Raw genomic sequence first — 60,948 nt, 5'->3', positions numbered from 1 at the left:
GGTATCCCTGCTTCACATCACTGGAAAAACTTTGGTTCATGCAATAATTTATTGGTTTCACACACTTGTGCTTTTTCTGAATGAAAAAAACATCTTGCAATATACAGTTACCAATACAGCAGGGATGGGAATAGTTTAGTATGTACCATTACTGTTCCAATTTGTATCTGATCACTGACTTGAAAATGGTGTATGGCCTATGGCCAGAGACCAGTGCAGCAATCATTATAGAATATGTGAACATGATCCAAAATCTAAGTCCAGTAGGCCAAACCTTTGAGTTGATAGGCCCATCTGAAATTTCAAAAACTAAAGAACAAACATTCAAAACACAACAAAACACTTCAAAAAAATAGTAATTCCTCAGAATCTGAAATTAGAAATCAAATCTGAGGTTGAGAATAAAAACCTATTCCTTTAACCCATTTTCTGATTTAACAGAAGCACATTTCAGAGAAAGATGCATAGGTGTATCCCAACAAACCCATTTGTTAAACCATAAGCCTTTTACCCTCTTAAACATTGATGCGCTCAACTTTTTTAACAAAAGGAACAAATGCTTATTCTATACCAGGGCTGTCAAACTTGCAACGTCACGTGTCACAACTTATTATGACTTTTTTGCCATTGCCAGCAACGGGATGGGCGCGGTTTCACTATGATGCATCTGGCCTGCGGGCTGGCAGTTTAACACCCCTGTTGTATACTAATAATAGTATACTAATATGTTGTTACATTCATGGAAATAGAACATCAGTAATTATTGTAGGCTATAACCCGATATGAAGTATAACATAATGAAAATACTAAGTATTAATTGAACAATTGAACAAGAATCCGATATCCCCATCTCAAAATTCTGTTCATTCTGATAGTCCATGAAGTTTGTAATTTATCTAATGACAGCTTCAGCACAAGCCTTCCCTTCTTTGTGCAAAGGGAGACTGATGATGCCAGATTTAGAAAACTAACAAAAATGCATTTTAATTGTCTTTAAGTATTGATTTTTATCAGTCCAGGGTACTTATGAATTTGAATTGTGGAAGAAAAATATAGATCTCAGACATCTGAAACAATTTATATTGCTTAAAATACACCCTAATTATATTTCAGCTTCATTGCCTCTTGGAGTATTTTCTTGAGAAAATCATAAAGTAGCAAAATGGTTTAATGGAAGAAAGAACCAACCAGTCCATAATTCAGAAATACTTTTACAATTCTTATTTGTATTTGTCTCATGCAACTGAGAGGAATATATGTGAATGTGTAATGTGAAAGTTACAGAAAGAAATTCATGTTTTGTCTGCTAGGACAAAATATCTATTTCCAGTTTAAAGGCTTTAAAAATCTGCTTAAAGCCCATCTTCAATTATTACATTAAAAAAACTAAAATGTAATTGAATCTCGCAGTCTGACCTAAATGAGTTTTTCTTTCAAAATCCTCTTTATCTGAAATGTTTTAGAAATACATCATTGCTTAATGGAACCACTTCCTCACCTCACCTAATTATTTTATTGTCTGTGGACAAGTGTCAGCAAGGCAATCTTTTCTTTTTTCTTTTTAAACTCAGCTGTTAGAGCACGGAGAAAATAAACCTGACTCACTCCCACTGTAGTTTAAGTAGGATAATATAGTGTTTCTTGCATTTGCCAAGAGTCTGTTCCTTTTTATCCAGTGTTTGTAACAGGTCAAAAAATAGTAAAATCCATTCCAAGAATAGAAGCGATAGATCCATTATATACTATTTTTGTCATGGTCTTGGCTTTGTTAAAGCATTTTAGTAGTTTTTATTAGCAACAATTTGGTTTCTCTCATGCATAGCAAGCCTAGTACTGTAGACAGATCATCAGCTGCTTGCATAGTACAGTACCAACTTGGATTATTTACAAACTAAACTTCAATATCACAATAAAACAAACTATATTAACAAGGCTGCAAGGAAATTCTACACCTTAGTGAGAAAAAAACCTTTACTGTAAAGCAGGGGTGTCAAACTGCCGGCCCATGGGCCGGATGCATCATACCAAAGCTGTGCCCACCTCATTGCTGGCGACTCGTCACCGTGACATGGCGAGTTTGACACCCATGCCATACAGGTAGTCCTCAACTGACAATCACAATTGAGTCCAAAATTTATGTTGCTCAGTGAGAAAAGTATTGAGTTTTGCCCCATTTTATGACTTTTCTTGCCACATTTCTTAAGTGAATCACTGCAGTTGTTAAATTAGTAACAAGGTTGTTAGGTGAATCTGGTTTCCCCATTGGTTTTGCTTGCTAGGTCACAAAAGGAGATCACATGGCTTTGGGACACTGCAGCCATTATGTCAGTTGTCAAGCATCCAAATGTAAATCACATGACCATGAGGATGCTACAACAGTCATACGTGTGAAAAATGGTCATAAATCACTTTTTTCAGTGCTGTTGTAACTAAGTGAACTGTTGTAAGTTGAGGACCACCTGTATTGTCTGAGTAAAAGTTCAATAATTTCCATTCTAAATGAAAACATACTTCCATAAATGTAATTTAGCTTTCATATACGGCAATTTTTGAACTATTCTGAGTGCCTCATTTAACAAAAAAAAATCACAACTATTGAAGTTTAAAATTAAAAGCATGTTTTACTACAGTATGTAAATATGCCAGGCATCATCCTTAAAGGCTACCTCCACAGTATTTTCAATAAATGGAAAAAAGCACTGTCAAAAGACATTTTCAACATTTTTTCCAATTTTCCTAGTGATAATCCAAATCTCTGCACCAATTTCTATAGAGATTTAAACTTTTCTAGAAAAGTTCCATAAAATGCAGCAGATTGCTAAATATATACTGAAATACCTTATTCTAGGAATGACCAACAGTAAGCAAATAGGGTACTTCCAATGCCTTATCAAAGTTTCTCTTTAATGCAAAGGTATTTTCAACACCTGTAACACTATGGCTGCTAAAGCATCATTTCCAATATAATTCTGTATTTTTGAAATGGGATAGGAAGAAGGGGAGAAAAAAGGGGAAAACAATGTTTGCTTGTAACAAAGGCAGAATGCAACTGACAGAGATGAAGCAGAATATAAACTTTAAACAAACAATACTTAATGTTTTAAGTAGCTTCCAAACATTGATTATGGTATAAGTAACATGTATTGTCATTTCTCACTTTTGAGACACCGCATTAAGCAGTTAGATCTGTTACATTTGGAATTTGTACCATACAAATCCAGTGATTAGAAACAATACACACATATAATAGAAAATTCAGAAATTTACATTTCAAATATATATGTGTACTATATATATTATACATACACAGAGCATATTAGATGTGGTGTACAATACTAAAATGCCATATCCAATGAAAACGTCACAAGACAATGTGGCTAGTAGGGCTCAGAAACTTAGCCTAAGCAGCTGGAAAAATCCATATACAGTTGCTTAAAATGTCTGATGAAAAGAACAGGATTTAAAAGGTACAAATTCTCTATTTCAAATTATTCATCTTCAGAACCGCTCAATTTTTGCAAGGGAACACTGTACCTTAAGAGAGGGAAGAAAAACATCAGTTACAGAAAAGTATTTCAGTATGGAACAGCTGATTCATCACATATAGATAAAAAAACTCAATTTTCATGGCCAACAAACTCAGATCTTTTAAAGTATGAGTTTGTTATCACATTTATAGAAAATGTACATTGAATAGTACAATTGAGATCATAACAGAAGACAGCATCAGAGAAAAAACATCACTTACAAGTATTCTTATCATGAACAGTAGCCTGAAATCATGCATGCATATTCAACCTATAAAATCCTTGTATTCTGCATGCTTTTAGGTCTTGGGTCAATTCCACTTATACCGGTGAATTCCCCCTATTGTCCCTAACCCAGCATGGCAGATGAAGGGGATTTGCAGTTGAAGTAAATGTGTATATGTCACATATTTCTATCATTGCCATACCCAGCCCTTTATAGACCAATGTTAAGCAAAATGAAGCATTTCCTAATGAATAAAAGTAGGTAATCATATCTCCAAGAAATCGGTTTCATGATTGTCATGAAGCTAAAAGGCTTCTCTGGGCACCTTAGAACAGGTGGGCATCCTGTGGACAGCACAAAGCCAATTCAATATTTTTATTGCAGCTTCTAAAATCCCTCAGATCCTATCACTGAAATTTGGTGGCAAGGTGCTGCACTTTCCATTACTGGTTAAAAGAAATATCAAAATCCAAGAAAAAGAGGTAAATTAAGGCTTGTGTAGAAAAGCTTTTTTAGAAAAACTCACCGAATTAGCATGCACGCACATACACATACACTCACCTTCACAAAGCCTGGACTCTGGCCCATCCAGTAGCACTGTTATTGTCCTAACTCCCACACTTGTGACTATCAAAAATGTGCAACCTTTGGACACAAATACTATTTGCTATATCTTTGTCTTAGAAGTGATATGATAAAAATGTAATAATTACATATACTGTTCAGTTACTGAATGTCTATCAAGAAGCTGTAACATTAAATTAGGTTAAAATTAAGAAATTAAATCATTTCCACTTCCTTTTGAATATATCCATATTTTCTCTCTGGGTTCTAAATTGGAATTGTTAGTTGGGTGATTTTTAAAAAAGCAATTAGCAATACTGTTGGTTCAAGAATTTTCACTTACAGTCCTATCCATCTTCCCTTGTTTAATATATGATTACCAAGAACTTATTGTGCACAGGGGAAAATAAATGAAAACTATGGAGAAAATGAAAATAAAATCACCATGGGGAGTGCAGCACTAAAGCATTTTCAATTTTGTCTTCAATCAAGTATTTGCAATCTGGCAATTTTATTGTCACATCTCCTTCACAATAGACAAGATGTTTACCATATTAAGATTACACATTGCCACCAAAAAATAAAAATCCCAAACCAAAAGAAAACCAATTTTACAGTTACTGTACATCTAGGCTGAAAAACTGTCCTTTATGAAAAACATTTACCTATAAATGAAGATGGAAATAAATTTACGATCAAACTCTTCATAATGTACCACTTGGAGTTTCAATGTTTTCTGTTTTCATTCATAATATGTTTAACCTACACAATTAAGGCAAACAGCTAATCCATTTCTGAAGAGGTGCTATGGAAGTTGTGAGCAAATAGCAAACATTTGGCATTAAAATAGGTAACATATATGTAGCTTCTAATAATATACATAAAGCATTTTTGGGGAGTCAGGATTCTAGAATGACAAGACAACAAACATGCTAACATATCAATAAAGTTTAAAATTCAATATCTAAGCAATTTCTAATAATGCTTTGCACTTCCAAGCTCTAAATGTATTGAATTTATGCAAATGCATTAAAGAATTATAGCTTGGCAAATACATCCAAGCAGGTTGTTAAACTATATATACAGAAAGTAGATGATAAATATAGGATTAAGAATCTTTTTTTCAGGGCTGGAAATGGACAAAATTGAGGACAGTTCTACAATAGTAAACATTAGGTAACCACAGTAGCTGGGCCACCTAACTACACAAACCGAATAAAGTACTCAGATGACTTTGTAGTGTTTTAATACAGTTCGTAGTCAAGGGCACAAGACAAAAATTTGACAAAAATAATCACAACAATGGACTTCAAAATGAAATGGAAATATAGATATGAATACAATCTCCAAAATCTGTATTTTAAGTGAACATTAACCATTTATTCAAAGTTGTACAAGATTTGAAGAATAAAGTCTTCCGCAACATGATGCCATCTTACAATAATTTCATGTCATAGTTGAAACTGAGTGGAGAGAGGGAAGGATGAAAGTTAGTAGGTCTCATCAGGCAGCTAGGAAGTAAAAATAGGTTCAACAGCAGCCTCCACCAGCTTGTTGTCCTCCTTGATTGCCTGCAAGCGTTGCATTAGTAGCAGCATGCTGAGGGCCGATTTTAATGCCATTTGCCTGAAATAAAAGTGGAATGCACATTACTGATTTGAAACATTGACATGGAGTTAGAAAACATTCTATTCGTGATTTATGAACAAGTAAATTATTTTCATGTTAAATAAGTTGTAATTATCATGATAATTATGATCTGCCTGTGAAACTCTGGACCGCCCCTGACCTTCGTTCGTTTTGCCGGGACCTGAAAACCTGGTTCTTTGATCTATCTGGCCTGGACTGAGGGGTTTTAAGTTTTTAAACTTTGTTTTAATTTGTTGGGCTATTAATTAATTTAATTCATTTTAATTCTATTTTTATTTCAACTTTTATATTGTCTTTTAAATTTTGCCCTGTAAACCGCCCTGAGTCCTTCGGGAATAGGGCGGTATATAAAACTAACTAAATAAATAAATAAATTGTAACAAAAGAAATGATAGATTTACTTACATTTCAATACCAAAACTCAACAGTTTTCTACTGCTATTATAAATTCGTACAATATATACAAGCATTTACACATGAAACAGTTTCAAAGTGTTTCATACCTAGAATTCCTCAACGTTTCTAATAAATTCTTATTCACATCAAAAGAAAGTTCCTAGTTCCATTGCTCTCACACAAATACTTTCTTCTTCTGAATGCATTTCTTTCTGTGTTGAGTCAGCTGTACAGGCTAAGGGCATACAAGTGTTCTGTGTCATCAATAATTTCTATGATCCCCAAAGACGTGGCAACTTGCCAAGAACCACACAGAGAGTAGTTCTTTCATTCATCAAACTCACACTTATATCTTAACCCTCACTCCCTCAAGTGGATTGTACCTAAAATACAGCACTTTAAGAAAAGTAATACAGTAGCTTCAGAAATTAAGCTCTTAAGGAAACTTTGCGTCACAGTAAATCTCAGATTTATAGTGCTTGGCAGTTGTTCTGCAACAGTAGTAGCCTTGGGGTTTCTGGCACTAGCTTAGTATTGACAGCAGCTGATGTGGTTTCTTTTTGCTCTTTGACTCCTCTTTAATAAAAAGCATGCCCTATGCCTCATTGGTTTTGCCCCCTTTGGGTGGTAGCAACTTTTTGAGGAATCAAGTAGTCAGAGCTGGCACTGAGCCAAGTAAATAGCACGCACTGTTGGCTCCTGACAGCATATTGTAATCAAATCTTCATATGGCATTGTAAAGCAGTCAGATGCTGTATGAAACTTGACAGATACAACAAGCATACTTTTTCAAGAGTCATAATTGCTGCCCAATATATATACTATCAACTATAAGCCAAAGAACATCTGGTATAAAGTTATTAAGAGAAATCTGGGGAATGAATGAATGAATAAACAAATAAATACAGTCATGGCCGAAATTGTTGGCACCCCAGAAATTTTTCCAGAAAATCAAGTATTTCTCACAGAAAAGTATTGCAGGAACACATGTTTTGCTATACGCAGGTTTATTCCCTTTGTGTGTATTGGAACACAACAAAAAAGGGAGGAAAAAAAGCAAATTGGACAATAATGTCAAACAAAACTCCAAAAATGGGCCAGACAAAATTATTGGCACCCTTTCAAAATTGTGGATAAATAAGATTGTTTCAAGCATGTGATGCTCTTTTAAACTCACCTGGGGCAAGTAACAGGTGTGGACAATATAAAAATCACACCTGAAAGCAAATAAAAAGGAGAGAAGTTCACTTAGTCTTTGCATTGTGTGTCTGTGTGTGACACCCTAAGCGTGGACAACAGAAAGAGAAGAGAACTATCTGAGGACTTGAGAACCAAAATTGTGGACAAATACCAACAATCTCAAGGTTACAAGTCCATCTCCAGAGATCTAGATTTGCCTATGTCCACAGTGCGCAACATTATCAAGAAGTTTGCAACCCATGGCACTGTAGCTAATCTCCCTGGTCGTGGACGGAAGAGAAAAACTGATGAAAGGTTGCAACGCAGGATAGTCCGGATGGTGGATAAGCAGCCCCAAACAAGTTCCAAAGGAAGGCAAGCTGTCCTGCAGGCTCAGGGAGCATCAGTGTCAGCGCGAACTATCTGTCGACATTTAAATGAAATGAAACGCTATGGCAGAAGACCCAGGAGGACCCCACTGCTGACACAGAGACATAAAAAAGCAAGATTACAGTTTGCCAAAATGTACTTGAGTAAGCCAAAATCCTTCTGGGAAAACGTCTTGTGGACAGATGAGACCAAGATAGAGCTTTTTGATAAAGCACATCATTCTACTGTTTACCGAAAATGAAATGAGGCCTACAAAGAAAAGAACACAGTACCTACAGTGAAATGTGGTGGAGGTTCAATGATGTTTTGGGGTTGTTTTGCTGCCTCTGGCACTGGGTGCCTTGAATGTGTGCAAGGCATCATGAAATCTGAGGATTACCAAAGGACTTTGGGTCGCACTGTAGAGCCCAGTGTCAGAAAGCTGGGTTTGCGCCGGAGATCTTGGGTCTTCCAGCAGGACAATGACCCCAAACATACGTCAAAAAGCACCCAGAAATGGATGGCAAGAAAGCGCTGGAGAGTTCTGAAGTGGCCAGCAATGAGTACAGATCTGAATCCCATTGAACACCTGTGGAGAGATCTTAAAATTGCTGTTGGGAAAAGGCGCCCTTCCAATAAGAGAGACCTGGAGCAGTTTGCAAAGGAAGAGTGGTCCAAAATTCTGGGTGAGAGGTGTAAGAAGCTTTTTGATGGTTATAGGAAGCGACTGATTTCAGTTATTTTTTCCAAAGGGTGTGCAACCAAATATTAAGTTAAAGGTGCCAATAATTTTGTCCAGCCCATTTTTGGAGTTTTGTTTGACATTATGTCCAATTTGCTTTTTTTCCTCCCTTTTTTTGTTGTGTTCCAATACACACAAAGGGAATAAACCTGTGCATAGCAAAACATGTGTTCCTGCAATACTTTTCTGTGAGAAATACTTGATTTTCTGGAAAAATTTCTGGGGTGCCAACAATTTCGGCCATGACTGTAAATGGAAAGAGATTCTATATTGTAAATTTCCCTTCCCATTTTAATTGTTCATTCAAGCTATACTCACCATTCTAGTGAGTACTCACGGAAGCCTTAATTTTACTGGGCACACTGGCCTACCTGATACTATGTTTGGGCCTTGAATTAACATACGTTCAAGCCTTCATACACAGGTACAGCTCTTTTATTTTATTCATTCATTCAAATGTGTTATATAATAGTCAAACTTATGAGGTTGTCTGCCAAATGGTTTGTACGCCATTTGCCACAAAACATTGTATCTTAATAGACTAAATATGCTATGAGCTTCAAATATTTATAAATTATGAAATAAGTATTGATATATTGCTTGTTTTAATATTTTCACGGGTATTTATTACTTTTATTATGAACTTCATATTTTGTGACATTTCATTATTTATTTGCATTTTGACATATGAATATATTAAAAAACTATCACCATGGAAAGCTAAGCTATCTTGCAAAACACAAAACTTTAAAAAAAAAGATGTACGACAGATGACAGACTAATACAAGGGAGATTTTTTTAAAAATTCCATTTATATCCCGCCCTTCTCCGAAGACTATGGGCGGCTTACAAGCTTAGCAGTAGCAGATCCAGATTCTTGTCAAATATCTACCCAAATTTGATAAATTTGGGCCAATCTCTCTCTCACACCCATCTGCATCACAGAAGTGATGTGAAGAAAAATAGAAGGACCACATGTATGCCATATTAAATTCCTGAACCAAAAATAGAATAACAACAAATAACGAAAATAATAAAAGAACTATAGACTAGGTGAAGATCATATCTTATCAAGGTTTTTGCCTTAACAATTAACCCTCATATTCTATCTCACAATATTTATCCAATAAAAGGGAAAACAGGGAAATATACCTTCTTACTTATTATTTCATTTAATGAACAGAATAGGACATACATATCATACATAAAATCCCTAGTACTTCTGGGTATACAAAAAGGATTTTAAAAACTATACTTTTTAAAGCCCTTAAAACTGCTAAAGAAATACATTAGGCAGATTCAGGTTCTTTTTCTTTTTTTCTTTCTTTCTCCTTCCTTCCTTCCTGCTTTAAGTTGCAACTTTCCATGCTATACCAAAAAGTTACAGTTTGTGACAAGATGTGATGTTCTCAAAATATATTCAAAACCTTAGATATATGAGACAAATTGTGTGGTTCATCTAATTCTAGCAATGAATTGTCTATGGCAATCTGTCATTTTCAATTATAGAAATAGATTATGAGATATTATGGTAAGTTTTTTTAGAGAACACATTCATTAAAATATCTACTCAAGGCTAGTGTATATATATACTTATTATCTTATATAGATATTAAGAATGCATTCCTAATGATATTTATTTGGAAATAAATTCCATCACCATGTCTTCTAATACTGGTACTAGAAAGATTTCAATTTAAAATCTTACTTCAATAGTGTTAAATAAATCTCAACTAGGCTGCCCAATACAGATAAGTAAAAGGGATTTTGAAAGATATCTTTGCCTTAAAAAAAGTTACTGCAACTTAAGTTTTTCTTTGGATGAATTAATGTTGATTCATGGATAGGGAGAGTCACTTTTTAATCCATTTCAATTACAATACAATGCTATTGTTTTATCACCAAAGGCTGTCAAGATGCTGTTCAGGAGCTGTGTAGTTAAACAAAATTAATTCTTAGAAGGGAGCAATTTTCAGAGCCAGATGTTGAAAAACAGGAAAACAAAACAAATCTGACCAGCAAGCCAAAGAGATTGAACAGGCAGATATCCAGAGTAGTCTGACACTGAAGTGGGAAATTTCTGAAAGTCCAAGAATCTAAGTTTATACCAAGACTAAGCTAGGGCTAGGTATTAGGACCAAGATATTAACTTTTTAGTTCTCATGAATTAGAAAACAAAATTTATATTCCTTGAGTATTGGCTACTTCTATGGTCTCACAACAGTTTATGAATTGGAGTGTCTCTGGTTCTATAAAGCCTCTATAAAGTTCATTCTATTTCACTGTCCTATGTTCTCTGAACCTGCACTCTCAGAAGTATTCTCTCTTTAGGCTGTAAGAGAAACTCAAGAAAAGGAGAAATCTACCAAGAAAGATGTAACAATCCACTCCCCAGGGACCACAGAATCCAATCCAGGTATGCACCAAGTTGGATTCTGTGGGCAACATACAGCTCGTTCTTGACTTATGACAATAGGTACCAGAAAATTCATTAAGTGGTGCAGTCATTAAGTGAAGCATCATGTGACCATACTCAGTTTAATGATCTTTTTGATGCAGTCATTGAGTCATCATGTGATTTTCCCTGCTGGCTTCCCCCTTGACTTTGCTTGTTGGAAGCCAGCTGGGAAGATCACAAATGGTGTTCATGAGACCATGGGATGCTGTGACCATCATAAAAGCATGACAATTGCAGATGACTAGAATGTAGACCATTTAAGTGTTCTAATCGGTCAGGTGTTGATTCCCTCTTCAGAAGATGCAACCATTTAAAAGCTCTTTTGATGGCAAGGAACTTGTTTCACTAAATGATGTAGTTCTACTCAGAGTAATTGAGCTTCTTCAATTTGTAGGCAGTGTAGTATATTTGCCATACACCAAAAAACTGTTGGGATCTCCACCAATAAAGCTTGTTTCAAGTGATAGAAACCTTTTGTAATGACTTCATCCCATTGAGAACCATCTGAGATCAAAGTAAACAAGAGATTGGTACTACCAGTCTAGAGAATTCAAGACTGAAATGGCAATAACAGGTGCAGCCTAACAATCATTGCACACTTCTACTGCACCAAAATCCCAGCCAAATAAAAATAGCTTCTATTTTGATAGAGCTCTACATTTCAGATGACAGTAGGTGTAGTTTATATTTCTCAAGTTTGGCAAACTAGTTTTCTAAAATACTATATAGATGTCTGTGTAAGCTGGTTATAGTCTTGATAACTATAATAACTTAGGATATTTCTCAGAGGTTGATCTTAGTAAAAAGGTTTGATCATTGAACTTTTTAAAAAAATTACAAGAAGAGCAAAAGGTACAATTTTTAAATAATATTTCTATTGAGGGCTCTCCTGTACTATCTGTGGATAAAGCCTTTGTTTAGAATTTTGTTGAGAAAGCATTTTAACATCACCAAATTGGGCTCACACAAGAAATAACTTTCTTCTACTGGAAACATTTCCCAGGAACAAGAAACATGATGCAGTATAAGGACGCTGAATTAGGAATTGGTCAGCTCTTTGGATTCCAAACATGCAGTGGAAAATAATGCATTTTTTGGCACACTAATAATTTTACAACCCTTCATCCTGAGTATTCAACAGTATGCTCCTCATGACTGGAAGTGTTCCTGATAATGGGAGGAATGGAAAACCACCTGACCTGATGATACAAAGCGTGAGTCATGCAGTTTCAACTATGGTCATGGAAAAACTGGCAGCATAGCCAGATATAACTGAATCTTTTCCCTACGGCTCGGAATCAAGGCCTAGTTTCTGAACAGCAGAATCAGAAATTAGTAGACAAACATTTGTACTCTCTTCCTATGACACATTTCCTGTTACACCTGTGGACGGACCTTAGCAAAAGTAGTTTCTATTTTACTAGAAGTCTTTACATCAATAATGGTTTTTGTTGGTAAATGATGGTAAATTGTAGAACAAGACTTTTCCTTACGGTCTATGCTGTTCTCTTTCAATTCTTTTATGGTGCCACTTTTATGGTGCCACTCAAGAACAACTTAAAAGGGCTTGACAAATAAGGAGATCTTCCATAAAGTCAATTAAGTATCATCGATCTATATATTTTAAGGGGCATTTAAAGTGGCAGTTAAGCCAAAAAACATTCATTTTCCTGTTTGGAAACTTCCATGGTTGGTGGAATTTTTTAACAAACAGAATCCATGGCCTTAAAACCATAGGAAGAGGGACATTTTCAGATCCAGTGATCAAGATTAAGAAAGCAAAAAATGAACTCACAAGGATTACGCAAGCAGATATTTGGATGAATCTAAAATCATAAGAGGATCCAGAGCACTGCAAGAAAGGAAGGCTGAAGAAAAGGTTCAAAATAGTGTTTGTCTAAAGTGTAGGTAAGCTAGAAATGCAATCTTTCTGTATGGTGAGACTTGGAAATTCCCATGTTGTTATAGGCCTGTGTTTATTAATCCAAGAAATGCATGATTATTTTTTCTCTTGCACATCTATTTTTCTTAAATGTATTTTATACTCACAGACTAAATGCTAATATTTGGAAAACCTACCTCATTATTAATGTCAAAAACTCCTTCCTGTATTTTTTCATAGATTTCCTTTGCTGTGTTAATAAATGCCTGAAAGAAAATGGAGATGTTTGAAATAAATACAAAATATATTTCATTTACTTCTTCAATAGATTATTATTTGTTTGTCAATCTTAGAAACCTTTCTGATTAACAACCAAGTTGCCAGTAAACAAGGATTATCTGTTCTGTTAGTCAGCAATAACCTTTCATCTGTTCAGTCTTCTAGTTTTTTTGATGAAAGTGGAATTCTTGATTTGGAGGTTCTCTGAATCCTGAGAAATTTCAACACTGCTAATTCCAATGGACTAGTTTGATAGTAATTCCCAAGTTATTAATAAAATCTAGTGATAGCCTTAAGATCTTTTCAAATGTTTAACTGATTAATGTACAGATAATACAGCATCAACAGACAAAGCAAATTAATCTGTCCAACCAGCAGAGAATCAAGCACTATTTTCAAACCAAAAATTTCCTATGAACCATGCTACTTATTTACAAACAAAGGAATAGTAAGCTTCTAGAATGCATAATATTGACACCCCAGCTGAGGAGAAAGAGGAAAGATTCTGCAATATAAATATACATATGTGAGGAGGACATGATGGATAGATTATTAGAACAATGTGAGGTAAAAAAAAGCTGCTCTACCTTATTCCAGGTGATATTCTTTGACCATCTAGCCCAAGGGTATCAAACCCAATCGCATTGAGGGCTGTATTGTGACATCTCGGGATTTGTTTTGCTGGGGTGGGTGTGGCCTGCATGGGCCGCATATTTGACATGCCTGATCTAGCCTATTATGATATGACTTTGCAGAAGTTCTACAGGAACTCAAGCAGAGCTCTTTCATGTCACCTATTCTTTTGTAGCACAGTAGGGAACAACAAACTGTGAAAAGGGATGTAGAGGACAATTTTTGCCTTCTTGCCTTAATACATTTCCAAAATATAAATAACAACACAATCTTTGTTGTAGATCCAATGTTTGGATGCTTCATCTGGAAATCCAGTATCAGGCAAACGAATGGATATATTAAAAATAATGTTTGTCTCTGTGTGCATGTATGTGTTCATTTCGTATGTGTGTGTGCATTCTCTCTCTCTCTCTCTCTCTCTCTCTCTCTCTCTGTTTGTAGAAAGAGAAAAAAATTCATATTAAGTTGATCAGGATATTTCACTTACATTTATTTATTTAAAGCACTATATTCACATCACCGTGTACAGTAAGTTATTCTGTATTATCTGTAAGTTATTCTTCCCTCTTTAATAAGATTCAAACATAAAGCAGCCCAGAGTCACCTTGTTGTGGAGATGGTTGGCATATAAATTAAATAATCATCTTTCATATGACAGAATATTGGCCTTATGTTGTATTTATTACATTTATTTATTACATTTATTTGTGCTCATTTCACCACATGGCAATTCTGGGTGGCCATATTATATTACTATATATAATAGTAATATTATAAGTTAAGGTAAAAAGATGTGGAGAGAAGGATCAAAGTGTGCAGGGGATAAGGTGGGATCTGCTATTACTCCATCAACCACTTCCAGCATGGCATTCCCTGATTGGGGGCCCAAGCCAACTGGCAAAGCCAGGTTTTCAGGACCTTATAGAATAGGCATATCAAACTGCCGGCCCATGGGCCAGATGCATCATGCCAAAACTGCGCCCACCCCATTGCCGGCAAAGGGGAAAAAGTTCCAATATGTTGCGTGATGTCAAGTGATGTCGTGAGTTTGACATGCTTGTTATAGAAGGTCAGGAGAGTAGGAACAGATCTCATCCGGAGGGGGGGGAGGGTTAAGATGTTACAAAGGGCAAGAGCCTACATTGTAAAGTGTACAAAAATGTATTTTATACAAAAATATATCAACTTATATCACACACACAACCCAAATATTTGACACATAATTCAGTTCCTCTCACTGTAAGAATTTAACATGATGTACTGTACTGACAGTAACAGAAATAACCAAGAGTAAATCAAACCCTGTCCTACCATCTTTTTATAGTCACTAAATTCTGGCATCATATACTCAGGTTTGCCATACCTGATTGCAAATCTAATTTAAATACTAAAAAATAAACAGGGTTCATGGTGGAGAACAAATCACACCTTTCCTAATTTCTACACTACACAAGTTCAGCATTTGACTGCTGAACTTGCTACCACAGCCTAGTTTCCTAATTAACAGGATTGATATGTTTTCACCTTTAAAGGCATTACAGCTCCCTAATCAATCTACTGCAGCTCAATTACTGCACCAAGTGTATACTGCAGACAGTGAAGGAGACTCAAATAATTGCAGCCATGAGTAGAAAGATATGAATATGCATAAACTGTAAGTGGATGATCGAATCATCACAGAGGGTCATGAAAATGTGCAGTAAAATAATAAGAATTGATCACTACAGCTTCACAGGACATGTAGGAAGCAAGACATTTTCAGACATGCACTAGAACTCAGAAATGAGTTATCTGCCAACTCTGAACTGATCTGTAGTCTTCAGAAATAATAAAAAAGGAGAGTTTTGCAGTAATTAAATTAAATATGAAGGCATAAATATTCAAATAATTTAAAACTACAGTCCAAACTTTAGATTTTCTCACAGCTGCAATCTCTTAAGAGATTTGCTATTTTCTAAAACAGAACAGAACAACTTTATATACAAGCTCACACATGTACACAGCATGTCTGTTGTTTATTAAAAAATACACTGGTGACAAATAATCGGCAGTCCATCTAACATGGTATGTTTGACAGTCTGCTAATATGAGGATTTCCTAAATTTTTCTGTAGCAGAAAAATAATCTGCATACATATTTGGTTAGATTTATATCTATGACCTGGATGATCCTGAGATTCCCCTTTCCATTCTGTTTTGATAACTCCTAGAATATGCAACAGAGGGACGCGGTGGCTCAGTGGGTTAGGACGCTGAGCTTGTCGATCAGACGGTTGGCAGTTTGGCGGGTCGAATCCCGAGTGCCGCGTAATAGAGTGAGCACCTGTTACTCGTCCCAGCTTCTGCCCACCTAGCAGTTCGAAAGCACGTAAAAATGCAAGTAGAAAAATAGGGACCACTATGGTGGGAAGGTAACAGTGTTCCGTGTGCCTTTGGCGTCTAGTCATGCCGGCCACATGACCACGGAGACGTCCTCGGACAAACGCTGGCTCTTCGGCTTTGAAACGGAGATGAGCACCGGCCCCTAGAGTCGGAAACGACTAGCACGCATGTGCGGGGGAACCTTTACCTTTACTTTACTTTTTAGAATATGCAAAATGTACTGTAAATTCCATAGAGAATGATAAATTGGCCTACAGGACAGGGAGGGTGTATTACATACTGATCTTGTTTGTAGAGCAGGGGTCCCCAACCCCTGGTCTGTGGACCAGTACCAGTCTGTGGCATGCCAGCAACCGGTCTGCACAAAGCCCCATCTGCGAGATGCAGGCAGCATACAAAACCACGCACCCTCCAGTCTGCGAAAAACCTCCCTGGTGCCCAAAAGGTTGGGGACCTCTGTTGTAGAGAATCAACTTTGAGACTCCTGAATCAAAACACTGGAATATACTATATGTTTATTTTATTTAAGTAAGTCTAGGATTTGGTCAATGTACTGAGAAATAGTCCTGTCAAAACGTTATGTTCCTTCCAATCTCTTTTTCTTTAAATTGGTTTATCATGCAAGTCATAATTAATGTGCATGGTGAAGATACTGTTAGCTTTCAAGAGTTACCCTAGCAAGAACTGTAGGATACAAATTTATGAAGCAAGCTATAATTGCAAGTGCTCAAACAAGCAAAATAGTTTTTATTTTATTATCCTGCATGAATATGGCTATTGATATTTAACTTTTTAATCTGAAGGATTTATGTGTTTCAGGCTTAACTGGTTAATTGACTGATGGTTAAGGTACAAGGCTAGAAAGTGGGAGATTGCAAGTTCATGTCCTACCATAGTTATGAAAGCCAGTTGGGTGACTTTGGGCCAGTCACTGTCTCTCAGCTCAACCAACTCACAGGATTGTTTTTGAAAGGAAAATAGGAAAAGGAGTGTGTGTTGGGTATGTTTGCTGCCTTGAGTTATATGTAAAAATAATAAAGGCGAGATACAAGTAAACAAACAAATTCCAGTACTATTTGGATCATAAAATATTCTAACAAAAAATGCCAGTATCCTATAAACAACTTCTTCTTCTCCTTCTCCTCCTCCTCTTCTCCTCCTCCATCTTCCATCTTCATCATCGCCATTTTCTATCCACTGCAGAATGGCCTCTTCTGCATGTTTCCAACCAATATAGTACTGAGATTTCTTTAACCAATTGTGCTCACAATAAATTATAGGTTCATAATAACAATAAATTTGCGTGCACGTTTGCATACATTCAGTCTCAGCATCCTCCAGTTGTAAAAATCTTAGTACAGGTAGTCCTCAATTCATAACCACAAAATTTCTATTGATAAACAAAACAGTTGTTATAACCTTTCTTGGCACATTTGTTAAGCGAAATACTGCAGTTGTTAAGTTAGTATCATAGTTGTTAAGTGAATCTGGTTTCCCTATTGACTCTGCTTGTCAGAAGGTCACAAAAAGTGATCACATGATTTTGGGACACTGCAATCATCTTAAATATGAACCAGTTGCCAAGCAAACACATTTTTACCACGTGACTCAATTTTTAATCATGTTGTAACTTCGAACGGTCATTAAACAAATGGTTGTAAATCAAGGGCTTCCTGTACATAGTCTTAGAAAGACATTGATCTCTTGACAGTAGGATTATATACTAATCAATTTGAACTAAAGAACCCTTTTAACAGAAGGCAGAATTGTATACTCAAGATATTATTATTATTATTATTATTATTATTATTAATAATAATAATAATAACGATAACAATAACAATAATATTTATTTTATTAGACTTATATACCGCCCTTCTCCCGTAGGACGATGATGATGATGATGATGATATGATGATGATGATGATGGAAGGGACCTTGAAGGTCATGTACCCCAACCCCCTGAAATGCAGTACTTGAACAATAATTCAAAATATGTGAATTTTACAAATTCTACTGTGAAAATAACATTTGCCTCATGTTTAAAGACAACACCTGCTGCAGTTCATTTATTAATTTAAAACATTTACATAGCTGCCCATTTTAAAAACAACTCTGGGCAACTTACAACCAATAAAACAATAAACTTGCAAACTTGGGAACATAAAGATATAATTTAGGATACTATTAAGTTTTTAAAAATCTATCTGTAGGATACTGAAAAAGTCAAGATTCCTTAAGCTTTTTATGTAACATGCTGCCATCTGGTGGCAATATGTTGTTGATGAGAATTATAGTAGCAAATAAATCATAAAGTAACAAAAAAAAACCTTAACAGTATATTTTTGAAAGAAAAAAGTTTCAGTTTACAAACAGTAAATAGCATCAAAATGCAAAAACTTCACCCAGCATTTTAAATTAAACCTGACAGGTTTTCCTGGATACAAAGCAAAATAGATCAAAATAGCCAGTTTTAATTTTCTAAAACAAACACTTTAGGCATATACAGAATTTTTATATTTAAAAAATCACTACTGCTGGATGCAGGTCTTGAATGAATATTTCAAAATAAATATTTCATATCATCATCTATTTTAAAGAATTTAAAATACATGACAATCAGATTAAAACAATTTTTGAATAACTGAAGTCTCTTTGGAAGAAAAATCAATTTCATAAGGACTGAATGCCTATAATAATGGACAATAAGAGCACTTAAAACCGAGATGATATTACAATAGTGGAAGAGAAAACTTTAGCAAAGGTTTCTGTTGCAACAGGTGACTTATAGGGATATATATCAAACAGAAAAATGTCTCGTTTCAAAAGCAGAACAAGCCATTTTGTTTGGGGTTAACCGTCTGCCAGATTATTTTAAATCAGCCAATACTAAGACGAATCTAATTTTGGAAGTCTTTGGCAACTCCTGGTTCAATGAAATAAAATCCAGATAGGTAGGGCAAGATTAGCATATGTCACTCCTTTCCTTAACATTGTAGTTCTCAGTGTGGCATATTTTGCTAGTCAGTTAATGCATCTTCCTATCACAATTCATTTTTTCCCTCACCATAAAAATATTTGGGCCAAGATTGTTTTAGTATATTTTATGGGAGAAAAATAAGGGATTGCATATGAGAATGCAAAGTGACATCCATATTTCTCCGTTCCTTTGGTACTTAAAATAAGGTTAAATGATATTTACAAATGATTATTTGCTGTTGACCTATACACTGTACAAATCTCAATGTTTGTCTGCTGCCTCTGTTATCCAATTTTGATCAAAGTCTTTTGTAAACAACAGATCAATGGACTCTTAATGCAACTTGTGATTACATTGGAGACTCTATTGAAAATCATTCCCCCCATTCCTTGGTAAAATACAGCTCAGTAAATTTTGATTTAATGTGCCTATTAAGAAAAGAATAGCTTTTTGTAGTTTGATTGCTAGCTTTCCTATTTGTTTGAATATATCTCTTTAAGTCTTGTTTTTAATCACCAGCATTAATTCTACTTCCTCTGAGTAAAAAACTTGAAGAGTTTCTCAAATTGTTCTGAGGAAATCTATGGTTCTGTGAAAACTTGATAGTGTTGCATGACAAACTAAATGTAAGAAAAAGTCACTCTCATATGTCAACTGGAAAATTTTCTAAGGTACAGCAGAAGGAGCACAGCTTTTCAGCTGACATTCAGACCCTCTCCCTACCCTTAGAGCTGGGCTTTTCAACCTTTTCAGAGATTGTAAGGACATGACAATATTTGAGTACTAGTGCTTAGCAAAGTGTCATAAACTTGATGACTAAAAAAAGGGGGGGGGGTTTGGGTTTTACTGATTAGATTCATTTGTTGTTATAGAAATGGCTAGTTTATTATATTATGGAAAAGTAAAAAGTTGAGGTTCAATGTTAATGCTTCCTTCTACTGCAACAGGGGAAGTCTGTTCTTTTTCCCTTCTCTCCCTCACTTTTTCCCCTTTTCCCTCCCCACTGTGTCCTACTATTTGCTTTTGTATTTTAGTCTATAATCTAATAAAATGTTACAAACTGTAGAAAAAAAGGAAAAAAGTACCTGTTTTAATTTCTTTGGTGGCAGTTCCTCTGCTGAATCACTTTCACTTTGCACTGATAAATGTATGATAAATTTATCCATATTTATTAATATGCACCGATACCAGCTGGCTGGTCGGCCTTCTTCATCTCTCTCTCTCCTTCCTCCCTGCCTTCTGAGTTCTCCTTTCACAGTGTACTAAGAATGCACTCCCCCCAGTCCCTTCACTGTACCCCCAAAGACACAGGAATCAAGTGCAAAGCAAGAAAGTCTCACAAAAGCCTCACAGAATGAAGAAACACTAAACTCCAGGTTTTTTCCCCCCTTAAGCTGCCTCAACCGGAGCCTGAAAGGCTCCAGCAATTGCGAAAAGCAATAACCTTAAATTAAGCCTGTTTACCTACAAATAAAACTTGCTAAAAGCCATAGGCAGTCTCATGATAAGGGATAAATCTAATTACATTTGTTTAAAGGGATTAAACCTATGGAAGCCAACACTTTGTGAAACAGACTAAATATTCCAATAACCAAAGCACACAAACTGAGTCTCTGAATTACAAAATGCTGTAAAAATGTATAAAAATCCTTATGATAATCCATTCAAGCTGCCAGCTGATCTGGAACCCACTGGCTTCCGAAATAAACTAACCTCCTTTCTGACATGCTCGTCTCCCAGCTTTTCATTTCATCAGCACTGACTGCATTCTCCTGGCTGGAGAAAACGAACCAGGGGACCTTTTCTTCCAGCAACAGCTTCTTCTTCCCTGTCTCTTTTTCCTCCCTGCTTGCTGAGCTCTCCTTCCACAACTTCTTCTCCATCCCCTTCTTTTCCCGTTGTCTTTTTTTTCCCTTGTCCGCCAAACCACCTCCTTTTATATCCTCTCCTCCCCGCCCCTTTTCCCTTCATTTCACCTCTAGCTATGCCCTGCTTCTGGAAACACCAATCAGCTGGAGCCCTGCGGTGTTCCTGGGGCTTCTGCCAGCCCCAACAGTCCTGCAGCTCCAGCTGCCTCTCCCTCAGGCTTGGGTCACTTCAGCTCATTTCCCTCCCCTGCTACACTTGACTAGGAGAGCTGCATACCACCTGCCAAAGTACCACTGGTGGTACCCATACTACTGGTTGAAAAGCCCTCCCCTTGAGCACTCGATAGCATAAGAGCTGAAGTAGTATGGAAGATACCATTCTGTTAGGAATATATACTTCAGGTCCAAAGTAGGAAAAGTACTTTAAATTTGGCATGATCATGCTCACTACACCAGTCAATGGCTCCTTAAAAAGCCACAGTTTTGTATATTCACAAATTAGCTGTTTGGTCTCAGGAAAATACACATTTGGGGTAAGTAGGCTTTAAAATATCAGTGAAAGGACTGGGACATGTGGCCTACAGCTGCACAACCTTACAATCTGCATAGAACGCTTCATTTCATCCTGTGGCTTTTAATGGGATCCTGGTTTGTTCAGTAGTTCAGGAAAAGTATTTTATTTCAAAGATATTTTTTTCAATATTTTTCTATACTTAGAATTCTCATCTAACATGTAAAAAATACTCCAAATTACCTCTTCTACATTTGAAGCAGTTTTGGCAGATGTCTCCATAAAGATAAGGCCATGCTCTCTTGCAAATGCTTCACCTTCTTCTTTTTTCACTTCTCTTCTAGACTCTAAATCGCTAAGAAAAAAACATATTAATTGAAAAATATCAGGATTGCTTAGTTATATCTGTTTAGAATATTTAGGTAAGATTACAATTATGTCAAACTGTCTTAGGTAGTATTATTTTTCTGAAGTCCACTTATTCAACTGCAAATATATTTGCCACTGTTGATTAAAAACTCAGTTGGAAAGTTTTAAAATTTCTGTCCAGAATTGCCAGCGTTGGTGCTTAACAGAAGACATGCCTCTTCAAATAAATTAATGGTTGTTCATTATCTTAGCTAACTATTTCCAAACAACTGCCTCATATACAGTATGAGATACAAATAGCAATAATAAAACAAATCCTGTCTATAAATGCCTTTAATGTATAATCTAAGTCACATGTGGCCCAAAGGTTTAAGTGAGTCTCCCATATCCTTCAGAGGTGGTTATCAAATTCTAATTTTAATGGGAAATTATTAAATACACACTTAGAATAGCTGTATTTAGCTGAATTAAATCTATGTTAAATTAGATCAAATTTAATCATCTTACTACTTTTCAAAGTTTGGTTAGGTTTATGTTAAATTTACTGTGTAGAATTGTCCACATCAGCAACATTTAAGAAACTGCTTACTTATTTGAAGTAAGATTAAAATCATCCATTATGGAAATCTCTGCTCCCTGTCATTTTGTGCCATTAAGAATATTTATGGATATCCTTGAAACAGTAGGTTTAAATTTTAGGTGTCATGCTTAATAATCTAAAATAGGATCTAAAATAGTTCCTTACTATTGCCCAACCACATATTCTGACTCCTCCTTAAAACAGCAAAAATGGCACAACTTTTATTGTGTCCTAAAATATTTCTAGGATATAGTACAAAGGCAAACCAATGCTTTTTTCATCCTGGCTTATTAACCATAAACTATTATAACTATGGACACACTACAGAGTCTGTGATCTCTCTAACAGCCTACATTTTGAGAGGGTAGTTGGCTATATGGAAGAAATAAAATCAGTACCAGCTCACTGTCAATAGATTTGTTTTCATCAGAAAGAAGTGTTTTATTATTCATTAACTTATTCCCTAAGAACAGTAACATTGCAAATAAAATTTAATAAATTTAAAGCAGGCCAGATTTTAGCAATTGCTAAAGTTATAAAACAATGTTTTAAAACAAAAACAATGAAGAATGATAGTAGAAGCCAGAGAAAGTTATGCAAAGAAGTCCAGCAGCAAAAAAATGTTCCAGATAGCAAAGCAACTGGCATACGAAGAAGATCAGGAATAAGGTGATTTTATTTAGTTGCAGAACTGTTGAGACAAGAAGCTAGCTAACTATACAATAAAGGGCATTTAATATTTTGCATAGAGAAAATGAAAAATATTTTAATTAAACCACTTTTAATAGCCTCAACATGTAGAATTAGGGTTTTTAATTTTATTATTGCATTTGTTCTACACTTTTTGCAACTGAGAACCAGTTTGATCTAGTGGTTAAGGGACCGTTAGAAACCTGGAGCCTGTGAGTTCTAGTTTCACTTTAGACATAAAAGCCAGTTAGGTCACTTTATGCAAGTCACTCTCTCTCACCCAACTCACCTCACAGGATTGTTGTGATGGGGAAAATAGGATGGGAAAGAAGTATTAGGTATGTTCACAGCCTTGAGTTATTTATAAAAATAAGAGTAAAATAATAATAATAAAAAAATCTAAACTCTAAATTATACATCTAACTATAGAATTACAATTATCCTAATGTATGCCATATCAGAAAACAAAGTACCTTTTATTTCCAATTAGCATAATAACCATATTGGAATTAGAATGCTGGCGGGCATCTTCTAACCATGTTGTCAAATGGTTGAAAGTATCCCTCCTAAAAAGAAACTAAAATGTAAATGAGCACCAAAAGACCTAATAAAAGACCTAATAAATATATCTAAAGGTTATGTTTTAACATTTAGAGTTTATATTCCACATGACTGATACCAATTCTAAGCAAATTACAAATCAAAACTAATTAATAACTTGGGAAAAACCAAATATTCTTCACCCTTCTTAAAAAGGCCTTACATTTTGAATTTATACAATATACAACCAAATTACATAACTAGAATCAGCACAAACTATTTAGAAATCATTCTTGCTTTTTAAAATTTTTTTATTTTATTCAAATACAAATAAATACAAACATAACACATATAAATCTAAATAAAAAAACAATATAAAAATACAAATACTACACTGCACCCACACCCCTGGAGACCATTTTTATTACCTATATTTCTTCTCATATAACAACTAACAATATACAATATATTTCAATTGTGCCCTTATCCCCTCCAAAACAGCATATACTCTTGAGCAGGTATGTTCCCTTTGCCTTCCACCAAGACTGTTTTTATAAAATCATCCCATATTTCATTATAATTATTTACTTTAATCATCCCTTCCTTTTTAAAATTTCTGTTGTTAATTTATCATTTATTGCCATGTTCCATATTTCATTATACCACTCATTTCTTTGAATAACCCAATTCTGTCTCCAAATTTTTAACCATCACTAATCTAGCTGCCATTATCAAATTTACAAACAATTCCTTTTTTGCTTCATTTATATCTTGTTTTTCCACCAGTAACAGTAACGCAATCCTCGGTGACATATCTAAATTTACCTTCAAAATTTCTCTAATTTCCCTAAACACCATGTCCCATATCTTTTGTGTGCTATCGCAATCCCACCACATATCTTTATATGTTCCAATTTCTTTCTTGCACCTCCAGCAAATATTTGTATATTTAACATCTATTTGATTTAATTTACGTGGTTAGGTACCACCTCCATATCACTTTATATCCATTTTCCTTAACTGACATATTCTTATATACTCTTCTGTTCCAAATATTTTTCCAATCTTTATCATTTATTTCTCCTAAATTTGTTTCCACATTAATTTTAAACCTTTTGCCTGATCTAGTTCAGTTAATATTCTGTATATTTTCCCATTTCTTCCTTTACCTATATATTCTTCCTTTTCCTCACTTTCTTTTATAATCATTTCAAATTTTGTTAACTGTCTTTCACCTCAAATTTTTCTTCCATTTTTATCCAGTTCTCTAATTGTATTAAATTCAACCAATTTAATTTAGTATCTGATAAAACATTCTTTAATTGTATTATATTCTTTATCTTGTTCTTCCAGTCTTCCCATTTATATAACTTATTTTTTAAAAAATTACTAATCCAATCTTTCAATTCAATGTTAGGGAATTTCTCCATTTCTACCACCGGTGTTAAAGGAGAAATTCCTGGCATTAACCGATATCTCCATTTATTCCATAATTCTATCAAATTTTTTAAAAAGGGATTTTGAATTCTATTAACAATTTTTTAAATATCCTTTTTAAACAATATGTTTCTATAGGATCGCCTATTTCCCTTAATTCCTTCAATTCTATTTCGCTCCATAATAAATCTCTATTTACTGCTATAATATCTGGGACCAGCCTTAATTGATTAGCTACCTAATAGAAATCGTTCTTGCTTTGACCGATGTAAAGGAAGAAGAATCAATATTTAAAATTCTTCTGATTCTGGTGCTCTATAATCAGAACATAAAAACTTTCAACACAATATATTAAAATATAACCTAATCCAGAAAGAAAAGTAATTTACTATGTAATAAGATATATTTATCTATATCTATGTACATATATACATTTATTATTTATTTATTTATTTATTTATTTATTTATTTATTTATTTATTTATTTATTTAAACTTCTATACCGCCCTTCGCCCAAAGGACTCAGGGCGGTGTACAGGGCAATAAAATGCGACATACCAAAGTTAAAAGAGAATTAAAATTAGTTAGCCCTAACAATAAATAATTAAAATAAACATAAACCCTTACTCCAGGCCGGCCTGTTCAAACAACCAAGTCTTCAGGTCACGGCGGAAAGAGCGAAGGTCGGGAGCCATCCGGAGCTCAACAGGCAGTTGGTTCCAAAGGGCTGGCGCGGCCACAGAGAATGCTCTCCCCCTGGGGGCCGCCAGCCGGCAATCCCTGACCGACGGCACCCTGAGGAGGTCCTCTCTGTGGGAGTGCACAGGACGAAGGGAAGTTGACGCCGGCAGCAGGTGCTCCCGTAGGTAGAACCATGCCATTTAGGGCTTTATAGGTCATCACCAGCACCTTGAATCTCACCCAGAGGGCAACTGGAAGCCAATGCAGCTCGCGGAGGAGAGGTGTTACATGGGAGTATCGGGAAACCCCCATCACAACTCGCGCGGCCGCATTCTGCACCAGTTGAAGCCTGCAACGTTTCGACGGAATCCCATCCGTCATCCTCAGGCTGGTGGCTTCAGCTTCCTTCTTCTGGGAGAAGCATTTATATATGTATAAATGCTTAAGAATGTAGCAGCAGAACATTGTGAAATCTGGTCTCAAATTACAAGCTTCATCAGCTGCACAGAAGATTCACTTCAGAATTAAGTATTTGCCTTAGCCACATTAACTATTATCTCTAAAAACTGAGTGTGAATATACACATTCAGTCCTACATACTTGAATGTATTTTCACAATAGATATAATCCATCTTAATAAAGTTTTAAAATAGGTCCAATGATAGCAATAAAATGTAAATAAAGCATGAACTAGTAGGAGACTAACCCAGTATACTTTACAAGAGTACAAGAGTCTAAATCACTAATATGAAAGAATCTCACCTTGTAATGTCATACACTAGTAAAGCACCTGCTGCCCCTCTGTAGTATGACCTTGTGATGGAACGGAAGGACTCTTGCCCAGCCTGTAGTAAAACAAGAGCAACAGTTTCTTATTCCTCATGTGTGAGAAACATCAGATTACTTAGCTATACTATGACATTTATTTTACTGAGATTGGGAACAAAATAAACTGCCACTATTTCTTGAAAATAAGACTTAGAAATTAAAAAAAAAATCTAGAGCACCATTAGGGGAAAAAATCAAGAACAAGACCTCTAAACCATTTTTGGCAATCCCTGACAACCCAATTTACTGAATGGCTTCACAATACACGAATCATTATTAGAGTACAGAATGGACTCCTAGCAACTAAGCTCTGAAGACAATTTTGAAAGGAAGCAAATAGCCCAGTGCTTCACATTTGAATTCAATAACTCCCTCCCCGGGGCAGCTGTTGACACTAGAATAAATAAAGCCCATTGTAAATAAATGATGAATGACATCTTTACGCCCACCATCTGCTGGAGTAAAAGTTGTATGAAGTCCAAGGATGCAGATTTTATCCATTATATCATAAACTGCAGCCAGATTTCAACAATCTTCAGATGGGTTTTTTTCTCCATCATTTTATTATGAAAAGCAAGAGTTTTGAATTTGGTTTTATATATATCTATTATCATTTAAATAACATCCTGTACTTCTGAAACAAAGCTTATCCAAAGAATGAAATACACATGCACACAAACACGTACACACTCACACTCATATATACCCATACATACTGGTAGAAAGGCAAGCACAAATAATGTACAAAACAACTTGTGTGTAACGTGATTTTTCAAATAAATGATCCAGACGTTTAAACTAATTATCAGTACAGTTTGGCATAGCAATACAAAATATGTAATAGATGTTTAATCCATAATGTAACTTATAAACTGTAAATATACAGATGAAAAAATGAACAGAATCCACATCAGTATCAATAGTTTTTAATAAGCAGCTAACAGAAACTGCTTGTTGTCTTTTAGCAATACTAAATCATGTGATGATGTAAGCAACATATCGAAGAAAATATATTTCTAACATCATCCGCAGAAAAGATATGACAGCTTTGCTATCATATCTGGATAAATTGTAATGGAAAAAAAAAACTAAGGACATTTAGCAATCAATATTAAATATGCTAAGTCTACATAACTTGTGAAGTCTCAGGCTAATCAGAGCAGGGCAGTTACTTCATAAGCTCTGTATTATATTAGGCAATTGGAAACTTGTATTAAGTCTGCATACAGCTCTGATAGACGTGACACTAAGGTATTAAAATATGCAATGTCAGAAGCCAATGACCATATATAAATCATATTTCATGATTTATATCCAGACCATCTCTATGTTGCAACTTATGCACTTTTCTGTCTTGCTGTTCTAATCGTACGTTTGATATTGTTAAGATTTCTAGTTGTAAATTATAAGACTTATAGGCTGCAGTCTTGACCACATGACAGCAGTTTTGTACTTGAAACAGTTGCATGGAACTTCATACACAAAATAACTAAAACCAAAATATTATGAATACCCTTATTCCTAAAAATAGTAATCTCTTCATTTGAAAGAGATTTTTTTAGGTAATCAGAGGGACTTGGATACAGGTAATCCTTGACTTATGTAAACAATAGGGATCAAAAAACTTATCATTATGCACGGAGTCATTACGTGAGGCATCATGTGATTTTACTACCTTTTTGCCATGGTTATTTAAACAAATCACCTGCAGTTATTAAATGAGACATCACATGGCCATAACTTGAAACCTCCTGTCAGCTTCCTAACTATGCTTGCTGGAATGGTCACAAAATAGCAATCATATGACTACAGGACACTGTAATTGTCATATGTGCGAGGTCAGTTAGCAAATGCCTGAATTGTGATCACATGATTGCAGAGACCCTGCAAAGGTCACAAGTGGGAGGACATAAGTCAGTTTTTCAGTCACTGTAACTTTGAATAGTCATTAATTAATGGTCGTAAAGTAGGGCTACCTCTATATGAAATAAAATACAATTTTGAAAACGTGAAAGATAAAGGAACCAAAGGAACCAGAAATGAAATCAAATATATGCTCTCTCTGGTTTAGTTGCAGAATTTTTTAATAACTGAATCTGTTAATGTTTATCTTAAGGCAAAATGTTAGTTCTGTCAGTTCTCTTATTGTCATTTTCTCATTTCCCACTGGATTTGTTACATCTATGAATGGAAACTTCAAGTTAAATTTATGTATTACTTGATATTGTGAAATTTTCAGAAACTGAACTATTATTGCAGGACCCAACATGGGGTTAGTCAGCAGGGCCACAGGTTTAATCTTCTGAGCTTTCAGACTCATGCAGGAGCCCATCTACAGGGAACTTCTCTTTACTGCTAAGTTTGTAAGCCGCCCTGAGTCTTCGGAGAAGGGCGGGATATAAATGGAATTAAAATAAAAAAATTAAAAAATACCGGAATGTGTTCTTTGGATTACTCTATGCATCGTATTTATATAATGTTTGGTTAAGTGTGACTTCCTATTGGTTGACTGGTTGATGGCCGGCTATTGGCTGTTGTTTCCTTGTGCTACCAATTCCTTGCTCCTAAGTATCTGATAAGCTGGTGGTAAATCAGGTTATCATCTCTTGACTGACAAGGGACCTGTTTCTCAGGCTTCAATCATTTCCCTGGCTATCTTTTTATCTGCTTGGCCAACAATCTTAATAGCTGAGAAAATGAATGTATATCCTGTTCACTGCAATGTCAGATTACCAACGAGTTTGGGTCTCCTCATCTGACACTCGCCTGTGTTCTTGTAATCTGGTGCTTAGCTTCCTCCCCATCTGTCCTACATAGTCACAGGGGCAATCTGGTAGATTAATTAGAAGTATCTCCAACCTCCAAGAGATATTTGCAAAGCATGATTTGTCCTCATATAATAGCCTCTGGGTGGTGTGTAATGTCCACTTGCAGATCTTGAAGCTGTGTTCTAGTGCTTCTGACCCTTACTGGATCCTGCAACATTATCCTGGGACATGTATATTTGCTTTCATACATGAACTATTACCCTAATATTATAGCAATGGACAATCTGTAAACTTTACCTACTTACTGGATCTTTTTTATGTATCTCTCATATCCATCAAGGTTATATTGCAAAAACTATTTGATTCTGATTAGAGATAGTCTTCAAATAATGTTGGAAATTGTGACCCTTGTTCACTTTTACATCCCTGCCTTGCTAATTCCAAAACTCAATAGCTGAAGGGAACACTAAGGCTTGGTCCTGTTTTCCCTTCCAGCAATTCTAAGCAGTTATTTTATTTATTTATTTATTTATTTATTTATTTATTTATTTATTTATTTATTTATTTATTTATTTATTTATTTATTTATTTGGATTTATATTTTAAGACTTACATGCTCTTCTCAATGTCCTACTATAAACTATCAGTTTCTTGTTATTAGGTGCACAAATACTTTTTTGTTTCTTTTTATGGCTAAGAACCATGAGCTGACCATTATGTATTTATTTTAAAAAAAATAGGAGGGAACAAAAATTCAAAAAGATTTTTAAAGTATTGTTTTAAATGATAGACTTCTTTGCCAATTGCACTTAAGTAAATGATGCAATGCTATTGAATAAACTAATTCCATAATGCTTAAAATCTCTTCATTCCAGTAAACATGTTTTATTTAATACAGTCCATAAAATAAAACATGCTAATTCAGAGCATAACTAAACAAGACAAAAATTGAACAATAATTTCCCTACTCTTTTCAAAGCCTAAAAGTAGCAAGTTAATAATTTCATAAATTATCATCATCATCCCCACCACCACTCCAAGTATAAAATGAAGCCACTATCTATCCTGGTAGAAATTATTAATTCAGCTTAAGCAAGTGAAAAATCAAGGAACAGTTTTGCTGATCTGGAGGATCATAATATTTTTGGTAGCTTCTATTTTTTAAATAATGATATGAATTTGTCTAAAATATTCTTGCAGTAAGAATTTTACTTACTGTATCCCATATCTGAAGTTTTATCTGTTTCCCATCAATGGTTATCATTCGAGCACCAAATTCTACACCTGAGTAATAAACAAAATGAAACCCATCATTTTTAGTTTGGATTAACTATATACAAAAACAGTAAAATACACAAAATTATAAAAGAAGAAAATGAAATAAGGATCTACACCATTCTTTCAAAAACATTGCAATATTGTTCTCCAGTTGCTTCAGTATTCTAGTTCCTTTACACTATTTGCTACAGATTTACTAAGTTTCCATTCATGCCAGACCTTGTATATAATTGTTTCTAGCACATAGATGGCTCATACTCAAACCCACTACTGTAAGCGTGAAGATGCCATACTAATCATTTCTAAAGGACATAGCATTGCCTTTATCTCTGCAGGCTACTGCAGAGGCAACGTATATTCATTTTGGCATTTAGACTGACATGCAAATGAATGGAGATGCCTCACTGATGATGTTAGTGATAACATGGATTGGGATCTGTCTAATTCTAAATTACAGCTTGAAGCTGTAGCATGTATGCCCTCTCCCTCCAGAAAGTGAGGGCTACCTACTGTGTCATTTTGGGATTGGACTACAGGACAGACAGGGTACCTGGCTTCCACAGAAGGATCTCTCTGGATAATGCCTACCTGGCTCATTCTGAAACTCGTCAAATCTTACACATGGCCACAGTTTATTTTTATTTCTCCGTGGGCAGGTGCCACATTCCCTCCCTCTCTGAGAGGCAAAATGCAGCCAGAAGAGTTCATTAATTCTGAGCAATAGCCAGCTTCAACAATGAGACAGTACAGGACTCAGTTATTGTGACAATACAATCAATGTTGGTATATATTTTTGATAATTCAAGAACTAGAGGAAAACATTTAATCACAACCATGAGGAAATGCCAGAAAAAAAAATTAAACTGCTGCATTTGAACTGTGGTAGGGAATAATCCTCCCAAAGTATGATTTTCTCCATCAAAAATGGGCAAACAAAATAGATAAGAGTAATTCATACTTTAAGAAATGTAATACTATATGCCTCTTTTTTCTTTTAAAGTTACTTCCTAGTAACTCATGGCTATTAAGTACACAAGAAAATAAATCTATGTTAATTGAACTATAACTACACATCAAGAGAGACATAATTCATACAATTTTAAATTGATGTTTTATTTTTGGAAACATTTTAGAAACTGAATGCATTCTGCATGATTTAAACTGGCATTATTACTGTGTAATAAACAACAGGGCTATAAAAGTTTTACCAAAAAATAAGCAGCATGCTAGCGTTGTGTGTTCCTTTCCATTAACATGACTGCATAAAACTCAAAACCACATTCATAAAAGCTTGTTTATCACAAGAACAAAGAATTTATGCTTTTGGAAAGGTCTCCAAAAAGAGGTTTACATCTTGTAAACCCCTTTTCCTAAAACCAGAGGTGGGAAACCTGATGGCCAAAGCCAAAAATAATTTTTGAAGGGTTCTGTATTGCATCGTATGACTGTATGACAGGAAGGTAGGATTGGTTTTGAGCAAATTTTAGGGGACTTCCTTGACAGGTTACAGGAATAACTTTTGTAATATTTTCAGTACAGGGTTGTTACTAGGAAGAAAATGGTTATCTCCTTTCTCCCCCAAATCATCCATACTTTAATAAGGCTTTAAAATAGTTTTCACTGTTTACAAGCTTACCTGTTGTTATGTATTTGTGTTTATGTATGTGTGTGGTGTGTGTGTGAAGGAGTGACTAAATGAGTGGCTACAGGTAGTCCTAGATTTACAACCACATTTGAGCCCAAAACGTGTTGTTAAATGAGACATTTGTTAAGTGAATTTTGCCCATTTTACTACCTTTCTTGCCTCAGTTGTCAAGTGAATCACTGCAGTTGATTAGTTAGTAATCCGAATCTGGCTTTCCCATTGACTTTTCTTGTCAGAAGATCACAAAAGGTGATCACATGACCTTGGGACACAGCAACGGTCATAAACACAAATCAGTTGCCAAGCATCTGAATTTTGATCACATGACCATGGGGATGCTGCAAAAGTCATAATTGTGAAAAATGGCCATGTTACTTTTTTTCAGTGCTGTTGTAACTTTGAATGGTCACTAAATGAACTGTTGTAAGTTGAGGACTTCCTGTACAAGTCTCCACCAGAGAGCAACATATTCTGTTCCCATCTTCCTGTTTTTCTGATCTTTTAAGGAAAAAAAGAGTTCCCCAGATTTACCATCACTTGAAAAGATTATCCTGGCTTGTTATTTCCTCACATACCATTGTTTCTGGTTCTCAAAGGAAATGATAAGCTATCATTTCCAGTTTATTTGCTAAGCACATGCTTCCTGGCCCAATCAAAAATCACATAAGAGAGCCGATGAATCACATGAATCAACAGTTCGCCCACAGTAAACTAAAATTCCCTAGACTTTTTGCACAACTATGAAAAGCAGTAATTATATGCAAATATAATTATAACTGTGAAAATAATAATTGTTCAGTATATGTCTAAATTACATAGCAAATGGATTAGGAACCATTTATGTACAAATCTTAAATCCAATGTTTAAATTTCATATATTTCAAATCTTGACACACAGAATTATCTTCTTTCATCATTTACCTACTAAGGACTTACCTATAGTAAGGTCATGCACTGGTTGAAACCTTTTGTCTGTAAACTGCAACAATAAACATGATTTTCCAACACCTGAAAAACAGGAATTTCAAGAATCTGCAGTTGTACAATATTTGTTGAAAGTATTTAAAGGTACACATTCATTAAAACATCTGTTCTGAAGTCTAAAAAGACTATTGCTAACTCCTAATCTCAGCAAATTATTTTAATCTGCACACATAGCAAAAAAAGTGATTTAGAACTCATTATTCCCATGACACTGAGTTAGAATCCACATGTATATAGGTAGTCCTCGAATTACGACCATAATGAATCCTATCCATTAGAGTTGGAAGTCAGGACAAACATTAAATGAACCACCTCACCAACCATCCCTGCTCTCCCTAGTGCAATCGTAAGTATGCAATTAAGTTTAATAAATTTCATTTCATTTTATTAAATTTATATGCCGCCCTTCTCCCTGAGGACTCAGGGCGGCTCACAACAATAAAAATTAAAAAACATAAGAGTAAAAAATTTAAAAGAGAATTAAACAATAAATGCAAAATTACAAAACAATTTAAACCAATAAAAAGCCTAACTAAAAATCGTAGTCAGTCCAAGCTGTTAAAGAGGATAGACATTGGAGGAAAGAGGTGGGGAATTTAGTTTCAACACCTAAGGGGGTGGGGGGAGAAAAATATGAACAAGTCTGCCTCTCCCAGCTTTTTTGGTTTTCTTTAAGAAATGTGAATTTTGGGGTGATCAAGGGGGTTAAACAGGAACAGGGGCCTCAGGTATAAATTTAATAAGAGGCCCCTGGTTACTTTTCTAGTTAAATTTTTTGTGGGGTTAGGGAGGGGGGAGGGTCGTGGTTGGTTGGAAATGGGGGGGTAATCCACCAACCGTTGTTCAGGCCAGGCCTGGGACAGATCGCGTAGGGGGGGAGCCGAGGTTAGTTGCCTCCGGAGCGGGTCGTGGGATTACCTATTCCCACGTTAGGGAATGGCAGCAGGTGTATGAACAGAGGGCCGTAACGATATCCGGGAGGGCATCCCCGCTATCTACAAGCGGTGAGGCGCTCCGACCCTCTGTCTTCACCCCAAGGCCCCAGGAACGAGGATGTGCAGCCACCTGAGCTCCGGCTGGTGTACCTGAACGCCAGGTCCGTCGTTAATAAGGCTCCGCTCGTCCGGGATCTGGTCGAGGGTGAGCATGCGGACCTGGCTTGCATCACGGAGACCTGGTTGGGCCCAGAGGGTGGCATCCCCCTGGTTGATCTTTGCCCACCAGGCTTCCGGGTGCTACACCGGCCTCGGACTCAGGGTAGGGGTGGGGGAGTGGCTGTGGTTATGAGGGAGACCTTATGTCCGCAGGAGGCCACCGTTCTTCAGATAGTCGGGTGTGAATCTCTCTTACTGAGGTGTGGTCCTAGGGCGCAGTTGGGCTTGCTGCTGGTGTACCTTTCGCCTAGTCGTGCAGCAGCAGCCCTGCCTGAGCTTCTCGATATCCTCTCGGGGCTGGTGATTGAGTTCCCCAAACTCATGGTTTTGGGTGACTTCAATCTACCATCCCTGGGAGGATCATCCGAGTTAGCTCGGGAGTTCATGGCTTCCATGACGGCCATGGACCTGACACAAGTAATTCATGGACCGACTCATGTGGGAGGTCACACCTTGGATTTGGTTTTTCTATCTGGATGGTGGTTAGATGATCTTGGTGGAGGCTCCCCAATTGTTATGCCCCTGTCATGGACCGATCATCATCTCCTGCGGCTGGTCTTCCATTTTGCCACTCCCCACCGTGGGTGTGTTGAGCCAACTAGATGGTTCCGCCCCAGGCGCTTAATGGACCCTGAGAGGTTCCAGGCAGCGCTGGGGTCCCCACCTGCCTCCTCTGCTCACATCTCGGCAGATGCCTTAGTGGAAGCCTGGGAAAGGACGGCCACGGAGGCACTTGACCGAGTTGTACCCTTGCGGCCCCTGACCCGGCGCAGATCCCAGTGGGCTCCATGGTTCTCCGCGGAGCTCCGGGAGAAGAAGCGTCGGAGACAGGGCCTAGAGAGCGGTTGGAGGTCCAGCCAATCTGAATCCGACCGATTGCGACTAAGAACCCATATTAGGTCTTATCTCGCAGCAATAAGGGTGGCGAGGTCTAATTACTTTGCTACCCTTATCGCGTCCGGAGATAATCGCCCGGCCGCCTTGTTTAGGGTGACCCGCTCCCTCCTTAATCAGGAGGTGAGTGAGGAACCCTTGCAGGGGCGTGCTGAGGAGTTTAGTCAACATCTGTTGGACAAAATCGCTTGGATTCGGACCGGTTTGGACTCCGACTGGGCAGAGTCTGACGATAAGGACACGGGTGGTCTTGTCAATGTTATCTGGGAGTTCGATCCTGTGACTCCGGAGGAAGTGGACAGGATTATGAGGAGGCTGAGCTCCACCACATGTTTATTGGACCTGTGCCCTTCCTGGCTGGCTTATGCAGCCTGGGAGGGGACACGAGGCTGGTTCCAGGCGGTTATATCTGCCTCTTTGAGTGAGGGTAGTTTCCCCGCCGCCTTGAAGGAGGCGGTGGTGAGACCTCTCCTCAAGAAGCCTGCCTTGGACCCAGCTGTGTTAAATAACTTTCGTCCGGTCTCCAACCTTCGCTTTCTTGCGAAGGTTGTTGAGAGTGTGGTGGCGCATCAGCTCCCTCTGGTTCTGGATGAAGCGGATTATCTAGACCCGTACCAATCGGGCTTCAGGCCCGGGTATAGCACGGAGACGGCATTGGTCACTCTGGTGAATGATCTCTGGAGGGCTCGGGACAGGGGATATTCCTCTGTCCTAGTCCTATTAGACCTCTCAGCGGCTTTCGATACCATCGACCATGGTATCTTGCTGTGGCGTCTCAGGGGATTGGGAGTGGGAGGCACAGTTCTTCAGTGGTTCTCCTCCTATCTCCTGGGACGTTCGCAGTCGGTGTTGGCAGGGGGGCAGAGGTCGACCGCGAGGCCTCTCGCTTGTGGAGTCCCTCAGGGGTCGGTCCTCTCGCCTCTCCTGTTCAACATCTATATGGAACTGCTGGGTGAGATCATTCGTGGTTTTGGAGTTGGGTATCATCAGTATGCTGATGATACCCAGCTTTTTATTTCGACCCCAAACCACCCCAGTGATGCCCTCGACGTGATGTCCCGCTGCCTGGAGGTGGTTCAGGTCTGGATGGGGAGGAACAGGCTTCGACTCAACCCTGACAAGACTGAGTGGCTGTGCGTACCGGCATCTAGGGATATTCAGGATATCCCATCTCTTTCTATGGGGGTTGAGTTATTACCCCCCGTAGATAGGGCTCGCAACTTGGGAGTCCTCCTAGACTCACAGCTTTCTTTAGAAGACCATATAGTAGCTGTGACTAGGGGAGCCTTCGCCCAGGTCCGCCTGGTGCACCAGTTGCGGCCCTATTTAGACCGGGATGCCTTACGTACGGTCACTCACGCGCTTGTGACCTCTCGTCTGGACTACTGCAATGCTCTCTACATGGGTTTTGGTTGCTACCTGTTGTACAATGTTGCAAACCTCTGTCTATAGTTCTTCAGGCACTCTGTCTATCAGATCTAATTCCTTAAATCTATTTGTCACCTCTACTGTATATTCAACAGGGATATGATTTAATTCATACCTGAGTGGCCTAGTGCTTTTCCCTACTTTCTTCAGTTTAAGCCTAAACTTTGCAATGAGAAGCTCATGGTCTGAGCCACAGTCAGCTCCTGGTCTTGTTTTTACTGACTGTATAGAGCTTCTCCATCTTTGGCTGCAGAGCACATAGTCAATCTGATTTCTGTGTTGACCGTCTGGTGATGTCCATGTGTAGAGCCGTCTCTTGGGTTGTTGGAAAAGAGTGTTTGCTATGACCGTCGTATTCTCTTGACAAAATTCTATCAGCCTGTGCCCTGCTTCATTTTGTACTCCAAGGCCAAAGTTGCCTGTTATTCCAGTTATCTTTTGGCTTCCTAATTTAGCATTCCAATCCCCCATGATGATAAGGACATCATTTTTTGGTGTTAGTTCTATAAGGTGCTGTAGGGCTTCATAGAACCGGTCAATTTCATCCTCTTCAGCACCAGTGGTTGGGGCATAGACTTGGACTACTGTAATATTGAATGGTTTGCCTTGGATTCGAACTGAGATCATTCTGTCATTTTGAGGATTGTATCCCAGTATTGCTTTTCCTACTCTTTTATTGACTATGAAGGCTACTCCATTTCTTCTGAGGGATTCTTGCCCGCAGTAGTATACCTGATGGTCATCTGAATTAAATTCACCCATTCCTGTCCATTTTAGTTCGCTGATACCTAAGATGTCGATGTTCAGTCTTGTCATCTCTTGTTTGACCACGTCCAGCTTGCCTTGATTCATGGATCTTATATTCCAGGTTCCTATGGAGAAAAAATCTTTACAGCATCGGACTTTCCTTTCACCACCAGATGCATCCACAGCTGAGCGTCCTTTCGGCTTTGGCCCAGTCGCTTCATTCTTTCTGGCGCTACTAGTACTAGCCCTCTGCTCTTCCCCAGTAGCATATTGGACGCCTTCCGACCTGAGGGGCTCATCTTCCAGCGTCATATCATTTTGCCTTTTGGTACTGTCCATAGGGTTTTCATGGCAAAGATACTGGAGTGGGTTGTCATTTTCTTCTCCAGTGGATCACGTTTTGTCAGAACTCTCTGCTATCACTTGTCTGTCTTGGGTGGCCCTGCACGGCATAGCTCATAGCTTCATTGAATTACGCAAGCCCCTTCGCCACGACAAGGCAATAATCCATGAAGGAGTGGATCAAAGTAGGAGTAGACAGTTGTAGATATGGCCCACATTAAATCATTCTGTTTTCCAAATAAATACATTTGGACAAACTGCATGTTGAGAATAGAATATACTTTTTTAAAAAAAACCTTTATCTACTTTGAATAATTACTAGGATTCTATCATTCAAAAGTTTAAGAATTTCTCCATTTTATTAACAACTTTTGTACAGCCTTTGTAATTAAGATTCTTGTAACATTTATAAGACATATCTTAGACACATCTTATCCTTCTGCTATATATGCTAAATATCAATTCTCAACCAAGTAATATGGGGATGTACATGACTGAACTCAATTTTATAGTATGTTGAGTGAAACAGGCTTCAAAAAGGCTAATGTCAAAATAGCCATTACAAAAAAGAAGCAATAGCTTTTTCAGTCCTAAAAAGGTAAAGGTTCCCCCGCACATGCGTGCTAGTTGTTTCCGACTCTAGGGGTCAGTGCTGAACTCCGTTTCAAAGCTGAAGAGCCAGCGATTGTCCGAGGACGTCTCTGTGGTCATGTGGCCGGCATGACTAGACGCCAAAAGGCACGGAACGCTGTACCTTCCCACCGTAGTGGTCCCTATTTTTCTACTTGTATTTTTACATGCTTTCGAACTGCTAGGTTGGCAGAAGCTGGGACGAGTAACAGGCGCTCACTCTGTTACACGGCACTCGGGATTTGACCTGCCAAACTGCCGACCTTCTGATCAACAAGCTTAGCGTCCTAACCCACTGAGCCACCACGTCCCTTTTCCAGTCCTAGACTATGCCTAATAATTATTAGTCCAATAAACTATGACATGCGAGAACAATCAGTTCTCAAATTCTATTGAAAGAAACTTTCTCCAAAGAAAAGGAAAAAACAGTTATTATGCTTGGTCCGGAAGAGATTGTTTCTAAGAAAGTTCTAGATAAGTTCCTTCTTACTTTACACAAGTTCCAACCACTAATTATTTATTCAATGGAAATTTCTTTCTCCTTTTAAAAATATTTTTTGTATAGTAAAATAGAAAAATAATTATTGTATAAGTTTGGCTCAAACATGCATTTCAGTTCATTTCACTAGCATTTCCGTCAACTATAAGATTTCATTCAAATATGTCATAAAATAAACCAATTCACACATATTAAAAAAATCAAAAAATATTTTCCATTTACAGTTATATTTGAGTACAGTAGTAATTTGAAAAACCAGAGATGCCTATCTCTGGAAATCAACAATCAGTTGTGATATTTTTGAGAAAATTCATACTTAAAAAAAAACTACCAGGATTTAAAGATGGGTATAGGTATAGGATTGAATTTTAAAACAATTATAAATATTTTTACATGAAAACAACAAAGCCTTTCATATTGTCAGCACCAAGCCTAAATTTTTTAAGTTGAAAGTGAAGATACTCTGTTTCTACTCCATTAGTCCCCCCAGAGTTCAAGACCCACATTTGGAAACAACATCCTGGCTTTAGATCCAAAGGGAAGGGACAGGTCATTTAAGATGCAAGTATTCAAGATGGGGTGGTTACACAAACTGTCATACTGTCTACAAAAGGGGAAGGAACTTGGCAAGATGAAAAAAGACAGCCAGTGATCTTGAAGCCATGACATTATTCATCTCACTCAGAGAGATGGAAGTTTGGGTCAAATCTCTACATTAAAAGCAAGCTTTCAATGCTTGATGTATTGGGATTTCTAGGTTATGACTATTGAAAAGTTGTTTAATGTTCTTAATATTTTCTACTATAAAACACTAACATTATAGAAAGCATAACAGACAAGGTGACCATAAAAGGGTCCTATTAACAATAGAAGAAGGAAAAGTGAAATTTGCCAAACTGACATAAAATATTATTAGATATTTATTTTGGTGCTGATTATATATACCGTATATACTTGAGTATAAGCCGAATTTTTCAGCCCACTTTTTGGGCTGAAAAATTCCACTTCGGCTTATACTCCAGTCAACAAAAAAAACTTACCGAGGACTTGTGCGCGGCCGAGGCTTTGGTGCTTCCGGGATCGCGCGCACCTCTCCCAAGCCACCGCCGTCCGGAGACCTGCCAAAGTTTGGGGAGGTGCGCGCGCACCTCCCCAAACCTCCCCAAACGTCGGCAGGTCTCCGGACCTCCGCGCCCTGCCTGCCTGCTTCTTTCCGCAGCGGAAAGAAGCAGGCAGGCAGGGCGCGGAGGTCTGGAGACCTGCCGACGTTTGGGGAGGTTTGGGCGCCTCCCCAAACCTCCCCAAACGTCGCCGGGTCTCCGTTCCTCTGCGCCCTGCCTGCCTGCTTCTTTCCACAGCGGAAAGAAGCAGGCAGGCAGGGCGCGGAGGAACGGAGACCTGCCGACGTTTGGGGAGGTTTGGGCGCCTCCCCAAACCTCCCCAAACGTCGCCGGGTCTCCGTTCCTCCGCGCCCTGCCTGCCTGCTTCTTTCCACAGCGGAAAGAAGCAGGCAGGCAGGGCGCGGAGGAACGGAGACCCGGCGACGTTTGGGGAGGCGCCCAAACCTCCCCAAACGTCGCCGGGTCTCCGTTCCTCCGCGCCCTGCCTGCCTGCTTCTTTCCACTGCGGAAAGAAGCAGGCAGGCAGGGCGCAGAGGTCCGGAGACCTGCCGACGTTTGGGGAGGTTTGCGCGCACCTCCCCAAACTTCGGCAGGTCTCCGGACGGCGGCGGCTTGGGAGAGGTGCGCGCGATCCTGGAAGCACCGAAGCAAGTCTTTGGTAAGCTCCGGGCGGTCACTTGCTTCGCGTCTCCTGAGGGAAGGGGGGGCGACTGGAGCGGGCGTGTTTCCTCGCCTGCTGGGCGCCGTGATTTGCCCGGGGAACGCGCGGGCCCCGAATGGCAGCGTGGAGCGAGGAAGCTGACAGCCAGGGCTTCCCCGAGAGCCGTGGCCACACAGGGTATTCCTGTGTATTCAGGCTTGCAAAATGGCGGATCGAGCCTCTGCTGGCGGCAGAGGCTTGCAGAACGGCGGATCGGCTTATACTCGAGTCAACAACTTTTTCCAATTTTTGGGGGTGAAATTGGGGGTCTCGGCTTATACTCGAGTCGGCTTATACTCAAGTATATACGGTACTATATGTTACAGGTTGACCATTTTTCTCCAAGCCAACATGTCCCTCATAATGAAATGGAATTGAAATGTGTTAGGCAAACTAAGCTTCAGGTAATAAGATAATCCCTTCCTTCTTGCTAAGATTTACCTTATTATTTATTAAAAGCAAACATAGTCTTCACCAGATTGTCATGAGACAGCAGAGAATAGACTGAAGAAAAATATAACATTTCATTTCTATTCCCCAAACACTGACTGGAGTGTCATGATAATTACAAAACATATGTTTCAGCTACTAAACTACTCTCCTTCTCTGAGGTTTTCCTTACACAGGGAAGTAGATCTCTCTCTCTCTCTCTCTGAGAGAGAGAGAGAATAATGCTCTCCAAAATAGTCCAATTATATTTAGAAGTTAGTAAATCCATTGCATTCTTTCCTGTTATTGCTTCCAGTATTATAATTAAAATTATTAAATGAAATGTATATTTATGGCATGGTTTTGTATATATTTTTTAGACCATGGCCTCTAGAATGATTCAAAAGCAAGTAGCTTTTGAAGCAGCTATGTATTTTATTTAATGAAAGATCTAGTGCTACTATTCACAAACATCTGAACCACCCCATGATACATAATACATTTATTTTTAATTATAAAATGTGTTCAAATAATTCCAAGAGACTGATTAAATATACTTATAAAAATGTCTTTAATTTATAATTTTGTTAAATTGCATACACAAAACAAACAGCAATGAAGGAGGCGACCTATTTAAATAAATTTAAAAAGAACAAACTCTAGAGCACACTTTACAGGTGCTATAACTAAATTTTTACTTAGTAGAGGATTTAGTAAACTATTCCCATACTGGCAACCATCTCATCACGGTTTGCAAGAGGTATGCAGGAGGAATCCACTACTGCTCTAGTCAGACTGTTAACAGCTCTTACCATCAAAAAATTTCTCATGCTACCGTGTTTCCACGAAAATAAGACCAGATCTTATATTAGTTTTTGCTCCAAAAGACGGATTAGGGCTTATTTTTCAGTTAGGTCTTATTTTGGGGGAAATACAGTACTAAATGCATCATCTGTCTGGCTGATGATCTTAACTGGTGCTTATTTTTAGGGTGGGGCTTATATTACCAGTGTCCTGAAAACAATCATCTAGAGCTTATTTTCCAGTTGGGTCTTATTTTGGGGGAAATACAGTATTAAGTTTGAATCTCCTTTTAATTTCAAAGAGTATTTCATTTTCTTTAACTCTTATGTTTTTCAAGCTGAACATATGTTGCTTTTTAAGCCCACTTTTCCTAAACCATGTGCTCAGCAAATTCACAAGGATGCCACAAGATATTTTACTACTTATAAACAAAACAGCTCTATGAAATTGTTTGGGAACCTCTGCTTTAAGCTATTCTTCATGAGGATAAATTCCCAACCTCATAATCCCACTTAAAAATCTAGTCCAGCTTCACTATGTCCATTTCAAGTAGACATAGTACTCCAAGTACTCAAATTAGCCCAGAGTACAACAGAACTATTACCTCATATAATTTTGCTATAATACTTTGTTAATGCAGACCAAAATTGTACTGGCCTTTTTACTGCAGCATCACACTGGCTGTTCATATTCAACTAACCACTCTTACAGATATTGCCACAAAGCTAAGACTCCCCAGTTGTAAACCTATACAATTATTTTTTTTCCTAACTAAATGCAGCACTTTATTACTTCTAAACATTATCATGCTAGTTCTGACCTTGCTTAATACTTCCTTTTAAATCAATGCAGAACCATTTACCAGTCTACCAAATCTCAAAATCCTCTAGCCTAGGGATTCCTAAACTTTTTACCATCACACCTTCCTTTCGTGTAATTTTAATATACATACCTCCCCCAAAAATCCAAACTGCAAAATAAACACAAATGAACAATGACAATACAATGAAATGGGAAAGGAGGATTTATGGTAGCAATGTAATTAAAAGGTTCCTCTATCTCCCCTTGACACTGTCTGTCTCTTCCCAAGAGGGTATATCTCAGTTTGGGAAACCCTGCTCTTCTAGCCTAATGTTACACTGTTTGCAAGGTTATTATGAAAGACTTGTTAAATGGCTTACTACATGGATCCCCAACCCCCAGTCCGTGAACTGGCACCAGTCCGTAGCATGCCAGCAACTGGGCCGCACAAACAAAAAAAGCCCCATCCATGGGATGCAGGCAGTACACAAAACCTCATCCCTTCTGGTCCATGGAAAACCCTTTTTCCACAGCACTGGTCCCTGTTGCCCAAAAGGTTGGGAACCTCTAGCTTACTCCACAGCATTCTCTTGGTTAACAATTGACAGCCATTACTCCATCATAAAAATAAATAAGGCTATTCTGACATAACTTATTAAGTAACCATGCTGCCTCTTGATAACGGTGTATTTTCTTTTACTGCTTCAAGACATGCTGCTGGACAATGCATTTTAGTTCCTGTTCTAGCACAAATCCTAAACTAATTGGCCTGTGGTTCTGAAATTACTTCAGCCTTTATTTATTTATCAAACTTGTATGCCACCCCTCTTGCCAAAGGCAACTTTAACAAACTGGAATGTAATTTGTCTCACCAGAGATCTATATTCATTTAAAATAGGAAGATGGACTCTTACTATAACCTGAACAATCCTGAGATTTTTTTTTCTCTCTCTCCTGACATTAGGAAAGGTTCTTTTTGTCTTCTGAGACATCTCAGAAGGAAGATATTAAGGAGTTCCATCTTATCTTTACCTCCATCATTATGGCTTCCCTGATGCAACAGACCCAATAGCTTCCAATTCTTCTAAAATTTAGACACACTATTATTATTTGAATTTCTCAGCAGCCTGATCTTAGTGTGAGCTTTTTCTATTCCATCTATTCAAACATCAGACAATCCTTTTACTCCTCCTTACTACTCTCCTCTTCCATTTTTTATATAATTCTTTTTCTGCTTCAGCCAATAGGTATTACTATTTATCCATGTAGGCCTACTAAAATTTCTTGCATTTTAAATTATTTTAGAAATTATTTTTGCCTATTTTTTCAGTATCTTGTTTTGGAGATTTCCCATCCTTTTTTGACTTGTTTATCCTTTAAGATTTCAAGTCATGGCATGATGCCCACCTTTTGCCTGAGTTCATTAAAATTTTCTTTCTTGAAGTCCAAGGTATATGACTGATTTTGCTCAGATTTTCTTTAGTTATCTTGAACACCAATATGACATGGTTGCTTTCCCATGATTATCACACACCTCCAGTCCATTGACTAATTCCTCTCTGTTGGTCAGGGTTAGATCCAGGATAGCTGAAACCCTTGTTTCTTCTTGCAATTCTGAGAAATGAAATTGTCAGGAAGAGAAATCAGAAATTCGTTGGCCCTCCTATTACTATTTCTATTAATTTTTCAGCAGATATTACCACTATAGTCTGCCTCCTTGAAAACTTGGGACTCAGTTTAAAAATCTAAACTCTTTAAATTTAGTACTCAATGCCTTATAATAAATTCCCAGATGGATATGAGTTCATTTTTTAGGATTTTTAATCTTACCCAGAAGCCATTAAGAAAAGTTCCATATTTTAAGTCATATTTTTAGACATATAGCTTATTAAATACAAAATCACTCCACCACCATTTTGTCTGTCTCCTGAATAATCATCATTTAAGTTTCAATCATATCCCACCAAATTCCTCTGATGTTATCAGGTCATATTTGTTTTAAGATTTCTAGTTTTTCTTCTTTTTCTTTTTTTACTTCATACCCATTTTGTGCATACTGATTAAACACTGAAGACTTGAGGGTGTCACTGTTTATTGATGTCCGTACTACAAAGTATTCTTTCCTGCTTTATGGTTTCCCCATCACCATGTGCAATCGTATTTCTAATATCTAAGTTTTCTCTGAATGTAATTTTGTCTCTCCCTCCATTTGGGGCTTAATTCAAGGCTACCTGATTTTCAAGGCTTCTGTCAAACTTATTTTTCCCTTAGCTTATTTCTCCTAAGAATCTCATCTACAATTCTGACATCATCATCTCCATAGGTAGTTTTTCATTTTCAGAATAACACTTGCCTTCCTGTCCCTTGAACCTCAACAGGAAAAACAAATGAAAAATCACTCGAAGAAAGTTTTGTCACCTTCCTATGCAAAACTTTATAATAACTTGTGATCAAGAGTGTTCATTCTTTTCTAGCCTTGTTCCTTGTCTGCAAATGATTTGGTAATCATTCCACCAAAAAGATTAGAGAGAAGAAAAAAGGTATCAGAAAGTAAGCAATGGCCCTATCACATTATTGCATCCACATTGCCCTCATCTGGCACGTAGCTCTGAGCAAATATCTTCAAATGAATGTTGCCCTTGATAGGGAAAATAAATTACCCAACCCATTTTGGTTCTTGATACTGTGTAAACCAGAATATATAGCATACAGTAGTGGCCAAAATTGTGGAAACCTTTTGGGAAAAGTGTACAGTAGAAATGCCACCTTTGGTTAAATTTCCACCAATTTTTCTTCTAATTTCTTTATAACTGTAGCTTTGTTCATTTAATAATACTATTTTACATCACTTTCTGGGCAACCAGTCAACTCTTTGCACCATTACTTTAATTTTATTATGTTTTACAAGCTCACTAAATAAAAAAAAACAACCAACTTGATAGCGATCACATAACACACTGACAAATGTCCTCCTCTCAGCTTCAATACATGACATCAATAACTGAATCCTATAGTGATCTGATTGGCTCATTGCCAAAACAAGATGATACCTGACTGGCTCTCTAAACACTCATGTTCATTGGCTACAATCAGATGAAGGAAAGCTACCTGATATCAACCTAAGCAAGTTGTGCTTCCTTTTTCTGGTTATTTGGCTATAACTTTTCATAGAACACAGTACAGATAATTGAACAAACTATGTTGCATTATTCTTGATTAAATTATCTTTCCATTTATATATAATTTTATGGTACTACTAAAAAAAGTGGTGCTATTAGCCATCAAACCTCAAAAATACACTTTTCCCAAAAGGTTTCCACAATTTTGGCCACTACTGTATGCATATTTAACAAGCTATGACTTTGCAGAACATTTGAATCCAACCAATGCAATATCTGCTATTAAGAAATACCTTACTTAAAGAGGATTTGTCTTGAAACATAATAGCATCAGAGGCTAGAGAAGTGTGGGTACCAATAGCACTTGCTAACACAACCTTTCTAAGGTATATTACTATGGGGAAAAGAAACATGGTCAACCTAAATCAATTCCAAAATTTGAATCAAGGATTATTAATGAAAAAGAGCAGACACTGCATTTAGTGTTTCTGGCACCAGAGATAAATTCCTTGTGCGTTAATCACACTTGGCCAAATAAAGTGTTCTGTTCTGACATGCTCTCCTCTCCTCTATACTATATTGATACTATGATCAGACCTTCATATCTTAGTCCTTTTAACAGATAAGGAAATTCTAATGAGGCAATCAAGTTACAAAACAGTGAACAACATAATGCTTTTAGTGGACACAGAGTCAACATTTACTGTACTTGTTAGAATAAGTTTATAAAGTCATAAGAAATCAGCATTCTTACAGAATAATATAGATCAGGGGTCTTCACACTTGGTCCTTTTATAACTTGTGGACTTCAACTCCCAGAATTCCTCAGCCAGCGTGCTTGGCTGAGGAATTCTGGGAGTTGAAGTCCACAAGTCATAAAAAGGCCAAGTTTGAACACCCCTGATATAGATGTTCCAATAAATGAGATGACAATCGGATGTAAATGGTGGGTCTTTCTCTATAAAAACATCATCACTGTAGACTGCTCTTCATGACAGAGATTTCTGGAAGTGAATCATGCCCTAATAAAAAAAAATCTCTGTGAACTTCAGAAACAGGACAGTTGAAGGTCATTCTTCCACGGCCTAATGTCAGTGTCTCCCATAAGGAAAGCACTGAACAAGAATGGTGCACATGGGAAGATATTAAAAAGAACCCTACAGCTCTGCAAAAAACATAATGCCCCTTTTTCAAGTTTGTTAAAATTCACCTGAGTGATTTAGAAGGTTATTTGAACTATGTTCTATAGTGGATGACACAAGACTGAAACTTTCTAGCATTAATGAGGAACACTGTTGGGGAAAAAAAAGAAAGACTACATTGCAACAAAAGGATTTCATCCAAATCATGAATAAGATGGGAGTTGGAGTGGGCCTGGATAACTTGCTACCATTCTAACAGCAACTGATTTTATATTCTATCAGCAAATTTTACAAGAAAGTGTCTGCATATCTGTCCGTGAAATAAAGCTTAAGCAAATGAATCATGCAGTACTACAATGATCTTAAACAAAAGTAAAACTACAACAGAATAGCTGAAGTAGAAAAATATTCACATTTGGAAGTGGCCAAGTTGAAACCTTGACCGTATCTCAACAGAAATTCAAAAATAGTCCAAAAATAAGGAGTTGAAGCAGTTCTATAAGGATGATGTGCCAAAATACTTTTAAGCTAATTTGCAGAAACAAACAACAAGGCAAAGGAAAACTTTGGCTGAAATCATGGCTGCTAAAGAAGATTCCATAATTTACTAAATCTAAAGCTACATATATTTTTTCCCTAACAAAATTAGGGAATGTTACGTCAGTGAGTTCAATAAAGACACAAGATTCTACAGTATTTTGTTGGTTGTTTAATCCTAATTGCATCTACTAACAGGACTTAATACTTCCATGCTATTATTAGTATTTTTTGAATAGTACAAACTGTTGGAATGCTTTCATCTTTATCTTCCTCTCCCTCGCCCAGAGTACTGAAACTTGAAGTTAGAGCATACAAGTTTCTATGCAGGTAGAACTTGGAAAATTCCAAGTCCATTTATATTTTTATTTATGTTCTAAAAAATTATTACTTGAAAAAATATGGACGCACAGTAAAACAATTGCCTGGTATACAGAGTATAATAAGCAATAGTGTTCGATATTCAATTTTAGTATAGTAGGTTACATGAACCAAAGCAATTTGGATTATTTAATAATAATAGAAAAACCCAGTTAATAACTCACTAAATAAGGTTTCTAGTAAATATGCCTAATAGTTCCCTCTGCTTCCTTCCTATCAAATGATACAGCTATAAAACACATACACACATATACATTAAAAAAAGTTACAGAATTTCCAGGGTTCTGATATTTTATTTGATAGTTATATCCTGCCTTTGTTATTTTTATAACTCAAAGCATTGAACATATCCAACACACATTTCTCCTGTTTTCCGCACACCAACCCTATCAGGTGAGTTGGACTGAGACAGAGTGACAGGCCTAAGGTCACTCAGCTGACTTTCATGGCTATATTTGTAAATTGCCTATATGCATTAGAATTGAGACAGGAGATAAAAGTACAAAAATAACTAAAAAATAAAATCCATGAAGATGATTGTTGCTTTTTGCCTAATGGAGGTACTCTAAAGATGAGTTTCAAATGAACCAGGGATGTTTTCTAAGCCAGTGAGAACAAGCAGAAATGTTCACTGATAGATTACACAAGTAGTCCTCAAGTTACTATTTGTTCAGTGACCATATAAAGTTATAACGGTGCTGAACAAATGGTAGTTACAGCTGGTTCCTGAAGTTACAGTTGCTGCAATGCCCCACTGTCACATGATCAAAATTCAGGTACCTGGCAATCATGGGCAGTTCAACTCCCCCCACCTACCTATCTCCCTCTCTCTCTGTCCCTTTGGTAGCCCTGCACTCTGCTGGCTCAGCCAACTAGCTTGTGCCCTGCATGCCCTCTGCCTACTGGCCCGGCAGCCCCTGCCAAATAAAACCGCAATAAAAATCCAAATCAAAATAAAATCACCATACTGAAATTAAAGCCACAATCATAATATTAAAATAATATAGCATGCACCATCCAGCAGAGCTTATCTAACATCCCAGGTCAAATCCAAATTTTAAATTCTGGTAGAAATGGCAACAGGGTTGAGGCTATCTGATTCTTATGGGGTATGATATGGTGGGTACTGCAATAGAGAAGGCACTTCCCAGCTCCCAAACAACATGGATGTGATCTAAGGGATTGCTTAAAAGAAAGTTTCCCCCCTTTCTTGATTTGTAACTTTTCAAAATTACTTAAGGCTTTTATGATTGTTCCCTCCCCAGCCTTCTATTACTGATTTGCCATTTTCAGTGTTAAGATTCTGTATATTCTAATTATGATTTTCAGATGAGTTAACTACTGAAACAGAATTACAATAAAAAGAATATTTAAATATAATACTAATTAATCAGTATGAGGCACACTATATAAGAGACTATAAAATCATTCCATTGTAGATCTGTTCACAGTTGGAAGAATTTAAGGGCATCACAGAAAGCGGAGATTTCCCTTGTGGGAACTTGCTTTGCTTCTCCAGGTTAATACCTAAAATGATATGCTGTTAGCATACAAATCACACACAAAGAAATCTGTCAACACACATATACTAAAAAATGTGTGTGAATAATGTGAAACCTCTCAGATTTACAACAGTGGTATACAAAGATAATAAATACATCTGACACCATAATATGAATATGTCATCATTTTTGAACCTAACACAACTTCAGAAAGATCACAAAGTAATGTATGGAACAGGAAAAGACATAGGTGTCATCACAGAAGTCAGGCCACTGGTTACTGTAAGCTTCTGGAACAAACTCAAAATGCTGGTGATTACTTACAAAGCACTACATATGGTTACATCAAAGACCACCTTGTTAAATTTGAATCTGCCTATCCAGTAAGAAATTCACATGGCCTACTAGAGTGTACAAAAGTGAAGGGGATACGGATCAGACAGCAGATTCCTTGTGTGTCCAATCATACTTGGCCAACGAAGAATTCTATTCAAGAATGTATTTTGAAACTCTTCACCTCCAAAGTTCAATCAACCTGTCTCCTAATATTTCATTAGGAAAACATTATTTCATCATTCTTTTAAGCAGAGTTGAGTATTTTGGATAGCTGTTGCTTTTAGTCAGTATTAGCCTATTATACAGTATTTGCTGGAGAGATTACCAGAATTGTGAAAATTATTCTGCCCTTCCTTCCTATTTCTTTAGGTTTTTTCCCCCAGCACTGTGGGGCTGATGGGTTTAAGAAAAGAGTTTCCCAAGTTCATCTGCTAAGTTAAATATGAATTTGAATCTAGATTTCTGCAGTCCTTGTTCGACATCTTAACAGCTACACCAGAACCAGATACTGGTTCTATCCCTCATTTCAACTTTGTTTTCTAAAGTATGCCCTTTATTGTAAGTTATAGCAGTAAAAGTACAGGTACGTAGTCCTCACTTACTAACCACAAATGAAAACAGCAACTCCATCATTATGCAACATGGTTATAAAGTGAAAACTCACAAGGATGTGCCCAACTTATGTCACTTGTGGCTGCAGTTAAGCGAACCACTAAGGTTAAGTATATCATCATGTGAATGCAACTTGCAATTTCTGCTGGCTTCTCCATTGACTTTACTTGTTGAAAGTTGGCTGTGAAAGTCACAAATGGTAAACATGTGACCATACAAAGCTGCAATTCTTGTAAATACGCATTTGTTGCCAAGCATCTGAATTATGATCATGCAATGTCCTTTCACAGTACCATAACTTTGAATCGTTGCTAAATGAGCAATCAATAAATGAGGAATACTTATAAATATTTTGTGTTATTTTTGTACCATTGTTTAAGAAATACATGAATTATCAACAATGTCAAATATGGTCCAACCACACTTCCAAAAGTCAATTTCCTACTATTCAAAAAAAAAAAAAGAACCCCTATAAATTATCATATACTCTAACACTAAAATAGTCTTTTTTCTATTTTAGATCATTTCAAGTTTGTAAATAAAAATAATCTGTGCATGCAGATTATATACAGATCTGCACAGCACTGCTCTAGTATTAAGGAAGCTTGACTATTCTTTGAGCCTCAACTGTTTGTGTGTGCGCATGTGTTGTTCCATGAAAGAGTTGACTTATTAAAGTTAATGCAACTGTTAATGAAATAACAGCTGTTTAATGAAAAAAGAAGTGTGCTGTGTTCAGAAGTAATCCAAATGTAAATGTAAACTATCTACCTATTTGATTTCCCCCCCATCTCAATTTGTTACAATTTATTATTGACAAGGGAGCCTTAGGTTTATCAACTTTTATAAACCATTCTGAGAGGTTTTCTAAACTGAACAGTATGGAAAATGCTTTGTATAAACCGAACATTAACTTTTAGCAATCTCAGAATGAAAAATAAGCATCAAAATCACCATTGCTCCTCAATGACTAATGAAGGCAGGATTACATAATTGCACTATTTAAGTTGCCAAATTTAGTTTAATGCATCTTTCATGAATAACTATAGTTGCTATACATAAGCTACATGATTATATTTGGACATCCTGTCTACTCAAAAACAAATTACAGTATACTTCATTATGCATGAACCAGGCCTAAAAATCAGCCTTCTACCAGCTACAATGTCGCTTATACTCTGGGCTTCTCTTATAATTCTTTATCTGGTCTGCCTGGGGAAAGTTGGCTAAATCCATAAATCACTACAAAAAAATTACATTTCCCAGAGAAATACAAACATCTAGAAGACAGGACTGCCAAAAATATTTTAACCATCCCCTTCACATGGCATTTTTTTAGTTTGCAGGAACTCATTGGCTTTAGTTTTGTACATACTTGATAATGTCAGACTTTCTCTTTCTGATATTAATAAAATGAATAATGCCTAGTTTGTGGATACATACACCTTCATGTACAGCCACTTTAATTGGCTGAGGAAAACCAAATCTGAGGAAAACCCAAATATATGGAATCCAAAATATTTAATTATTACATTACTATATCTGTATAAACAGATCAGATGCCACTTTACTCCAAGATGAAATAATAACAGACACTAATCTCAACCCCGGTAGCGTAAACTGTAACAGTGCAAAACAGGTAAAGTAATAAGAAAAAAAAATCAAGCCTGGAAATGCTGAAACAAGAGACTGCATTTACGCCATATTATAGCTAAGATGCTAAGGCCAAAAGAAAGTAGATTGCCTAAAATCATGTTAATGTTAAAAACTAGACTGCTCAAAAAAATAAAGGGAACACTTAAACAACACAATGTACTGTATTTAATAGTAGGATGTCTTATTTTCTGTTCCCTTTATTTTATTTTTTTGAGCAGTATATATTAAAGCCTATGCATTCATTTCAATTTCCCAGTAACTCTATTCTAAACCTTTGTGTATGTATGTATGTCCATTAACTGTCCAATGTCCAAGGAATGACACTTTTGTTGGGAGCACCTTAACCTAAAAATCGGCAAGAGAAGTGTTCAGCCTCACTACGTGTAATGGGAGATTAGACCTGAACTTTTCAAGCGTGGCAGTTTTGAGGTCTAGCATGGGAACCCCTTACCGGGGCGTTGTCAAGCTCCGTCACCATTTTTATTTTTTTACCTCACCGAAGTATTCGCCTAACAGCGCTCTTTCAGGCCTAAACCCCCCCTCCCGCCCCACTAACCACTCCCACCCCCCTCTTTTTCTCCTTCACGTCCACCTGGTTGCTACTCCCAACGAAATTACAGTATTGGGATAGTCACACCCAGCGGCTTGACTGGAACCACGGCATAGCTACGGCCGCCGGTGTAGGCCTTAGCAGGCCGGCGTCAAGCTGCGGGCGGTCCCCAAGTCGAGCGCCTCCCCCTTCCTTGAGCAGTCCCTACCACGTCGGCGCAGCCAACACTGCGGAAATGGAGCCGCCGAGGCGGGCGTTGCGCAGGCGGCTCGGCCCTCAGGACGGGCTTCCTCCCATTCCGCAGCGGCTCCTTTCCCCTTTGCTTTCTCTCACCTGTGTCCCCGATTATGATGTACTTGAAGAGATACGCGTAGGCCATGTCTTCCCGATGCCGGCCGCTTCACCCGCCTGCCTTCTCCGTAGACTGTCGCTCCTCTGTGGCGTGGCGTTGACAACCCCCCCCCTCCGCCCTTCTCTGTCAGAGCTCGCGCTACGTGAGGCTTGGAGCCGTCGGCGACACCCCCACCCCACCCCCGGCACGACTTCCAACTACCCCTTTTCCCTTTCGAACCGGCCACCGGCAATCTCTCACGTCGGCCTCCTCGGCTGTACCGGCCCGCGCGCCCCTTTCCTTTTCCTTCTTTTTTTTTTTCCGCCGCGTCTTCAAGGAGGCTCGGAAACCTCCCGAGGCGCGAGATGGGAGCGACCGAGGGGGAGGGGGCAGGAACAATAACAGGCAGAAAGGCTCCTACACGGTTCGGCAACGTCACGAAGCGCTCTTCGCCGACCCGGAAGTGCTCAGACCTCCGGTGCCTCTTCTTGGCGTCTGAGCAGGGGGAGGAGCCTTGGAAGTGACACCCAGGCGGAGGCTTACTGGCTCGGGGCGGGGCAGGGACGGTGTCTTAGATTACAGGGGGTCTTCAAACTTGGCCCTTTTATGACTTGTGGACTTCAACTCCCAGAATTCCTCAGCCAGCAAAGCTGGCTGAGGAATTCTGGGAGTTGAAGTCCACAAGTCATAAAAGGGCCAAGTTTGAAGACCCCTGTCAGATTAGAACAAGGCTCGTAGCTGAATCACGTGAGAAGGGAGGACACGGAACGGCCGTAAGAAATCATTGGACCTTTGCGTAGGAAATGATGGGAGCTAAGAGAGGCTCTTTTTTTTAATTAAAGAGTTTTACAAAAACAAGATTTTACAATATATCCCCAAATCCCCCCCACCCCAAACCCGCCCACTTCCCCCCCCCCACTTCCCAGAGCTAAATACAGGATTATAGTTATAATAATCATATTCTAAATAAAAATTATACATAATATACAATTAACCAAATTCATAATGTGCTTTAACTCCCCTTTAACATAAATACATACAAAGTACCAACAATCAATAACAATATCCCTCTAAAATCTACTCATAAGCTAAATGGAACTTTTTAGTCCCATATTTATTCTGAATATAATCTATCCATCTCCTCCAAACTGAAATATATCTTTCCTGTGAATGATCTTTCAAGTGAGCAGAAATCTTAGACATTTCTGCAAGATTCGAAACTTTAAGCACCTATTCTTCTATAGTAGGCAAACTATCCTTCTTCCAGTATTGTCCCACCAGTAACCGTGCTGCTGTTATCATATTCAACATCACAATCTACAACAATACCCAATAAAAACAATTGCGGAGAAAACTTTATCTTTCTCTTAAAAATCTTTTGAATGTTCCACCAAATTTTAATCCAAAAAGCTTTTATATTTCTACAAGTCCACCACATATGAAAATAGGTGGCTTCTAAACTACCACATCTCCAACATTTAGACTGTAAGTTAGGATACATGTTAGACAACTTCTTGGGATCCAGATGCCATCTATAAAACATTTTGTAAAAATTTTCCTAAGAGAGGCTCTTGACAAGACTTGTTTCTCTCTGTTGAAATCACTACAAAACTGAAAGTGAACTCTAATCGCGGAATGTATAATGAAAACAAGTGGGATGGGTCAATAGACTTGCGATAGAAGAGATTGTGATGCTTTGTGAATGATACCATGTAAAATGATAAGGCAGTTTGAACTGAAGGGCTGGAATGGGGCTGAAATAAAAGCCCTCACATTAAAAAGAATGGCAGGAACAACAGGCTTGTTGTGGAGAAAGTAGGAGGAAGGTGTGTTGGATATGCTTGCCACCTGCCTTGTGTTATTTGTGAAAAATTATAAAGGCAGGATATAAATAAGCAAATAAAGCACAAGGGTGACTGGAGTAGGAGCAGGAATCTACTTGTGTGGAAAACAATGGTACAAGACTGGAATAGTAGCTCCTGTAAGCACTGTAGGGTAGGTTAATGGCAGGAATGATGGATCCTGAGGGAAAAAAGGTCAGCGCAAGGGCTCTTTAAAGGAGAAAAGATCAAGCACTGGAATTACTATCCCCAGAAGTAGGAGGAACTGGCATCATTCCTGGGACTGGAATGACAGTCAAGATCAGAGCAGACCAAGAACTAGAAAAACCTGCTTCCTAAGCCCATATGGGCCTGGCATGTAATTGGAGAGTAAACTTTTGAAAATGGGCAGAAACATCCTATTCACAAGCATTTTCATTCCTATTTAACCTTTCTGGGACTGTCATTCTAGTTATGTGTTTCCTGCTTTCAAGATTCAGCACTATGCCATTCCATACCTCTATATTATTCTGCTCTCTATTTTAGCTTTGCCTCTTAAGATGCAGGAATGTTGTTCCAAAGTATTTCATTGTACTTTAGTTATCTGGAATGGTAATTTCAGACTTTGGTGTGTTGCATTATGATATTGTAGACTCTTGATCAAGTGGCTTAGGCATACACATCTCTTTGGGAACAGGTTTGAATGCCTTTTCTTTACACATACATATACTTAGAGTAGAAAAACTGTTTGCCAATATACCAGTATCTTTATTCAAAAACATTGCATGTTAATATAAGTGAATTAAATAGCTGTAATTCTCTCTTCCCCATAATATAAACATATAAACTTATAAAAAGCAAAAAATACTTAATTCCTGAGACAAATACTAGCAGTTATTGCCCTTTCTTACATGTTAAGGAATATATAAATTGGAAATGGTTTACTTTTCCTGCTCAAAACACGTGCTTTGTGCAATAATAACATAGAAATAGGCTTACACTTAGATAGTTGTTTCCTACAGTACCAACACAAAGTTTATATAGTTTCTTTAACTTACAATTACTAGTAATTTGTCCCTGTTGTCAGTTTTATAAAGCAGAGGAATATATATTTGGCTTTGTAATACTGGCTTGACCTACATTTTATATTATGACAGTTTTAATGAATATATTCTGGGCCCACTGTTCTTCAACATCTTCATCAATGATTTGGATGAGGGGAAAGATGGGGAACTCATCAAATTTGCAGATGACACCAAGCTGGCAGGAATAGGCAACACTCCACAAGATAGGCTTAAGATGCAGAAGTATCTTGACAGACTTGAACATTGGGCTCTAACAAAATGAAATTCAGTGGTGAAAAAAGTAAGGTTCTACATTTAGGCAAAAAACCCCAAATGCACAGGTACAGTATAGGTGGTACCTTGCTCAATAGTAGTAACTGTGAGAGAGATCTTGGCGTCCTAGTGGACAATCACTTCAATATGAGCAGCAGTGTGCTGCAACTGCCAAAAAGCCAACACAGTGCTAGGCTGCTTTAACAGAGGGATAGAATCAAGATCACATGAAGTATTAATACCACTTCACAATGCCTTGGTAAGACCACACTTGAAATACTGCATCCAGCTTTGGTCACCATGATGTAAAAAAGATGTTGAGACTCTAGAAAGAGTTGTTGTTGTTAGTTGCGAAGTCGTGTCCGACCCATCGCGACCCTATGGACAATGTTCCTCCAGGCCTTCCTGTCCTCTACCATCTTCTGGAGTCCATTTAAGCTCACGCCTACTGCTTCAGTGACTCCATCCAGCCACCTCATTCTCTGTCGTCCCCTTCTTCTATTGCCCTCAATCTTTCCCAGCATTAGGCTCTTCTCCAGTGAGTCCTTCCTTCTCATTAGATGGCCAAAGTATTTGAGTTTTAGCTTCAGGATCTGGCCTTCTAAAGAGCAGTCAGGGTTGATCTCCTCTAGGACTGACCGGTTTGATCGCCTTGCAGTCCAAGGGACTCGCAGGAGTCTTCTCCAGCACCATAGTTCAAAGGCTTCAATTCTTTGGTGCTCAGCCTTTCTTATGGTCCAGCTTTCACTGCCATACATTGCAACTGGGAAGACCATAGCCTTGACTATACGCACTTTTGTTGACAGGGTGATGTCTCTGCTTTTTAGTGTGCTGTCTAGATTTGTCATGGCTTTCCTCCCCAGGAGCAAGCGTCTTTTAATTTCTTGGCTACAGTCCCCATCTGCAGTGATCTTGGAGCCCAGGAAAATAAAATCTGTCACTACCTCCATTTCTTCCCCATCTATTTGCCAGGAATTGAGAGGGCCAGATGCCATGATCTTGGTTTTCTTAATGTTTAGTTTCAACCCAAGTTTTGCACTCTCCTTCTTCACCCGCAACAAGAGGCTCTTTAGTTCTTCTTCACTTTCTGCCATTAGAGTGGTATCATCTGCATATCTTAGGTTGTTGATGTTTCTTCCAGCAATCTTAATTCCAACTTTTGATTCATCTAGCCCTGCCTTTCTCATGATGTGCTCTGCATATAAGTTAAATAGGCAAGGTGACAGTATACAGCCTTGCCGGACTCCTTTCCCAATTTTGAACCAATCAGTGGTTCCGTGTCCAGTTCTCACTGTTGCTTCTTGGCCTGCATATAGGTTTCTCAAGAGACAAATAAGATGGTCTGGTATGCCCATCTCTTTAAGGACTTGCCAGAGTTTGTTATGATCCACACAATCAAAGGCTTTAGCATAGTCAATGAAGCAGAAGTAGATGTTTTTCTGGAACTCTCTAGCTTTCTCCATGATCCAGCGTATGTTAGCAATTTGATCTCTAGTTCCTCTGCCTCTTCGAAATCCTGCCTGTACTTCTGGTAGTTCTCGATCCACATATTGCTGGAGTCTAGCTTGTAGAATTTTAAGCATAACTTTACTAGCATGAGAAATGAGTGCAATGGTGCGATAGTTTGAACATTCTTTGGCACTGCCTTTCTTTGGAATTGGAATGTAAACTGATCTTTTCCAATCCTGTGGCCACTGTTGAGTTTTCCAAATTTGCTGGCAAATTGAGTGTAGCACTTTTACTGCATCGTCTTTTAAGATTTTGAATAGCTCAGCTGGAATACTGTCACCTCCACTAGCTTTGTTGTTGCTCAGCTTTTCTAAGGCCCACTTCACTTCACATTCTAGGATGTCTGGCTCGAGCTCAGTGACCACCTCATTGTGATTATCAGGGACATTAAGCTCATTCTTGTATAGTTCTTCTGTGTAATTTTGCCACCTCTCCTTAATCTCTTCTGCCTCTGTTAGGTCCCTGCCATTTTGGTCCTTTATCATGCCCATTTTTGCATGAAACGTTCCCTTCATCTCTCCAATTTTCTTGAAAAGATCTCTGGTCCTCCCTATTCTATTGTTTTCTTCTATTTCTTTGCATTGTTCATTTAAGAAGGCATTCTTATCTCTTCTAGCTATTCTTTGGAATTCTGCATTTAATTGGGCATATCTTTCTTTTTCTCCCTTGCCTTTCGCTTCCCTCCTTTCCTCAGCTATTTGCAAAGCTTCCTCAGACAGCCATTTTGCTTTCTTGCATTTCTTTTTCTTTGGGATGGTTTTGGTTGCTACCTGTTGTACAATGTTGCGAACCACTGTCCATAGTTCTTCAGGCACTCTGTCTATCAGATCTAATTACTTAAATCTATTTGTCACCTCTACTGTATATTGAACAGGGATATGATTTAATTCATACCTGACTGGCCTAGCACTTTTCCCTACTTTCTTTAATTTAAGCCTAAACTTTGCAACAAGAAGCTCATGGTCTGAGCCACAGTCAGCTCCTGGTCTTGTTTTTACTGACTGTATAGAGCTTCTCCATCTTTGGCTGCAGAGCATATAGTCAATCTGATTTCTGTGTTGACCGTCTGGTGATGTCCATGTGTAAAGCCGTCTCTTGGGTTGTTGGAAAAGAGTGTTTGCTATGACCATCGTATTCTCTTGACAAAATTCTATTAGCCTGTGCCCTGCTTCATTTTGTACTCCAAGGCCAAACTTGCCTGTTATTCCAGTTATCTTTTGGCTTCCTACTTTAGCATTCCAATCTCCCATGATGATAAGGACATCATTTTTGGGTGTTAGTTCTATAACGTGCTGTAGGGCTTCATAGAACCGGTCAATTTCATCCTCTTCAGCACTGGTGGTTGGGGCATAGACTTGGACTACTGTGATATTGAATGGTTTGCCTTGGATTCAAACTGAGATCATTCTGTCATTTTGAGGGTTGTATCCCAGTATTGCTTTTCCTACTTTTTTATTGACTATGAAGGCTACTCCATTTCTTCTGAGGGATTCTTGCCCGCAGTAGTATACCTGATGGTCATCTGAATTAAATTCACCCATTCCTGTCCATTTTAGTTCGCTGATACCTAAGATGTCGATGTTTAGTCTTGTCATCTCTTGTTTGACCACGTCCAGCTTGCCTTGATTCATGGATCTTACATTCCAGGTTCCTATGGAGAAAGAATCTTTACAGCATCGGACTTTCCTTTCACCACCAGACATATCCACAGCTGAGCGTCCTTTCGGCTTTGGCCCAGTCGCTTCATTCTTTCTGGCGCTACTAGTACTAGCCCTCTGCTCTTCCCCAGTAGCATATTGGACGCCTTCCGACCTGAGGGGCTCATCTTCCAGCGTCATATCGTTTTGCCTTTTGGTACTGTCCATAGGGTTTTCATGGCAAAGATACTGGAGTGGTTTGCCATTTCCTTCTCCAGTGGATCACGTTTTGTCAGAACTCTCTGCTATGACCTTTCCGTCTTGGGTGGCCCTGCACGGCATAGCTCATAGCTTCATTGAATTACGCAAGCCCCTTCGCCACGACAAGGCAGTAATCCATGAAGGGGCTAGAAAGAGTACAGAGGAGCAAAAAGATTATTAGAGGACTGGAAGCTAAAACATAAAGAACAGTTGCTGGAATTGGGTATGTCTACTTTAATGAAGAGAAGGATGAGGGGCGACATGATAGCAGTGTTCCAATATATCAGGAGTTGCCACAAAGAAGAGGGAGTCGAGCTATTCTCCAAAGCACCTGAAGGCAGGACAAGAAGCAATGGATGGAAACTAATCAAAGAGAGAAGCAATCTTAAACTAAGGAGAAATTTCCTGACAGAACAATTAATCAGTGAACAACCTGCCTCCAGAAGCTGTGAATGCTCCAAAACTAGAAGTTTTTAAGAAAAGACTGGACAACCATTTGTCTGAAATGGTATAGGATTTCCTGCCTGAGCAGGAAAGGGACCTCCAAGGTCCCTTCCAACTCTATCATTGTTATTGATCATCATACAGCCAGATGTTCAGACTGGATTTGGCATTTTTGTCTACCTATCGAGTCCTTACCAAGGACCTGGGATAGGCAGGTGTGGATGTTTGATGGTATTACAGATATCGCAGGGTGGAAGCTCTTCTTAGTAATGCCGACTTTTGCAATTGACTGATGACGAATTTGTCAATGCCAATGGTCTTCCAGTTATTATTATTATTTAAAAGAAATACAGATTATGCTATAAGACTAAGAGTTCATACAAATGAATTATAGATGTGGGCTTTTTTCTAAGTTTCTCTTCTATAGTCATTTCTCTTAAGAACTGGATACATCAGAGGTCCCCAACTTTTGGGGCACAAGGTACTAGTTCTGTGGAGAGAGGTTTTTCCGTGGACCAGAGGGAACATGGTTTGTGTGTTGCTTGCATCCCATGGATGGGGCTTTGCTTGTTTGTGCGGCCTGGTTGCTAGCATGCTGTGGCCTGGTACTGGTCCACGGACCAGGGGTTGGAGACCCCTGGGATACATGTTACATCTATTTTGTCATCTACTTTAAAACTGTCCATTGGAACAGTCTTTTCCTGGATATATGATTGGCCAACTCTATAGACCTTTAAGGTGCTTAAAACCTGATTCTTCTTCCCCACCCCCACCCAGGGT

At 37.9% G+C, this 60,948-nt stretch overlaps 1 protein-coding gene across 2 annotated transcripts; it reads right to left on the bottom strand.

The window, feature by feature from the left end:
• Window positions 1-5,250: 5,250 nt before the first annotated feature.
• On the bottom strand, window positions 5,251-53,643 carry RAB2A (RAB2A, member RAS oncogene family). 2 transcript variants are annotated; one of them, XM_081325159.1, is made up of 9 exons: window positions 53,163-53,643; window positions 44,529-44,608; window positions 33,398-33,469; window positions 30,755-30,822; window positions 26,705-26,787; window positions 23,758-23,850; window positions 21,889-22,000; window positions 13,191-13,259; window positions 5,251-5,943 (listed from the first exon to the last, which is right to left on the bottom strand). In XM_081325159.1, the coding sequence occupies exons 4-9, from the start codon at window positions 30,800-30,802 to the stop codon at window positions 5,848-5,850; spliced, it is 501 nt and encodes a 166-aa protein (XP_081181285.1). In that variant the 5' UTR covers window positions 30,803-30,822; window positions 33,398-33,469; window positions 44,529-44,608; window positions 53,163-53,643; the 3' UTR covers window positions 5,251-5,847. The 2 variants fall into 2 exon arrangements, with proteins under 2 accessions (XP_081181285.1, XP_081181284.1); XM_081325158.1 differs by lacking the exon at window positions 44,529-44,608 and having other exon boundaries at window positions 53,163-53,397.
• Window positions 53,644-60,948: the final 7,305 nt, after the last annotated feature.

This window comes from Vipera berus, assembly GCF_964194415.1.
Source record: "Vipera berus genome assembly, chromosome: 3".
Classification (NCBI taxonomy): domain Eukaryota; kingdom Metazoa; phylum Chordata; class Lepidosauria; order Squamata; family Viperidae; genus Vipera; species Vipera berus.
This window is presented reverse-complemented; position numbering and strand designations above follow the sequence as displayed.

Coding starts and splice junctions, on each gene's coding strand:
- RAB2A (XM_081325158.1), bottom strand. CDS start 53,208: ATGGCCTACGCGTATCTCTTCAAGTACATCATAATCGGGGACACAG. Junction 23,851..26,704: donor CTAGTGTATGACATTACAAG/GTGAGATTCTTT, acceptor GTTTCTTTTTAG/GAGGGATACTTTCAACCATT. Junction 13,260..21,888: donor CTGCTTCAAATGTAGAAGAG/GTAATTTGGAGT, acceptor ATTTTCTTTCAG/GCATTTATTAACACAGCAAA.